This window comes from Miscanthus floridulus, chromosome 8, assembly GCF_019320115.1.
Source record: "Miscanthus floridulus cultivar M001 chromosome 8, ASM1932011v1, whole genome shotgun sequence".
NCBI classification, from domain to species: Eukaryota; Viridiplantae; Streptophyta; class Magnoliopsida; order Poales; family Poaceae; genus Miscanthus; species Miscanthus floridulus.
In genome coordinates this window covers 67,448,137-67,519,820 of record NC_089587.1, presented here as the reverse complement: position 1 = coordinate 67,519,820, position 71,684 = coordinate 67,448,137, and the positions used below count along the sequence as shown (strand labels likewise).

The following is a 71,684-nucleotide window of genomic DNA, read 5'->3' as shown; positions in this document are numbered from 1 at the left end:
CTGAACAGAAATATAAAAACAAATATAATATCAGTGATATCCGTCCGTATCCGATCCGTTTTCATCCCTACTCACTAGTCAACAATTTTTTTCTTCTCAGACTTGGTCTCTATGTGTTTGTTTACTTCAAAGTTGAACCAGCAAGGGCAGCAATAAGTTGAAGAAAGATGGTGACCATCAAGCATTCAAGCCCACAGATGAGACATCCAGATATTTCTCATCCTGAGAGCTAGTAGCCTGAAAGGTTTCCACTCTGGAAGTCTGGATAGAGGAGTCCGCCATGGCCGAAACCATCATCTCTGCCATCGTAGGCGATGCCGTCAGCAGAGTGATCTCTCATCTCATCGGCCATTATTGCAGACACCAGCAACAAAGCACCGAAGCCAAGCTGCAGATGATACGCCACAAGCTCGTAAGGATTCACAGCGCGGTAGAAGAGGCCAGAGGGAAGCAGATCGCAAACGACGGCACCCTCCGGTGGCTTTCGGAGCTCATAGACGCTGAGTACCAAGGCAACTACTTGCTTGACTGCATCAAGCATGATCTTGATGAAGGTGGTGATGAGGATGATGATGCTAAGGTAGTTTGCTCTTTATCTCGGTTTAATCCTGCAAAGCGGGCGCGGATTTCTGTGTGCAACATACTGTCACGACACCATGATGTCACCATCGATGAGATCGACAGGGTTGCAGAGAGGTTGCAGGGCGTCTGTGATGGCCTCAGGGAGTTCATCATGCTCCTAGGAACTTGCCAACCGGTCCGTCGACCTCTGGCCACCAACATCTTCCGGCACGGACAGATGTTTGGCCGACATGTCGAGAAGGAGAGGATCATCAGTTTCCTGCTCCACGACGACGACGACGACACCCGCTTGGCAGTGCTACCTGTTGTCGGTGACACTGGAGTCGGCAAGACGACGCTGGTGCAGCACGCCTGCGACGACGCCAGGGTGCGCAGCCACTTCCAGGTGATCATGCTGCTGGAATTCTCATACACCTCTGCTGCTGCCGCCGCCGCCAGGAGTGAAACAACGTTTGTTCTTCGGCCCAAGCATGTCATTGGAGATGCAGGAGGAGTAGATGTCAACGTCAACAATCCACTGGACTTGGTCGAGCTGGATTTTGGCAGCAAGAGATTCCTGCTGGTGTTTGAAGACGTGGACACGCGCAAGAAGCAGGTCCTGGAAGATCTCCTGCACGCAAGAACGGGCGGCAGCAGCAGCAAGCAGGGGAGCAAGATCATCGTCACAACGAACAATCGTCTTGTCGCCACCATGGGGACAGTGAAGCCGATCATGCTGAAGGCGCTGCCATTCCCGGAGTACTGGTTCTTTTTCAGGGCGCACGCGTTCTCTGGCAGGGACCTCGAGGAGAGCCCATGGCTGGTGGCGGTGGGGAAAGCAATCGCGAAGAAGCTAGATGGGTCCTTCTTCGGAGCAAAGATCGTCGGAGGGTTGCTCAGGAACAACCCGAATCCGGGCTTCTGGCGTAGGGTTTCCGGTAGCAGCGGCATCGAGGACATGTCTGTGCTCGGCGACGGCGTCAACTACGCCCTGTTTGTTTGGGCTTGTTTAGCTGATAAACCATGGTTAAAAGTACTGTTGGCTGATTTAGTGTTTGAGAAAAGTACCGTTAGTTGGCTGATAAGCCATGCCTGATCCGTCCCAGAGCTTGCTGCCAGGAAATGTGCGTATGTGGCAGGTGATCGATCGGTTTTCTCAGACGGAATTGGCCGGATTGCATGGCGCCAGCGCTGCTCAGATCACCAGTTGGGCACAGGGCTATGGGTTCGCAAGAGTCTTGTTGTGCGAGTCGCTGTTGCCGTTCTATAATTTGTATTACATCGCTGATTGCACTGCAGGATTAGTAAACGGCTACTCCGAATGTGAGGAGGTACCTTGCGTCAGTGTAGTTCAGTTCAACACAACACATCGTGTAAGCATCTCATCTCTAGCTAGTTGACCCTACCCTATGGCAGTTTTATGTGCATATAGGTTTTATATGTACGTTTTGTTGTTTTTGTATCATTTTCTTCCGTCGTGTATGTTGGAAGGGCATGTTAACCTTGTTGTTCAGTATAAGAGTGAACGTGGTTTAATTTCAGAGGTCCTCAAAATTGTTTAGCAACTGTTGGAGAGCTTTTGGTACCATACAGAATAGCAGGCCGGCCTTATAATCTCCATCAGTTTGCCCAACGGTCAATTGGGACCTTCCGCGTTCTGATTGGGGGTGCTCAGCCGGTTCTCCTGGCTGAAGGGTCCTGTCGCGCAGCGTCATAAAAGGACGGTGGGGGATGGGGCACAAGGCATGAGGTCACCGGTAGCCACCAGCCCCACCCGAAGTTCCTAACCCTAGACCGACGAGAGAGGCGCTGTGAGTGATGGGAAGCGCCATCGCCTTCGCCGTCGCCATAGCACCGCACCTGCACAGAAAAATTGCTACAACAACACTTAGCAAACCGGTTAGACAAATATGAGGCGAAGCGAGTGTTGCGCTAGCCTACTAAAAATGTAAGCCACCTACCGTAATTCTAGTTTCTATAGTCTCTATCCACACAATAGCTATGTCACTACACTAAGTTAGTGTGCTCTCAAAGGCTAACTAAAGAGCCACACTAACCAAACTAACAAGCTCTTCATGACTAGTTACACTAAACAGCTTGACAACTAGTTTACGGTAATGTAAAGAGAGAGAGCAAGATGGTTATACCACCGAGTCGAGGAATGAACCAATCAATCACAAGAATGAATACCAATGAAGACCAATTACCTCGGAATCAAATGATGAAATAATGATTTTTTACCAATGTTCACTTGCTTGCCGACATGCTAGTCTTCGTTGTGGTAACTCACTCACTTGGAGGTTCACGCGCTAATTGACATCACACGCCAAACCCTCAATAGGGTGCCGCACAACCAACACAAGATGAGGATCACACAAGCCATGAGTAATCCCTCATAATCACCACGATCGGAGCCAAAGACAATTACTAACCTCCGCTCGACGATCCCCACTGCTCTAAGCCGTCTAGGTGGCGGCAACCACCAAGAGTAACAAGCCAAACCTGCAGCGAAACATGAACACTAAGTGCTTCTAGATGCAAACACTCAAGCAATGCACTTGGATTCACTACCAATCTCACAAAGATGATGAATCAATGATGAAGATGAGTGGGAGGGCTTTGGCTAAGCTCAATTGGTTGCTATGTCAATGCAAATAGCCAAGAGAGTGAGCTTGAGCTGGCCATGTGGCTTAAATAGAGAGTCCCCACGAATAGAGCCGTTGGCTCTCTGTTTCCTGAAAAATCGGGGCGACCGGACGCACCGGTCAGATTGATCGAACGTAGGACCCCAGCGTCCGGTCCTCAGATTTTTGCCATGTGTCCCCGACTTCAAATGATGACCGCCTAATCTCAACGGTCATCAATGCACTTAAGTTGTGACCGAACGCATTGCTCAAAGTGACTGGATGCTCCATCACTAGAGCCCGATCGTTTCCAATAAGGCACAAGAGCCGTTTTTCAAGACCGAACGCGTTCAATCATAGGCGACTAGACGCGAACCAGAGTCTGGTCCTTACTGGCCTGTTCAGATGCTTTCATCAGCGTACGTCATCACCTGACCGAACGCACCCCTAGCGTGTCTGGTCCTATTTCTTCTTAGCGTCCGGTCAAAGGACCGAGGGCGGCCTTCATTGTGCACCACTAACTGGATGCAGGGTCAGAGTCCGGTCACTGCCCAAGGCAGAGTTCGGTCAATACGAAATAGCTCCTTTTGACCCAAAACTTCACCACCATTGATCAAATGTGCCAACCACCAAGTGTAACACTTCGTGCATGCGTGTTAGCATATTTTCACAAACATTTTCAAGGGTGTTAGCACTCCACTAGATCCTAAATATATATGCAATGAGTTAAAGCATCTAGTGGCACTTTGATAACCGCATTTCGATACGAGTTTCACCCCTCTTAATAATACGGCTATGGAGTAGTGCTACCTATCTCATAATCACTTAGAGTAGTGCTACCTATCTCATCACCATGCCATTACCATCATCATGATCTTCACCATTGCTTCATCACTTGGAGTAGTGCTACCTATCTCATAATCACTTTGATAAACTAGGTTAGCACTTAGGGTTTCCTCAATTCACCAAAACCAAACTAGAGCTTTCAGCCACACGTGGCTTTGGTCGCATGCGTGCACCGGCGAAGGGTGCCACGGTGGCGGCGCCACCTCCTGCATTGACCTTGGGTACAGCGGCTGTGGTGTGAGGCGAAGAGAGGGAAAGCTAGGGTTTAGGGCGAGCAAGGGCACCATCGCCCAGACCGCTCGGCGGCGGCACCTCAGCCTAGGGTGAGCGCCCACACCGGCGAGGGGACTGATGGTGGCGCCGCTACCGTTGTTCTTCTTCTTTTACTCGGCTGCGTGTGTGGCGAAGAGAGAGAAGGCGGAGGAAGAAATGGTTAGGGTTTTGGGGAGCGGAGCCGTGTGGGGTCAAGGCCACTCGACGACGACACGCTCACCAGCGAGGGGCCCCGCGACGGTGCCACCATCTTCGACCACCGAGGTTCTAGAGAGAGAAGGGAGAGAGAGCCGGTTGTCACGGCAAAGAGAGAGAAGAGGGCAAAAGAAATGATGCTAGGGTTTAGGGCCGAGCCACCGCGGTGAGTTTTTATTCCGCCTAAAATCGCCACCTGACCGTTGATCAAGATGAACGGCTCTGGACGCTCGGACCGAAATCAACCCAGGCGAGTTTGGAGGTTCCTGGCCCAGGCCCAGGTTACGGCCTGGGCGCGGGGGAGCGGGCGCGCGCGCACCGACGCGCAACAGAGATGGGCCGCGACTATTTCATCAGGCCTGGCTAAATGAATAGTAAATGAAAGTTTTTGTTTTATAATTTTCAGAAGCAAATCTTTGTCAAAATTTGAACCAATGGGATAAATTTTTTTAGAGAGTAGATGAGTACAGTAAAATGCTTTTGAAAAGTAGGTAAATTATTTTTTAGTTTTTTGCTGCAAAGTTTAATGTTGATTATCTTCTAATTAAATTCAAACTAACAGGAGAATTTAATTTAAAGAGCAGTTACTTTTAGTAAATTATGATTATGTTTATCCTCTAATTAAATTGGAACCAACAGGAAAATTTAAATTATAGGAGTAGTCCGATTGGTTTATGTTAAATTATGGTATTGTTATTTTCTGACTAACGTCGATGATAACAATATTATAATGAGTTTAAGGTTGAAGTTTAAATCTCTAATAAATTTTACACTAACATGGTCAATTTTCAGAGAGTAGATAAGGCACAAAAAATGCTCGTGAACTAATAGAATGTATTTTATTCTCATGTTTCCGCTATAATGATGTCGATACCATTTAGATAAGTAAAAAATGCTCCTGGACTAATAGAATGCACCTCATTTTATTCTCATGACTTCATAGCTTCTTGCCATTTAGATAAGTAAACGTTTCTCATGGTTTTTTTTAAATGAGGTGGGATCACCCCCTATTTGAATTTCTTCATTAACATAGACTTCATAGTCATCAGCACCTCATTTGAAGTCTATGTTAGTGAAGAAATTCAAATGGGGGGTGATCCCACCTCATTTGAAAAAGCCATAAGAAACGTTTACTTATCTAAATGGTAAGAAGCTATGTAAGTTAAAATGAATTCGATGAATACCAACGTTATTTGGGACTTAGAAGAAATTCCTAATGAAGCCAAAACAGTAGGTTGTAAATGGGTCTACAAGATAAAATGTGACTTCAAATGAAATGTAGAAAGATATAAAACATAACTTGCAGCAAAAGGCTTTACGCAAAGAGGATGAATAGATTACGATGAGAGTTTTCTCTCTAGTCTCATGCAAGGATTCTTTAGAATTAAAATGGTGTTATTGGCACATTATGATTTAGAGTTACATCAGATGGATGTAAAGACGACATTCCTCAACGGGGATTTGTATGAAAACATTTACATGGCACAACCTAAAGGTTTTGTCGTGGAAGAAAAAGAACGTATGGGATGCCGCCCATAGAAATCCATTTATGGGTTAAAACAAGTCATAAAACAATAGTATTTAAAGTTGACGAAACAATAAGAAAGTTTGGGTTTTAAAGAAAATGAGAAGGACAATAGCATTTATGCGAAGTTTAAGAATGGAAAATTCATTTTCCATATCCTATGAATAGATGACATTCTTCTCACTAGTAGTGATGTTAATCTGTCATTGGAGAAGAAGAAGTTTTTATCCTCAAGTTTCAATGTAAATGATCTTGGTGAAGCATCATTGGTTCTAGGAATCAAAATTCACTGAGATAGAAGAAAATGGGATATTAGGACTATCACAAATGCATACTTAGAAAAGATTCTAAAAAAATAAAGTATGCATGCGAGTAAACATACGCCTGCTCCTATAGTCAAGGGTAATAGATTTGAGAATTTTAAGTGTTCCAGGAACCAATATGAGATCGATCAAATGAACATGGTTACATATGCTTCAGCTGTTGGAAGCTTGATGAGTGTACAAATACAAGTAAGAATTTACCCTGGCGTAGTTTACGTATCTGGGATATTTTGGTAGAAGTCCAGTCCAGATATAGATTATTGGAATGGAATTGAGAATGTCTTACAATTTTACAAAGTATCATAGGCCTCATGCTGAGTAAGAAAGAATAAGTACTCTCAAATAGTTGAGGGTACAAATGTTAAGTCTTGGCGAGATGTGTAGTGAAATCCACAATAGTTGCTAACACTCATAGTTGGAGTATTATTGTGGAAAAGCTCCAAAGAAACATTTGTGGTGTCATCAGTGATGCATACCATAGTATAGCTTGACATGAGGTTTAAGGAACAAGCAAAAGAAGGTTAAGGGAATTAGTACCCGGATTTAACAATGGTAGTCAACAGCAATAACCATTTAAAGTAGTTAACTCCTAGTCAAGTGTGCTGCCAAACACATTGACATTGAGTTATATGTTGTAAAGGAGAAAATTCAGAATCATTTTGAAAGCATTGAGCATATGAGTACCAAGCAAGTACTTGTAGATCCGCTTACCAAAGGCTAACCACCTAGTGCGTTCAGAGAACACACAGTCGATATGGGTTTACGAGAAAACCTATGATTTTTAGATATTAAAGGCCTAGTTGAGAATCTGTTTCAAAACAGAGAGGTGTATTATAGCTGTTTAATCTAGTGGCAACTGACCGTGACGATGAGACACGCTCTATGCACTGATCTGTGATGAAATAAGAAAAAGATAAAGTAAGTTGAGTTTAAGTCATAATGTGAGATCAAGAGAGAGAATGTTAGGATGATCTCCACCAGTTGGCCCAACAGCCATTCGGGCCCTTGATCCGCGTCCTGATCGGGGGCGCTTAGCCGGTTTTCCTGACTGATGGGCCCCGTCGCGCAGCGTCATAAAAGGACGGCGGAGGCTACCGATCGAGAGGGGCGCTGTGAGCGACGGGAAGCGCCATCGCCTTCGCCGCCGCCACAGCACCACACCTGCACTGCTGCTACGTTCGATGATTTGGACCGCGCATGCACGGCTTCCTCTACTCCGACACCGGTGGCCACGTCGCTGCGACGCCATGGCCACGACTGCGCTGGGCGACCTAAGTCTTCTATCTAAGCTAAGTATTACCCACTGATCTACGCTCCATCGTGGTCATCAACTAAGCCCAAATGGCCCGTAATAAGAACCCCATTCACTTACCTTGTTACTGTCAGCCTGTCTGGATAATCGCACCGTAATAAGAACCCCATTCACTTACCTTGTTACTGTCAGAGCCTGTCTGGATAATCGCACCGTAATAAGAACCCCATTCACTTACCTTGTTACTGTCAGCCTGTCTGGATAATCGCACTGCTGTTACTGTCAGTGTGGGTTGTTGGTGCTTTGCCAGTCACTTCTTCTCGCCTGGTCTCCTGTCCTGCTGATTCCATGCATCTGTTTCCTTTTCTTTTCTGTTATACTATATAAAATCTTCTCATGTGAGTGTGAGTGTTGCTGGACCAAACCAACCCTGCTTTCTTTCAGCATCTGCAAATCGCAGGCCGCCCCATGCATGACGATGATTATCCGGAGCAGCTGTTGGGTTGCACATTGCACTTGCATTTGCACTGATGAACAACACGGCTTCTGCAATCTGCACGTCTATCCACTGGAAAAGGGCCAAAGCTAGGTTAGGTGCAATGCCTTATCGGCACCTGCCAAGTGCCAAGTCACGGCCGACCTTTAATTTCTGAAATGCCATTGCATTGCATTTGTTGGGTTGGATGATTGGATCCATCAATCACCACCACTCCAAGCTGATGGTCCCTCTTCTTGCAAGAGGCTAGTGTGTGGATGCTTATCCAAGAGAGGAAAGAGGTTAGGGAGAAAGACTGGATTGAAAGGATGTTAGGCTGACCAAACAACCTCTTCTTGGTTGGTTCCTTTCACCTTCTCTTGTCTGGGTTATTATTATACTCATATGTGAAAGGGAAACACCTCTTCTTGGTTGGTTCCTTTCACCTTCTCTTGTCTGGGTTATTATTGTACCCCCACGATCCCAAATATGTAGCTCGGTTTAGGGTTCTTTGGTATCCAAACTTCTTAAAATTGGAATGATAATAAAAAAAGCATTTTTTAAACTTGACCTTTTCTATCACATTTTTTTCATCCATCTCCTAACTACTCGTGCGGCATCACTCTTCTTTTGTCCATTGATTCGTTATCTCTCACAGTTTGGAATTGCAAAAATATTTATTGATTCGTCATCTATCAAATAGTTCGAAGTTGCAAAAAAAAAAAAAAAAAAAAAAATCATTGGCATTGCACCACTCATGCCCTTCCTAGCCTAGCCGGTTAGAGATACAATCTATGTGCGCTCAACTTGGCGCGCGCACGTGTAGCTAGTATAAAATAGAGTTATACATATTGACAAGATTTATTGCATCGAATAAATATATTATGAAAAAATACTTTCTATTTAAAACAATATGGTATCTTCTCCATTTTAAGTAATATACCTTTTTAAAAAAAACACTCAAATAGTCCTAGCGTGTATACTATGGTACTATCCTAAGCGACTTGCATTTTTTTTTAAGAAAATGGAAGAGATTTCTCGCTTCCATGTCTTATATAAGTACATCGGTAAGCAACTACATTGACTGGTGTGAAGATATTTAATGAAAGAAGAAGGAAAAGAAGAAAAATCAAAACTATGGGATTATATGAGAGCCATTTAAAATGCACTCGGAAATTGAAAGGGAAAAAAAGATAAAAATCCACGGCCAACACTCGCCACAAGAAGAGAGACCGGAACTAGGGAAGTGAATACTTCTCCTGGAATTTTACGATAATGATACGCTACGGGCGTCCGCCCCATCCAGACGTGCTCTAAAAAAAACTCCCCACGTGTGACCTTCCTCTCATCACGCTCCCCGCGGCGTCTCCATCCCGCGCCATACCCCGCGATTCCTCCGCCGACCCCTTCTTCCCGTCCCCCGCCTGGCCAGAGCTCCCTGTCGACCCCTTCTTTCCGCCCCTACCCGGCCAGAGCTCGTTGGCAACCACCTGCGCCTATGGCCGGCCCCTTCCTCCCGGCCAGAGCCCGGCGGCAGCCTGCGCCCATTGTTGTCCTGTCCCTACCGCCCCCTCTGCTCACCTCCAAAAGGGGCCGCGACGACGCTGCTCTCCATTTGCCCATCCCCCGCTCTGTGCTGCGTCGTACAGAAGAAGAAGGGTGAAAAACGCATGCTACAAGCGTATGTTTCAAGTGCTTGAGATGTTTCAAAGGTATGTTGTAAGTGTTTTATGCGGATGATGCAAAAGTAGATCGGGATGTAGCCTATGTTGCAATGATTGTACACGTATGTTGAAAGCTTCTGTTTTAAATGTTTCATCTGTTTTTTTAGACATATGTTGCAAGTGTGTTTATTTGGATGTTGCATATGTTTCACATATATGTTGCAAGTGTTTTATTTAGATGTTGCGTATGTTTTACAATGGTTTCAAGTGTTTTTCATGTGTTTTTGCAAATGTTTCAGATGCATGTATCAAGTGTTTCATCTGACTTTAGAGGTATGTTGCAAATGTTGCATCTAGATGTTTCGAAAGTAGATCGGGTGTTGCATCTCTCTTCTCGCTTTCTGTTGCCTCGCCTCGTCTCCTCCTCCTTTCGGCGTCGGCTAAGCATCCGTTGTCCCCTCTCCCTCTTCTCGATGTTAATGACATTTGGGACGGCGCGGGCACCATATGGCACGTGAAACCGCACGGGAAACAGACTAAGCATGGACGTCCGGGCGCTAGCGAGACTGACAATTTTATCCTCCCATCCTCACGTATGCTCCTCCCATCCGGTCCTGTGGAAAGAAATATGTATGTATGAAAACCCCCCTGTGACTGTGATGACCCAGTCAAATTGGACAGCATCATCCGAAAAAAACGAAATGCTCCTAATAATAATAAAATAAACAATGATGGAGGAGGCACTCATCCGTCCGTCCGTCCACATCCAGGGATCGCCGTCGCTGCGTCTCGTCTGGTTGGTGGCGAACTGACGAAGCCGAAAGCCTGAAACGACGTAGTACGGCTGGCTACATGCCTCATCAGAACTTAGGAGAGAAGAGAAGCGTCTGCGAAGCTTCATGCCCGCACTTGCATTGGCGCGCGTCGTCCTCAGTGGAGACCGAGCCGCTGCGACGACCGGTGACGGAGGAGCCACTGCAGCACCAGCGAATTGAGACGAAAGCGGCGTCTCCGTCTCTGTCCCGTCGGCGTCGGCGTCGCTTTGCGCGGCACGCAGCCACGCACACACTGTGTCGACGACGACGGCAGCTTTTGAACGCTTCAAAGGCATGCAGGCAGAGGCAGTCGGCCGCCTCGCCGGTCGTTGCTCAAAGCCATGTGTGCGTGCGCGTGCACTACAGCTCGCGGGGTCTCCATGTCCCCTGCTTCTTCCTCGCTCACAGTAAAGGTTTTAATTGGTGCAAAAAAATGGTTTTAATTGGTGCAAAAAAAAATGGTTTTAATTGGTGAAAAAGAAAAATCAGGAGACTTAAACTAAAATTTAGATAATTTGACAAATTGTGAATATGTTTAGTTGGATGCCAAAGCTTTTTAGAAAAAAATATATAATAGAGGTGTGGACGCTATATGCCCTTTAATTTTCAATTTTCGCAACCTTAATTCATTTTTACACTACTACAAAAGAGCTTATTAGAGGCGGTACAAAAGCAGAGGCAGCCAAATATGAACTAAAGAGTTTATCCGGCGCGAGGTCTCTACTAATCCAATATTAATATAGAGCCTCTTAAAATTGCTGTGTACTTTTAGAGACACGAACGCTTATTGACTGTCTCTTAAAATTGCTTAAAATTATTTTTTTTCTAGTAGTTTTACTTGGCCATTAAATCATTGACACCAGTTTCATGCCTAAATCTGGCTTGATTAGGTGGGACATCACAAAACACATAGAAGTCACACCATTTGTGCTTTTTTCTTAGGACAACTCATGTGGTGTCGCATGGAAATCGCTTTAGAAAGGGCAAAGAAAATTTTCCAATTACAAGGACAGCATATGCGCGCTCACCACACCCCTGCACACCGGCAAGTGGGCGCAGCCCTATCACATGTCAACAAATAAACCGTTGAAAGCACTTGAACGTGTGCACATTGCAACTGCTAGGGTTTATTCTAACACCATTTCATTGGTGAGAATAACTTATGCCAACTAAAATATTCTTTTAATTACCATGTCTCCTAGACTCGAGGAACTAAATAATGTTCGTAACAGTGCAATAGCGGTGATAGCGTGTCGACCAGTACTGCTATAAGGTAGCATCCAAAACTTCGCACATTGGAATTTAGCAAGTGCTATGTGTTACTTGCCATATTGCTATAGCACTTGTGAGATGGCATGTTGTTTTTAACTAAATTCTCCATTTTTATTGTTTTAAAAACTTTCGTTATATCTTGTTGTCTTTTTGCACGAACGATTGAATGATTGTTATGATGAAAGTGATGATACATACATAATTAATCACAGTTTGTGTTTTTTAAATAGCACTACATGCTATCCTCCTACACCCGTGACAATCCACTTTATTATTAGCTTGTCTCGACTTAAATTGCTTGAAAGTAACATTCTCTTCCTCCATGCCTTGCACAATAGTGGGAGGGTGCATTTTGGGTCTAGGATGTGTCCTCAAACTTAACGAAGTGTCTATGTCAACACCTCAGTAATGGGCAACGAATAAGGAGGGTGGTGTAGCTACACATAGATGACCTCACCGGCATTGCTACGAAAGGTTGGTGGCAAGAGGAAATGAAAACACATCAATTAACATTGGAACAGGCCAAACGGTGACAGATCTAGGATAGCTAACTAGACGATCGAGCTAGGGATCTAAGCTACCTTCATCCTCGTATTTTCTCTCTTTCTCTTCATATTCCTCTTTCTCTCCACCTCCTTTATTCATACATACAAATTGTTTTTTTGTGGTAGGTGACTTGGGGGGGGGGGGGGGGGGGAGGGATATGGTGCACATGTCCCATGATGGGTAGAGGGCTTGAAGCTCCCCTCCCAACCCTCACGATGAATTCACCACTGGCCAGTGGGATCCACCAATTGATCCGTGGAATGTGATTGATCAAAATTTTCTTATATAAATAATGGCCACTCGGTCAGCTAGGTCTTCTTTTTACTTCTTCTTTCCCCTTCCTAATCCGACCCACCACACTCTGCCGCCACCTCCAGAGGCCTCCACCAGCCATGGCCACCGAGATACTTCACCCCATAGCATGGACTCCGTGTACGTAACCAGAGTCCGTATTATGCGATTTTTTGGGTGGGTGATTGGGTTCCCATTATGGGTAGGGGGCTCAAGCCCCCTCATTTAAACCCTCACATTGTATTCAGCCTTAAGTGCAGATCAAAAGGCTCGGATCCTCTAGAGATGAGCAGAGGATAGAAATGTAAGAGAGCATTCTAGTTGCAGTTGCAACAAGATTAGAAGATTGAGATTAGGTGAGGCAAAAGATTAGAAGATGTAGAAGAAATTGTTATTGGAACAACCATATGCAAAAATTTTACTACAACAATAAAGATCATGTCTTATATCGATTCATCATCATCAGACCATCTTTTCAAAATGTAATTAACCATGAATTCAGGCCTAATAAATTTCTCGGTCATTGAATGAAACAAAAACACATTTAAATTTATTGTCCACATGCTCTCACCCAACATATGAAAGACTACCAATAAACCTAAAACTACCCACATTATTATTAGATAAGTTGTTAAACTTTGTTACTAAAAAAATCTTCCTTCGTACATACAAATTGTTGTGGTAGGTGATTGAGGGAGGGAGGGTGGTGCCCATTTCCCATGATGGGTAGGGGCTTGAGCCCCCCTCCCAACCCTCACGATGAATTCAACCTTGAGTGTAGCTCCCTGGTTGTGTTGTGTAGTGTAACTAGTGACCAGTGCTCGTGTAGTGTTTGTGCTTTTGTGCGCTTTGCTATTTGTGAACTTTGTAAACCATCAAAGACCCATCGAATGCTCCTCCAATGGACTAATGAGTGAAGACATATTTGACTAATGAGTGAGAAACAAAAAAGAGGGACGTGTCTCCTCTCTGCACTGCTTTTTGTGCAAATTTTGATAAATTAGTCATTTTTGTGATCCACTGGTTGGCCGTGGGATGCGATTGATCAAAATTTTCTTATATAAGTAATGGCCACTGGACAACTGGTCTTCCTTTCTCTTCTTCTTTCCCCTCGCTAGTCCAACCGCACCCTTCGCCGCCGCCTCCGGGCCTCTCCACCAGGCATGGCATACAAAAATGTTTTTTGGTGGGTGTGACTAGGGAGGAAAGGAGGGAGGATAGCGTCCATTTCCCATGATGGGTACTAGGTAGGGTGCCCAAGCCCCTCTCCAAACCCTCACGCCGTATTCAGCCTTAAGTGCAGATCCACGGGCTCGATGTGCAGAGTATAAAATTTAAGAGATCATTCTAGTTGTAATTGCAACAAGATATTGAGATTAGGTGAGGCAACAAGATCATAAGATGTAGAAGAAATTGTTATTGGAACAGCCTTGTGGAAAAAAATTACTATAATACATGTCCTTATATCGATTCATCATCATCATACCATCTTTTCAAAATGTAATTACCCATGAATCCTGGCCTAATAAATTTCTAGGTCATTAATAAATGAAATAAAAACTCATTTAAATTTATTGTCCACACGCTAGACGACCAATAAACCTAAAACTACCTACATTAGTAGATAATAAGTTGTTGTTAAACTTTATTGCTCACAAAAAAAATCTACATCCCTAATCCGAGCACCTATACATACCTACAAAATGGTCGGTCGCTTTGTACATTCCCATCATCTCTTAAACAACGAGAGAGAGATATGCCCAAACCGCGTGACATTTTTAATTCCATTCTCCCTTTCTTTCGTTCCAATTTAATTCCTAGCTTGTGGTCTTCGCATGGTTGCCCGGTCAATCCAACCCCGTCGCCAACTGAATCCCCCCACCTCCTCTTCCTCCTCCCCACAGCAGGACCAGGCCAAGTCGTCTCCTTTTCCACCACCACGCTCTCGCCTGTTCCTCTCCCCCTCCCTGTCTCCTCCCCCTCCCCCCAGGCCGCTACTCCACCCTCCCCCTCTGCAGATCCCCGCCGGGTATTATTTCTCCGGCTCGCCGCCGTCGTCGGCGCCCCGCCGTGCCATTCCATCCAGGTAATCCAGTCAATTCCCGTGCTTCCGTTCCGTGTCGTTTTACTGTACAGCCTCATTCCGTCGGCCGTGCTGCCAATGGTTGATTCGTCAGGAAAAGGACCGTCTTTTCTTGTATCAATCCTTGTGCGCGATTCTAATTTCGCTAGTTTAGCGGATCAATTGGGCGGAGGCTCACCGCGCCATGTCAATTTGCAGGTCTTGATCCGTGATCCCGCCGGCGTCGTCGGACCTGTGCTCAGCGCCGGCGGTACGAATTGCCATCCGGCGCTATTCGCCTGCTGATTCGGCGGTGCGGGGCGGCTGATCCAGTGGCGAATTTGATGAATTCGCGCCGGTCGAGGTCGGTGAAGCTGGTGTCGGCGCGCGCCAACAGGGCCCTGGAGGTGGACATCGCGGAGGAAGGCGAGGACGCGCGGATGAGCTCCTCCGCCGCCAACACCGTGTACTGCTGTATCGCCAAAGGCCGGAGTGTCATCTATCGGTACAGCAGCAGCAAGGGCGGCGACAGCGGCGGCGACCCACAGGTGGAGGCCACCGCCGCGCTCTGCCTTGAAAGCTCGCCGCCGCACCACCGGCATTACGTCCACACCTCTGGGTGCCGAAGCTACGGCTACCTGATGGCTGACGGCCACACTTTCTTCGCCATCATCGACCCCAGCGTCGGGAGCGCCGGTGCGCTGCAGTTCCTAGAGCGTGTACGGGACGCGTTCCGGAGCAGCGGTGGCGGCGGCAGCAGGAACAACGGATTCCATGAATCTCTGGTGCCGGCGGTCCAGAGACTGGTGGCGTCACTGGAGAAGATGCCCCATGTCGCGTTCGTTCTTGAGGAGGATGGCGCGGGCGCTGGCGACGGTGGCAACGGCTGCACGTCGTCATCGCCATCTAAGGTGCCTCTGCTCGGGAAGAGTGGGAGCAGGAAGGAGAAGCGGCGGTCCAGGGACAAGCTAGCGTCGGCGACAGGGGGACAGCGAGGACGAGCACCACGGGACCAGGGCGGTTAGGATAGACGTGCCAAATGAGGAGGTCGCCGGCGGCATGTCACTGGAGCGCAGCGTGAGCCAGTCCAGGCTGCGGAGGCAGCAGCAGCAGCCGTCACGGTCGCTATGGATGCGCCATGTGAAGGTCATCATCGTCATCGACGCCGTCAGTCTGCCTCGTGCTGTTCGCGGCTTGGCTGGCAGTGTGCAAGGGATTCCAGTGTGTTTCTGGGTGATGAACTGATGATCGATGGGAACCTTTGCATCAGTTGTGTACAGCTTTTGAGGAGCAGAGATTGCTCTGGGTGTGGTGAGGTTTGATATCTTCCTTCGATTCGATTCGATTCTCGGAAGGGTAAATACAAGGCAAGAGAAATGTTGAAGGAGAGATGGAGGGAGAGATCATGTGGTAAAAGATCGGCGAGAATTGGGTGGATGGATAATACAGCCCACCAAGAGATAGAATGTTCAATGATCAGATCATGGAAATGGAGGATCCATGTGTTGAACATGTGCATATGCTTCATCGTCTCTGTACATGAGAATTTGTTTCTAGGATTCTTTTTTTTTTTGTAGGTGCCATGCGTGCGCACGTGTGTGATACTCAGATTCCATTGCAAATAATATTTGCGCAGATGATGATATGATATGCATTTGCTTACAGTATTTGAGTCAATAGGCTTTTTTTTTCATTTGGCCTTCCCTTCCCGTCGATTTATGGTGCTGGATTTGTTGTTTGATATGTGCCCAACTGTGGAGGGTTACGGCAGCCGATTCAAATTGCCTAGTTGGATTCATCACAAGCGGGTACCTGTCTTCTGAACTTTTATCTGAATGGCAGGTTCCATGTAAAGAAAGATGTAGAGATTAGCTCAGAGCAGTTTTGTTGATCGTGTGATGAACTGATGACCATCCCCTCCCCTCCGCTCCAGCAGCATGTATCTGAAGTGCCTGATCGCATCCATCCTTTTCTAGTTCGTCCCAATCGACATGAGACTCACCCTGTGTCAGATGATGTTTAAGCTGGACATGATGGTGCCGGGGTCGAAAGTTTGCCAGCAACATCATGCTGGATGCTGATCAGGTGGCAAGTGGCATAAGATGGTGATCAGGTCCATCGACATTCCAACATGTTAAATCATAGTGAGACACGGAGGCCGCGAAGGCCAAGCCGGCATGCCTCGTGCCTGAACAGACCGAGTTACATTACTCACATGGTATGCTGAAGCTGTTTCAGAAGACAAGGTACTGATGCCGCTGTGGATGCAGCTTTTCAGCTACTGTTTTTTTTTTTTTTGAAACTTTGGTGGCTCTACGGCCTTTCATTACCATAACCAGACTATCACGGTTCCAATGGAAACCATGACGATAACTAGAATCGGAATGGAGATTGGGAAGAGCAAGAACAGGGATTGGGAACAGACGAAGGATTGGTTTCTATACAGAGAGACGTTCAGAGTTCAATCGTCACAGAGCAATCGGTTACAGGCGTTATTTATACGCCGCCTGGCCATCACGGCCGTTACATCCACCGACTCACCACAACACTGATCACCGTCACCCCACTGTTAACGGCCGCCAGCTTCTCCGTTGTCGGACGCCCAATAGTAACCGACCTCCGCTTCCTTGCCTTGCCCTTGCCGCTCCTGACATTGCCCCTCCCTTGAAAGGCAGGTTGTCCCCAAGCTGCATGATTAGGATAGCGGCGGCGCAAATCAGTGGCTTCTTCCCATGTGAGCAGCGTCGGAGCTCGATCAGACCACCTGCACTTGAATCTGAGAAAGAGTCGAAGCACCCTTCCGGACCATCCTATTTGCCAGAAAGTGCAGAGGTTGGAGCTGCTGGTTTGGATCATCAGGCACAGCAGTGATATCATCTTCCACAACAGCTGATGGTGGAATATGGCGCTTGAGCTGTGAAACATGCACCACAGGATGTATCCGACAAGCATCAGGTAGCTCCAATCGATATGCTACAGCTCCAATTCGTTCCAGCACCTTGAATGGCCCATAAAACCTGAAACTCAACTTCTGATTGGACCTTGGAGCTACTAAGGATTGAATATACGGTTGTAACTTCAGATAGACCATGTCCCCAACCGATAGTTCCCTTTCTGAACGGTGTTGATCAGCATACTGTTTCATCCTTTGTTGAGCCCTATGCAACTGGTGCTGAATCACATCCTGAAGTAAATTTCTTTCCAGTAACCACTGATCTAGCTCTGGAGCATGTGCCTGAACCTCATTGGTAATACCAAAGTGCCTGAGAGTGTGGTCATACAATACTTCAAAGGGAGACCGGCCCAATGCTGAGTGGTAGCTAGTATTATACCAGAATTCAGCATGTGGCAACCATTTAGCCCACTGCTTTGGACATGAATGCACGCTGCATCTCAAAAATCCTTCCAGACATTGGTTTAATCTCTCGGTTGGGCCATCTGTTTGTGGATGGTAAGAGGAGCTCATGATAAGCTGAGTATCAGTGAGTCTGAACAGATCTCTCCATACTGCACTTGTGAAAATTTTATCTCTGTCAGAAACTATGCTCTCTGGCAACCCATGCAATTTGTAGACATTGTCCATATAGGCCTGTGCAACTTGTATGGCAGTAAATGGATGAGACAGGGGAATAAAATGGCCATATTTTGTAAACTTATCAATTACCACCATGATGGTGTCAAATCTCTGGGACTTGGGCAAACCCTCTACAAAATTCATGCATACTACTTTCCAAGCTTGTTCTGGAATGGGCAAAGGTTGCAATAAACCTGGTTGCTTCACATGTTCAATTTTTGCTTGCTGGCATATAGAGCATGACTGGATGTTGTGGCAGAACCGTCCGAAATAACATGCTTTCGGAGACGCTCGTCTTCCACTAGACACTAAGCACCTCGAAAGTGAGCTACATCGGACAGTTTCGTCGAGCACACCCCAAGGGAGAACTCGAAACAATCCACGTTTTACATCCAGAATCCAATAATAAGTATAAGCTTACAATACTTAGTCCATTTCATACAACAAGAGTTCTTAAAAATTATTTATTACAATATTAGAGTTCAGAGTGCGATAATTAAACAACGGATTGAAAATAAACATCTAGCGGAAACGATACAAGGATCCATCTGTGCCCACCAGAAGAACCCTACAAACAAGAGTTATTCCTCAAGCTGCACCTGCAACAAGGGTAAAATAAACCATGAGTACACAATGTACTCGCAAGACTTACCCAACTAGTGAGAATAGTTTCCCAACTCTCAAGGATATGATAGGCAATATGGGTTTACTGTTTTCTTTTTGTTTCCAAAAACATTACTAATAGTTCATCCTTATAGTCAGGTTTTATTAGCAGCCATGATTACTTCATTAGCTAACCATTCTATGTAAGCACCTGTTCTACTTTCAAGCAAAGGTTAAGTAATCAGAACCATTTCACCATCTTTCATCTTCTAGTTCTTACTACGGTGCTAGACCATAGCCAAGTCGTACCGTCTCACAAAAACGGCGATTCGCGAACCAATGTATCCTAGCTGGGTACCTCGAAACACACGCCCCGTTTGTACCCCAGGCACAAACAAGACCAACCCATTCCACTCCTGTCATAAGGTCCAGGTCCCCGTCTAAACTTGAACTCCAAGCCCCCACACTTGAGACCCGGTCTCAGTATGGTGCTTAGACCTCCACCTTTTTTCACCTCCAATCAGTCGGTCCGAAAAGAGCTGGGACCCATGACAAGAGCGTAACGAGCCTTTCGCTCCTATAAGCAAGTATGTGCTTAGGATAATAAGTCTGTGACCTGACTGCCATCCACAACAACAGACGGTCCTTAATTGAAACGAACATGGAAATAGTGTAACCAAGCTAAGCTTCGTTGGCCACGAGACACAACCTAGTTACACCCACCAATACCCATACCATATCCCTGCCCTGTCTCTATTTTTTCTTTCATCATTTTATTATGAGTGTAATAATAATCCTCTATTGTGAGCAACGTCAGGTTACTCATGCTACCTGATGACCTAAGCATAGCATCTACTCGAACCTGCACTAGTAAGACTCTTAGGACAGGTGTATCTATGCATGTGGTTTCCAAAAAAAAATTCTGTAACGTAAATGCACAACACATTAATATACGGTGAATTATAAAATAGAGGTTATGCACCGAGGCTTGCCTTGGGCAGGCGTGGTGTCAGCTGAGTCAGTCAGTGGCGGCTCCAGGACCTCCTCCTGCACGAGAATCTCCTCCTCGTACTCCTCGATGATCTCCTCGAACTCAGTGATCGCCGGTGGTCACGATGTCTGCCAACTCGTTCTCTACATGCATAGCGATGATGATGCAACACTTAGCATTCAGGCAACACAACTCTTAAACTAAGAATGCACATACCAAGCTACTAAACTATCTCTAATGACTAAGATACTAAGGCTAACTATCATCTTCATCAAGCAAGGTGTTGGATTCAACTAACAAACACTCAGTTTTTAGCAATTTAAGGGTATATTTTTATTTCTACTAATGATTTAATGTATATTGAAACAAAGAGCATTTAACTACCCTAATGCTTAGTCTATTCTAAGGCTACAAAAATTACTAGTGAGCACATAATAATACAATGAAAGCTACTATAAAATTTTCAGGACTAAAGCTATCACCAATTTACTAATAAAAATTCCTACAATAATTAACTTAATATTATTAAGCATCCTCAAATGATTTAATGGCTCCTAATGTCAACATGTATAAACATGAACTAAATACACCAACCGATAGAGCACAATTTTAGGAACCTAACAAAATTTGTTTCACAATTTTTGGACACCTACATGATTTTATATGATTTACCAAAGATCAGCTCAAAAATTAAATTAGAATACCATTGCTAATTCCTTATGAAAAAGGAAACTAAATCTTCCGCGTGGCCCGCGCGACACAGCGCGCGCGCAGCGGCCCGCTGGTACGGCCCATGCGAGGCCGGCCCGCTCACAAGGCGGCCCGCGGCGGGGGAGTCCCACGCGCGTTGGTGATTTTACAAAAGAGACCTCGAGCTCCTCCCAATTTATAACTAAGTACTAACACTATTTTCTCCTCTCTCAGACCTTCTCACTTAACCCCCTGACTTTTCCCTCATTCACCCGCGTGCAACCCCAGCGACTCAGCGCACGGCAGCGCGGCGGGCAATGACACGGTGTGACCATGCCGGCCACCAAAGGCTCGCGCTGGCCCATCGGTCGGGCCGACCTTCAACTATGGTCCAACACCAAGCAGCAACGCAGGGCGGCGGGACGCGCTAGAGCGAGCTACAACGACGTGCGGTCGTCCTCAGTGGCGACGCAGCGGCCCCGATGATCCAGAGCACCTAAGAACCTAACTGGTTAGCGAGGAAGCATTAGTAGACTACCGTGGACCTAGCCAAGGTGACGGTTAGGGTGGAGGATGGCGGAGCAGGTGTGGCCACGTGCGGCCGAGCCATGTAGCGGCGCACCGTGGTGGCCCAGTCGTGTCAGCAGCGACAGGGAGGCGGTGGCGGTTCCACTGGCGTGCGCAAGGTGGAGAGGGAGACAAGGCGAAACTAGTGGTGCAGGTGAATTGGCTCAGGAGGGACGGTAGGAGGGCTGTCCTCGTCCACGGCCGGACGCGGCCTTATCAGCATGGCAGAGGGAAAATGCCAAATTGGAGCTCGACCGGGTGCCATTCAAGGCGGGGTGGGGTCGGGCAGCAAGAGGACTTGATGGCGGAGACATAGGCACGCGGAATTGAAAGGATATGACCACTCGCTGGTCAATTGCGTGGGGCGCGACTCCGACGGTGGCAGCAGAGAGAGAGAGACGAGACGGATAGGTGGCACAGCACGGCCTCGCCTTGGTGGGACATGCTCGGTGTGACCGGGAAGGCATGCGCGCAGACGCAATGGACAAGCGCCCGCATCCCCGACCGGCCATGGCCCGCGCGGCATAGCGCCATAAATGGCAAGAAGACGGCGAGCACGGCCATGTGCACGTGGTAGTGGTGGCCTCAAATAGGGCCAGCAGCGGCGCAGAGGTGCAGAGAGAAGTGCGGACATGACGGTGAGGTGACGACACTGACAGCGACTGCGTCGCGGCGCGCGGTGGGTCGGCAGTGCAACAGCGCATCGGGACAGCCAACAGCGTCGCACGGCCACGCAAGCAGCAACAGCGGCTCCGCGTGGTAGAGGACAGTGGTGACTAGGCCAGAGGTAGCCGTGGTAGGCCACATGCGGCAGCGCGTGCACACACGAGCGACCAGCGCGGAGACGGTGTGCGCCCGAGTGTGGTGACCGCGTCCACCCGGCCAACCTAAGAACGTGCCGTGCACGCATTTTAAAGCACCTATAACAACTAAATGGTTGCTTCTAGACCTAAACCATCTTCACCATGCTCAAGATGGCATATGAGGCTACCAAACCGAGCTAAAACATAACACCTTTTCTTAACCCGATTTCGCAAAATAATTTGCCAAACATGGCATTGTCTAGCTGTCTATATACTTAAAAATCTTCTAAGTCTATGAGCTGAATTTGATTTCAAGTTCCATTTTTAGGCTATTAGAAATGTTGGCTAGCAATGTTATTTTTCTACAGCAAGTGTTTTATTGTCATCTACAAAGTTCATATTCCAAACTTTATTTAAGCGCCACATATATGTTTCAATAGTATTTTTATTCAATAAAAATTAGTTTTAAATCCCTACTTGATACATATGAGTTATGTAATAGCTTATCATTTAACATTTTTATTGATCATCTGAAGTTACAAAAATATTATCTACACCTTCCATCACATGCATTATCACATAAACATGATGCTCATGACATGGTTTGATAATTTGTTTAGGGCATAGGGTGTTACAGATGTCCTCCTTAACTGACTTCTTCAAACCAGACCAAGTGAACAACTGTCTGATTCTATAATATGTTGCATGAAATCCTGAATGGCCTCCTATACCACTACTATGCAGAGCTTGCATTACATGCTGCTGAGCAAGTGTATTAACTGCCAACCAGATTCTACCCTTATGTCTCACCACTCCATCCTTGAGAGTAAAGGTGCCCACTGACCCATTGGCTTGTTCCAAGTCTTCTAGCAATTTGATAGCTTTTGGATCATCCTGATATCCTTATCTGACCCTATCAAGCCATGCTAGATTAGACACTAATACTGCCAGAACAGAATTGTTCATAATTATTATGATGGCATCTTGATAAGGCATCAACAAGCCTAGGTTTTTCACCCCTTGCTTATAGATAATCTTAAACTACAGATCCATCAGTTTGAGTAGAGCTTTTTGCTGGAGCTTAGTAGCAATCCTTTGTTCAGTGAGATGTAACAAGCTTCTATGGTCAGTTCTGATAATGAACTCTTGATGCTGGAGGTAAGATCTCCATTTATCCACAGCAAGTATTATTGCCATACACTCCTTTTCATATGTTGACAAAGCTTGATTCCTAGCACTGACAAGGCTTACTAAAAAATGCTACTAGGATGACCTTCCTGCATCAGGACAGCCCCAAAGCCCACATCACTAGCATCTGTTTCTAGCACAAATTGCTTCTCAAAATTTGGAATAGCCAGCACAGGAGCATTGACCAAGGCAAGCCTTCAAAGTAAGAAATGCCTCTTCACAAGTACTTGTCCATAGGAAAGGTATAGATTTCTTCAGGGTGTCAGATAAGGGCTTGCTTGATCATACCATAGCTCTTAATAAACTTCCTGTAGTAGCCAGTGAGTCCCAAGAATCCCCTAAGATGCTTCAAATTATGTGATCTTGGCCATTGTGCCATAGCAGATATCTTGGGGGGTTCAGTGGCCACACCCTTCCTAGAAATGCAATGCCCCAAGTACTCAACTTCTGTTTGGGCAAAGAAACACTTAGAGAGCTTGAGGTAGAACTAGTGGCTTCTTAGAATATCAAAGACTTGCCGAAGCAAAACCAAATGTTCTTCAGAGTAGAAGAGTATATGAGTATATCATCCATGAATACCAACACCCCTTTCCTGAGCAAACTGGCAAAAATATAGTTCATGATACTTTGGAATGTTGCTGGTGCATTAGTAAGACCAAATGGCATCACCAAGAATTCATAGAGATCCATTATGTGTCCTAAATGCAGTCTGATGTGTATCTTCTAGATGGATACATAGCTGATGATACCCTGCCCTGAAGTCTAGTTTAGAGAACCATTGTGCTCCTACTAACTCATCAATAAGTTCCTCCACAATGGGCATTGGATGCTTATTTTTTTACTAGTTTGGGCATTTAAATGCCTATAGTCCACACAAAATATCCATATCCCATCCTTTTTTCTTACAAGCAGGATAGGAGAGGCATAAGGACTAGAGCTATGCTTAATGATTCCATTGTCCAACATCTCAGTGAGTTGTTTTTCAATCTCAGTCTTCTAGGGTAGGAGAATATCTAGTAGGCTCTAATGTTAACTGGCTGAGCTCCTAGCAACAAAGGAATGTTATGATCAAATGGCCTTAGGAGGAGGTAAGGCAGTTGGGGTTTTGAAGATATCAGAATACTGCTGAAGCAACTTCTCAACCTTAGGTAACTGAGAACCTTCAGTGACTGTCATCACCACAGAATCAAGATCAGCATTTTTCAGCATCACCAAGCCTGAACTACAAACAATGTGTAACATCATTTTCTATTTAACAGTCCCTTCAAGCCTTGGCTCCCCACAAGCAGCACACTTTTGAGTTTCCTTAGTTAAGCCTTATAAGGTAATCCTCTTGCCATTGAGTGTAAACCTCATCAAGTTCTTGCTCCTAATGCACCCACATGGGACTATGATCCTCAAGCCAGTACTCTCCTAGGATCATGTCAAAACATTTCAGAGGAAGAATACCAACTGAAGATGTAAAGGTTTGTCCCTGAGAACACCACTGCAAATCAGGAATCCTTTGATCACACAGCATGGGACTACCATCTGTAGCAACCAACTGTATAGGTGAACAAGACACTAGTTGGTATCTAAAGTTGTTGAGCCAACTGGGTGCTGATAAAAGTGCCTATACTGCTAGAATCAATGAGAATAAGTATATTCTGCTTGCCAATAGTTACACAAATCCTCATAGTCCTCCTTTTGATCTTGTCTGCAGAATTAGCTTGAGACACAGCAAGAACAATTTCCTCCTCCTCTTCTTCCACTGAGACTGTAGTGCTACCTAGAATCTTCTGGTTCTAGAGCATCCAAGATCTCCTCTAGCACATGTAAGGGAACTTGGGCAGGACACTTATGAGCATGGCTCCATTTAGCTCCACATTTGAAACATAGCCCATTCTTTCTCCTCTTCTCCCTAAGAGCAGCCAATTTATCTTCAGCTTCCTTTGGTTGACCATCACCCTTACTCTTCTTAGATTCTGACCATTTGCTTCTGTCAGAACCTTGTCTTGAACTGTTCTTAGAAAATTCCTTGCTTCCAGCAAACTTGCTCCTAGGCTTGGCTTAGCTCCTCTTCTTGCAAGTAGTGCCAAAGCACTTGCTTGTGTCAACATCTTTGGGCCTATTGAGAGTTATGACTAGAACAAATTTCCTCCTTAAGCCTAGCAACAAACCTTGTCACAAAGTATGTATCATCGTAGTTGCTATTGTACAACAGAATACCCTGAGCCAATTTCTCAAACTTTGCTTGATAATCATCCACTGACCTAGATTGTTTCAACACCTCAAACTTCTTGAGCAAGAGCTGATACTGGTTCTTGTCAAATCTATTCATCACCAGGTCACATAACTGAGCCCAGTCCGCAATTCTCCCATTCATCTAAACTATTTGCAACCAAGTCTTGGCCACCCCAACAAAATTCAGCAGCAGCAAATCTCATCTTCAGGGTAGGATGCATAGCATAGAGCTCGAAGAACATCTCACATTCATTTCACCATGCATGTGGAAAATCACCATCAAACTTTGGAAATCCAACTTGGTGAAAGGTGGAGAACGAAAATTTGCATGTATAATTTCATCAAAGGTGGGGGTTTCGATAGGATGTGGGATTGAATGTGTACCCTTATTCTTGTCCTACGACCGAGGTCCGAGGAGCCCGCCATAGTCCTCGCCATGGCCCTTGGCCCGCTCCCCATCCAACGCAGGTGAGCACGTGGACGATTGTTGATGGTAGTTAATAACCAATATAAACCATCAATTAAACTTGCATAAGGGCATAAATATAATCAGCAATGAAGGTTTAGTGGTTTAAACTAATAAATTCTACAAGTTTTGGTGAATCTATGTGTCCAGCAGGGTTTAATCAGAAAGCCGCCAAGGAGGACCTAATCGTCAAAGGAAAATACGAAGTTCCACCGCGGTACCTACGTGGGAAGACTCTAGAAGGGTCTAGAAGCCACATCACCAAAGCAGAGGGCCGACCCCCTGACAGGTGGGGCTGCTCGGCCCATGTGGACCCTACCTATCAGCCTCGTCGCTATGTCGATTTCCCACCGCCTTTGAGGATGTATCTAAGCCATTGCTTAAGTCGGTTTGATCCAAGTGCTCACGTTGGACCCTCAGGGCTATATAATCCAGCCCCTGCTTCTCCCCCCGGCATAACCTAAGTCATCAAGTCATTTGAGAAGATAGAAACCCTAATCTCCTCAGAGCTCCTCCTCCATAGCATAGCTAGTTAGGATAGATCTAGAGGGAGGACAAGCAGGACTTTGTTTGGATTCCTGGTCTTGTCAAGAGCGTGGTTCGGTATAAACTTTGTACCCCTCTCTCTCTCTTGTTTCTCTATTATTTTTATATGCTAGTTACAATTGTTATGACAATCTCAATGTTCATCTTATTCATGTTCTTCGTTATGATGTTCAACGTCTACTTTGATTATATACTTAGTATAGCTAGTTTATCATTATGTTTATGCACAAGTTCGTATAGCGCTCACTCTAAAGTACACAGGGTGGGTGGTCGACATTGTGTAAGCGTGGTGCTTATACATTGTTTACCTGCGGATACACCATATATTCTGGGTCATGTGGTAGATCACGGATGTGACACTCCCGTTGAGTCCTTTGTAGTCCACTTCCCGAATATAGGTGCACGTAGGGTCCGACTACGAAGGTAGAACGAGCTCTGCCCTCAATCTTCCTTAGTAGTATCCCTTATGTGTAGATATGATGATGATTATAGCCATAATTACTAGGTGTAATTGCACTAATCAAATGTATGCTTTGACTTATAATTAAGAATGACTTAGGAATTATTCCTCTAATATTCTACCTGACCATGCTAACGCTATAGAAAGGAGTGCTCTGAGTGATTTATCATTATTATTACTTATCATTTATACATATCTTATCATATGGTTTATCCCTGTTGTGAGTAGAGTAATGGCTATGGTTTATTTCTCCTTCAATAGTATAAGTTATCAATACATGTCCATGCTAGACCTTCTCTAGTGGTAAAAAATATAAATAACGATACCTAGAATACTCTCGGGTAAAATGCTACAATGGTATATTATCTGTACGCTTGCGGATACTTTTCATTCATAGATTTATATATATTCTCTCTAGTCACATAATTACTAAAGAACTGCTTAGTGTTATTCTAGTAGTAATACTATGTAGTACGAACACATATCTCTGGCATCATCACTAGGGATGACAACCTAGTAAAGTTAGGGGATATATGTTTATAATAGGTGGCTAAGTACTCAAACAAGTGACATGTTAATAAACACCAACAACGATCCGGGAGCCGCGTTGAGGTCCATGTTCCCCAACGGTGGTGTATGATGGATCGGAGGTGGAGGCGGTGGCGGCACGGTAGTCGTCAGCCGCGCCTCGATCGAATCAACGCGCGACGCCGCGAGCTCCACCCGCTTGGTCACCGCGTCCAGGGCTGTAGACGTGCCCCGCGCCTTCTCACGCAATTCGTCGAACGCCGTGCCTGCGGTCGCCTGCCATGTCCCGATGGTGTCCAGCGAATCCATGGTACTCTGCAACATCTTCTGGAAGCCCGTGAACTGCTTCATCATCTCGCCGAGCTGGGACGAGAGGTCCTCCACCGACTGGGCCAAGTTCTTCTGGAACTTTGATGGTCCCCGCTTCGGCGCCAGCCTCGCGATCACCTCCGACTTCGCTGGAACTCAGCGATGAGCACCGATCCGTTCAACCTCGGCTCGGAATCAGGCGTCGCACGAATCAATCACTGAGGTGACGAAACGGCGATGCTTGCTGACGGGGATTACGAACACGATTCCGGCGACTCGATCAACGGCTTTGATACCAGTTGTCACGGTTCCAATGGAAACCGTGACGATAACTAGAATCGGAATGGAGATTGGGAAGAGCAAGAACAGGGATTGGGAACAGACGAAGGATTGGTTTCTATTCAGAGAGAAGTTCAGAGTTCAATCGTTACAGAGCAATCGGTTACAGGCGTTATTTATACGCCGCCTGGCCATCACGGCCGTTACATCCACCGACTCACCACAACACTAATCACCGTCACCCCACGTTAACGGCCGCCAGCTTCTCCGTTGTCGGACGCCCAATAGTAACCGACCTCCGCTTCCTTGCCTTGCCCTTGCCGCTCCTGACACAGACTTGGCTAAATCGCGGATCACTTGCACATTTACAGAAACCGGGAGGGGTCCCGTCCATGTACATGACTGTCCCGGGTCCCAAGCTAAGCTCAAATTTGCAAGCTCGTACGCAGACGAGTCAGTACAACGTGGAATAAGAGAAACACCTAAGCACACAAACTGATTAGCTAACAAGCTACGGATGCGGCTGAAGATCTTGCCGCTGGGTGCACGGTCATGGGAATCAGACGTGATCGCCTCCTTCAGAATACTCGAGTCCACCTCCAGTAGCACGTGAGAGATGCCATGCATTTCTGCAGTCTCCAGAAGTCGAGAGCCTTGAGGCAGCTGATCGCTTCCGCCATCAGTGCGTCCTGAAGCTGGCCAGCATTGCCCGCCCCTGCCAACACGTGATAATCTCTGATAATGAAACCCCAGGCACCCTTCTTCGTTGCCTGAACATACGCGCTGTCAGTGTTTATCTTCAGAAAACCTTGAGGTGGATTCGACCATCTAGGCTTCGGCCCGGCAGCAGGTTTCAGCTTATGTGCTGGCGATTTCAGCAGGTCAACCGTCTCTAGGACAGATTGACAGATTGTATGCTCGTTCTGAATTGGATCACCAGCATTTACTTCGTTGCGCGCGTCCCACCACTAACCACTTCCACAGCAGAATTCTCACTTTGCAAGACAGCAACTGCTGGCGACGGCAAGGCTGAGAGTGTCAACACATGACATTCGGCACGCTCTTGGGCCTTCTTCAGGTGTGGTGGACAGGCAGGGTCCAAGATCAGTGCGCGCGCTCCAGGCCCAACAAGAACCCCACAACACTCGCATCGGTGGCCCAGCATGGCCGCATGGGTCAATGCATTTTGAAGATGGGCTAACTCAGATTACCTGTACCGGCCCATTATCGGTGAATGGTGATGGCCATCCACCATGGTCGTGGGCTTATTTCAACCGAGAGGTCCGAGAAGGCAGCTTGTCCCTGGTACTGTTTGCCGAGCAGCGTCACGCGTCAGTGTGACAATTCCTGTCCAAAGATGTCTGTCACCTGGCCCTCGCTCACCACGTGGGATTAGAATGGGCCTTCGTTGTTCGTTCCCGCAAAGGACCTTGCATTATTCACATATCAGCAACAAGAGTGCAGGTTCGCAATTGAACGAAAGACCAAGGCACACTTCTGGACCTCCTCTTGCTGGCAGGATGGCGGGCGTTTGGTTCCTGAGATGAGATAATCTTTCGTTATCTTGTTTTTTTCTTTTTCTTGAAAGGATCAGGAGGGGCAAGGAGCCCCCTACTGGAAGCTTATATATTAAAAAAAACAAATCCAAGTACAAAATTACAGTAATGAGCAGGGAATCCGTCGTTATCTTGTTCTTTAGTATTTTTTATTTGATGAGTTGATTTATAATCACCCCATTTCTCACAAGCTACTAATTTGTACTAGTACGAGGCACAAATCAGTTTACTAAATTTGAGAAATAATAAATTTATAATGCATCATCTCATCTAATATTGGTTCATTTTCAAACCTAATACTCAAACTGTTGTTGGTTCTTTGTAAGTGTAAACTGACTGACAGCTTTCTTTTATGTACATATAAAAGGCAGATTCTTTTATCTGTGGAAACAGCTACACAATTTCAGTGTAAGAAATCTGCCTTTTATATGTACATCTCGATAGTTCATTGATTTCATCAAAACGACTTATAATTGCAGCATATGATTCCATCTCGATAGTGTCTCTATACTGTCTATAGTTCATTGATGGCAGCCAAAACGAGGCTGAAGTATTCTTGGTCAGAGGAGGACATAATTAATCAATTAATTAACTGAATGAAGCAAACATCATTCTGTATTCCAAGCCACCACTAATCCAATCGGTTGGATTATTAGTTAGTCCTGATGTGATGTGATGTGGGTCATCAGCCTGTTCGCTTGTTGGTTTCAGCCAGCCCAAATCAGTCAGCCAACAGTGTTTTTCTCTCACAACGAACCAGCACCAGCCAGCCCAAATCAGCTTAGAAACCAACTAGCGAACTGGCCGCATAAATCAACGTCACATGTGATGTGTACGATGAGATCTCTTAATCTTAAAGATTATTACTTGATCCACATGCGGATCATCATGCATGCTAGTATTTTCCATAATGTTGCTAGAATCAGACGCCAAATCGTAGTGTAGTGGTAAAAGATTTCTTCACGCTTTTAATAACTTGCCGTACACTAAAAAATATATTCCTTTCATTCTATATTATAAGTCGTTTTGATTTTTCTAGATATACATATTTTTAACTATGTATCATATATATATATATATATATATATATATATATATAAGTATAATAAAGACTATATATATTATTATTTATTATAATTTAGAACAAAGTAGTACTCCACGGTAGTTGGGATATTCGTCGTCACAATAGTTCTTGTATAGCATGTTCAGAGCATAGCCCGTTTGTCCATTCATGCTTTTTGTCCGGCCGAGACAGAGAGTTGTTGGTGCATGCTATGCAGAAAAGCTCGCAGAAAATGACATGCACATGAACTGTGGCCGGTTATTATTTATGGTTTGGTTGTCACTTGTCTGCATGCAGCTTTTCAGTTCAGAGGAGAAAGCTGAAGAATGCCAATTCGGATCCAGGTCCTAGTAGAATTCTTATTTTTCTTATTCTTTACCGATGATTAGAGCATAGGTGAAAGCCCTTTGGTTTTAGCTAATTGATGTAACTTATCGGACTAACCATTTGTCTAAGTGTGAAGATAAGCAAAGGTGGTCCAAGCCAAGTAATGGAGCTACAAGGTGATGATCAAGGTGTTGGTGATGACCAAAAGAAGATGATCAAGCTCCTATTTGAAAAAGAAGAAAGAGAAAAACAAAAATGGGCTTAAGGCAAAGGTGTAGCCTATAGGGCCATTTTTGTTTTGTCACTCAAGACATCATAGAGGGTGTGAGTAGGATCGATAGCCGTACTATGAAGATGGGAGAAATCATAGTTGATGCGGTTGTCAGGTGCCATTAGGTGATCTAACTCTATTGCATTTGCATTGGAACGTAATGAGCTAATTTACCCCCTAGAGCTGAGAAACGCTACTCCCACTCATTTCTCTTGATTGTTGATCATCTAAGTGAGTTGGGAGAGCATCCAAGTGCATTTGTATCGCATTGGCGCATCTAGTGGCACTTGTGGTTGCATCGGCTATGGTTTCTCTTGTTACTCTTGGTGGTTGCCGCCATCTAGACGGCTTGGAGCAGCTTTGTGGTGATTGGCATGAGACGGAGCTTGTTCGTGGTCATCCCTATCGTGATTGTGAGGGGTTCTTGACCTTTTCCCGGCGGAGAGCCAAAAGGTACTCTAGTGGATTACTCGTGTCATTGAGTTACCCTCACTTGTGGGTAGGTTCTTGCGGCGCCCTAGTGTAGGGCTTGGCATGGTGCCAATTAGCTCGCAAACCAACAAGTGAACGGTTGACACAACGGGGAGTAGCGTAACGACAAGCACGTGAACCTCGGGATAAAAATCGTGTGTCTTTTCTCCCTTGAATTTCACTTGGATGTCATTGATGGATTGACTGATCATCTCTCTTGCCACGACGGTATAATCACTTCACTCTCTCTTGTGTTTACTTGATTTTTGTCATTGATTTTTGTCTGTAAATCCTCCATTACTGGATGAATTGGAGATTGCTTGCTTGCTTCCTCTTTCTTCATTCAAAATTTTTTAGGGACTTTCTTCATTCAGGTGTGACGGGGTGTGGTGGACTAGACAGGCAGGGTCCAAGGATCGGTGAGTGTAAAAATTGGGGGGGGGGGGGGGGGGGGGGGGGGGGGGGGGGGGGGAATCCAATTTACCTCCTCTAACTTTTGCAAAATTGTGCCTTTCCTCCCTCAATTCTAAAACCAGACATAGTTCCTCCCTCATCTCCGAAGACGGGACACTTGACCTCCAAGGTTATGTTCTCTCGATGGTTTTTCTTTTTTTTTCTTTTATGTTTATTTTGGCTAAATATTAAAAAATCATAGTAATCATAGAAAAATCATAAAATGAAAAATCCAATTGTGTTGGACTCGACATGAGTAGATCTACACAGTGAACATATGATATGTTGTGCTTTAGTACAAAATTTTTGCTACAATTTTAGATCTATGTTTTTCTGTAATTAATTCATAGCTGCAGTTTCTCTAGTCTAATTGTGGTCAATTTTTTTTGGTGGATTAAGCATTGCAATCTTGAGGTGTAGTAAAAATTTCATGCTCATTGGATCATATATAACTGAGTTATAGATTTATCTATGTTTATCTATTGATTTATCTAGATAAAACTATAACTCGGCCATACATCATCCAATGAGCATGAAATTTTTGCTACATCTCAGGAATTCAATGATCATCCCACCATAAAAGTTTCGCCATAGTTGGACCACAGAAACTGCTGCTATGAATTAATTACAGAAAAAATAGATCTAAAATTATAGCAAAAATTTTGTACTAAAGCGTAACATATCATATGTTCACTATGTAGATATATTCATGTGGAGTCCAACATAATTGGATTTTCCATTTTATAATTTTTTTATGATTTACTATGCTTTTTCAAAGATTCGGCCGAAATAAACATAAAAGAAAAAAAAGAAAAAAAACCATCAAGAGAAACAACCTTTGAGGTCACGTGTCCGGTTTTGGGAGATGAGGGAGGAACTATGTCTGATTTTAGAATTGAGGGAGGAAAATCAGAGTTTTGCGAAAGTTGGGAGGGCAAAGTGGACTTTTTCCTAAAAATTGGACATGGTCGAGCGAGTGGAGTCCAAGATCAGTGCGCTCCAGGGCCGACAATAATCCCACAACACTCGCATCGGTGGCCCGGCATGGGTCAATGCACTTTTCAGGTGGGCCAAGTCACCACTCAGCAGGTGGGATTAGAATGGGCCTTCGTTGTTCGTTCCTTGCAAATTAAAGGACCTTGCACTCTTCACATCAGCAACAAGAGTGCAGGTTCGCAATTGAAAGGCCAAGGCAGGATGGCGCCATGGCGGAGTTTTGATTCGTGGGATGAGATAGTCCATTATTATCTTGTTCTTTAATTTTTTTTGAGTTGATTTGTTCCCATAAGCTAATAATTAGTACTATTACGAGGCACAAAGTCAGTTTACTAAATTTGATAAATATAAATGAATTTAGTAAAATTGCAGCATATTTCTGAGATTTATGACTTATGGAGTCACAAATTGCAGCATATTTCTCAAATTGCAGCATAATCACATAAGTCAGTTTATAAAATTGTTCTCTATCTGTGGAAACTGCTACACAAAATTTCAGTGTATAGTTGTAACTAAATTGCAGCATATGTGATTCCATCTCGATAGTGTCTCTCTACTGGCTAGTCCATTGATGGCAACCAAAAAGAGGCTGAAGTATTCTTGGTCAGAGGAGGGCATAATTAATTAATGGTCTCGTTCGCTTCGCTGAAAAAACAAGTCGAAACACTGTTCCGACTGATTTGTTGTGAGAGAAAAACACTATTCCGGCTAAAAAAACAAGCTGAAAAAGACGGATTATAACTTTATAAGAGAAGCGAATAGAGCTAATGAAGCAAACATTATACAGTATCCAACCCACCAGTAATCCAATCGGTTGGATTATTAGTTAGTCGTGATGTGATGTGATGTGGGTTATGAATCAACGTCACATGTGATGTGTACGATAAGATCTCTTAATCTTAAAGATTACTTAGATACACATGCGGCCGTTCATCATCCATGCTAGTATTTGCTAGAATCAAACGCCAAGTCGTAGTGGGGTACTGGTAAAGATTTCTTCACGTTTTTAATTAATAACTAGCCATACACTAAAAATATATACTTCTTTTCATTCTGCATTATAAATTGTTTTGATTTTTCTAGATATACAAAGTTAATTTTTGCTATATATATTTTATACATAATGTATATCTAAATATATAATAAAAACTATATATATTGTCTATTATAATTTTAAAACAGAGGTAGTACTCCCGGTAGTTGGGATATTCGTCGTCATATGGACACAATAGTTCTTATATAGCATGTGCAGAGCATATAGCCCGTTTGTCCGTTCATGCTTTTTGTCCGGCCGAGACAGAGTTGTTGGTGCATGCTACGCAGAAAATGACATGCACATGAACTGTGCTGGTTTATGGTTTGGTTGTCACTTGTCTGCATGCAGCTTTTCAGTTCAGAGGTGAGAAAGCTGAAGAATGCCCATTCGGATCCAGGTCCTCGTAGAATTCTTTATTTTTGTGCGAGGAGAAGAGCAGCATGGTTATGTTCCATAAACAACCCACATTTTAACAGAGAACGCCAAATGCGCGTGGTTATATAGTCCAGTAGAAACAGTAAATTTGAACAGAAACAACGTCCTAAATAACTTGAGGGCTGGAAGGAGCAAATAAAAAATCCCTGAATATAGTGGGGAAAAAACAACGCTAACACCAAGCTGATTGATTATGGAAGGGCGTGGCCAGTGACCGACGTCCGAACGCTAGCCTTTTTTTCCGCCTCTCGTTTAGGTACAATCGTAGTATCTGTTCATGAATAGACACATACCAACACCACACACACCACACTCACACCCCACACCACACACACCACTCACACTCCACGTACAAACAGATCCTATAACTATACCTAGATTTCAAGATCGCGTGTTTGAACACCCGTGCCGCTGCGCCTGCCTCAGCATGCTGCACCCGCGCCGCTGCGCCTGCCCGCCCACGCCTCACCTGTTGCACCCGCCCACTGTCTGCTGTGCTTGCCAGCCCACGCTAGCTGATGCTGCATGCCCACTTGCTGCATGCTGTCGCTTGCCCGCGCATGCACGTGGGGACCACCTTCACCTGCCCTCGCTTCCCATGTCTGACACTGAGGCGGCAGAAGGCGAGACGGGAGATGCAACATCTGATCTAGTTTAAAAATATCCAGATGCATGCAACAATTGCAACGTACATCTAAAGACAATGAAACATGTGTATGAAACACTTGCAAAAACACCTAAAAAATATTTGAAACCATTGCAAAACATACGCAACATCCAGATAAAACACTTGCAATATATGTGTGAAAACATATGCACCATCCAGATAAACACACTTGCAACATACGTCGGTAAAAAAAATGAAACATTGAGAAGAGAAGCTTGCAACATATGTGTACAACCGTTGCAACATATGCAACATCCCGATCTACTTTTGCAACATCTATTTGAAACACTTGCAACATACCTCTGAAACATTTGAAACACTTGAAATGTACGCTTGCAATATGTGTTTTTCACCCTTCTTCTGTGCAACACAGAGCAGAGCAGGGAACGGCCGGTTCCGACCACTAGCGGCTGAGAATAGTGGCGCGACCTGGCAGTGGTCAGCTGCGCCCACGCTGGCTAGCGACAGCCCCCTCTCGTGGCACATGGCCTGGGTGCGGCGGAGGACGGAGCATGACATGGCGCGGCGGGAATGGACTGGAAATAGAGTCGGGGCGGCTAATAACACCAGCAACCTTTACAAATAGATTTGTAGAGACAACTCATTTAGAAATCATTCGTAGGGGCGGCTTAATATAGAACCGTCCCTTAAAAAAAAGAGGCATTGTTACAAATTCTTTAGTGTGGCAGGCTAGCTAGTAGCTCTGAACATACTTAAAGGCAAAAGCAGTTGGATCTGCAGTAACAACACAGTACCAGTACGTACGTACGTCTCTCTCACATATATACTGTGGCACGAGGACAGGGCAGATCAGCGTATTAGATGATGATGGACACGGATGACTGCTTGTTGGACCGGCCGATCCGTCCATGCTGACGAACTACTCCTTCCTACTAGCTCATGTAGGAGTATAAAGACGATGCAGGTTTGTTAGTATAAAGATCGATGCAGGTTGTTAGTAGTTGAAGCGTTTGGTGTACTCCATCGTCTCTTCAAGTCCATACAGTCTATGTATGCACTGTGTGGCCGACGTACGGTGCCATCGCCAACGTCGCTATACATCAAATGCATGCATTATTTGTTGCTGCTTTTTCTTCTGATCACTTGCGTTATTGGTGAGTCACACGAGAAAAACCGAATCGCTTGCTACTTAGCTATACGTACGTGCCGTTACATCCCCGTTCTCATGACAGCACTAGTACGATGACTCTTCCGAAGCTAGTTTTTGAAAGCTCTAATTCATCAACAAAAAAAAAATATACCTGCCCACGCTTTTAACAGTTTATCCAGATTGTAGCAATCTCAACAATCTATCTCCTCCAATTTTTACCATCTTTTTTAAGTGAACAGACAGGACATGCCGTTTGTATTAAATAAATAGAGGTAATTGGGCTAAGCCTAGAAGTCCAACAAAATAACAAAGAAGGACAAGACAAAAAACAATCATGTACTCTCAAAGCAGAAAATTTTAGAGCTAGCGCCTTCGACCTCTTGGCCAGTGGCGTAGCTAGGATTTGTAGCTATGGTGGTCCAGTGTCTAAATTTTTTAACCGCTATAAATTTAACTTATCAGTACACAAGTATATGAATTACAAAATACAATTAAAGGAAAAAGGACATATAGAGTTCTTAAAATAGACGAGTATAGCTTTCTTAACGTAGAATTGATCGAAATATTACATACCTATAATAGTTGAAGAAGAATATGTCACTACTTCTTATTCTTCTTGTCAGGCCTTCGCCTTCTAATAGCCATGAAAGTGTTGATGATCTCTTCTTCACTCAATTGTAAGAACATATCCCGCTCAATAAAAGTCACTAGACAATCATCGAGAAGGCTATCACCCATCTTATTTCTCAACTTATTCTTGATAAAGGTCATTGCAGAAAATATTCTTTCAACACTTGCAGTAGCCACCGGTAGAAGCAATACCAATTTGATAAGTAAATAGACCCAATGATAAACTTTATCCCTCTTTGTTTCAACAAGTTTTACTGAGAGGTCAACAAGATTGTTTAGGCCTTTGAACATTTCATCTTTCCTCATGTCATCAATAAAAGTTTCAAGTTGCAGATCGAGTCTTAGCAAGTCTGAGCTTGAAAAATCATTAGGGTAAAATTTAGCAAGTCTATGTACCTTGTTTGCATCAAAAGAAGCGAAGGAATCTACTGGATTCAAAGCAGCCATACAAGTAAGCAACTCCATATTTACCTCATCAAACCGACTGTCAAGCTCTTGACTAATTTTATCAATGACTCCAATATATACTTCTCTTCTAAAGTGATCATCATTTGTTTGGTCCTGAGCAAAACGTGCTGATCTTCCATATGGCACATAATTATGTTCCATTCCAGGAACTTGAATACCATATTTGTTGCAAAATATTGTAACCCTTTGAAAAAATGAAACCCACCCTTCAGACCTCATTTGTTGCATTTTACTCTTTGCCAAACGGACAAGTGACATTGCATTAAGGATATCTTGGTCTTTTCTTTGCAAACACTCAGACAATTCATTTGTATGTCCAAGAATATCAAGCATCAAATGAGCACTGAAAATGAAATCAAATGACTCAAACACTCCAACCATAGTATGTATTTTTGGCCATTCACCCCTTTGTGAAGTATCTCGTCCAAGAGCTATGAGTACATCGCGAATTGTGGGATACATAGCAATCATGTTGACCACAGTTTTATAATGAGAACCCCATCGAGTGTCACCAGGTCTAGGCAGTCCCATCTCTTGATTTAACCCACTTCCAGATTCTAGTATACGACACTCAAGTGCTTTCATGACATTGGCATATTGGTGATGTCGAAGCATGCCATGACGCTTACAAGAGCTACCAACAATATTTAGCAAGAGGGATACTCGATCAAAAAACCACACACAATCATCATTGTCTTTGGCAACAGCAACAAGAACCAATTGGAGTTGATGTGCAAAACAGTGAACATAATAAACAGAGGGTGATTCTTTCATAATCAAGGTTTTCAGCCCTTTAATCTCTCCTTTCATGTTACTAGCCCCATCATAGCCTTGACCACGGATTTGAGTTATAGTCAAACCATGACTAACTAGTAAAGATTGAATTGCTTCCTTAAGTGATGAAGAAGTAGTATCATCTACATGAACAATTCCAAGAAACCGCTCACATGGCCTTCCTGATTTATCAACATAACGCAAGCAAAGGGCTAGTTGTTCTTTATGAGAGACATCACTAGACTCATCAGCTAAAATTGTATAGTGATCATCCCCAATTTCCTTAATGATTTGATCTCTAGTCTCCATTGCACAACATTGAATAATTTCTTTTTGTATGTCTGGGCTAGTTAATGTGCAATTACCTGGAGCATTCTTCAAAACAAACTTGTCGACCTCTTCATTATTTGCTGCAAGCCACTTCAAAAGCTCAATGAAGTTCCCTCTGTTGCTAGACTCTTCACTTTCATCATGCCCACAGAATGCTAATCCTTGCTGCAAAAGAAATCTCAAACATCTAAGTGAATAAGTCAACCTAATCTTGTAGAGACGGCGCTCCTCATTATCCACCTTCACAATTTTATCATCAATTGCTCCATGGGGAGTCATAAATAAGTTATATCTTTCTTGAGCTGCGTTGTGAGCACTTGTTACACTTCCCACATGTAAATCAAGTGCGTCATTTCTATTCCAATTTCTCCAACCACCTTCAACAAATGCAGATTTCTTACTTTTCTCCTTTCCAAACAAGTAGCACACAAAGCAAAATGCTGCTTCCTTCTTGACACTGTATTCAATCCATGGATATTTATAAAACCACATAGGATTGAATTGTCGATCCCTATTTCCAATTTTTCTACTTTCAAATTGATGTGCATAAGGTTGGAATGGACCTTTAATAATATATGATCATCGAACTGCATCTTGATCATTGACTGGATAATTTGCAATGGGTTGTCTTTCTCCCGGATCAAGTGGAAGCCGACTGATATCATAAATAGGTTCTTTTTGGGCAACTGGAGGTGGATTTGGAGGCATTGGAGTTGGAGTTATATTTTCTTCAATCACTCTATTTTGATCTGGATCATCTTCTTGTTCAGACATTGGAGTTCGAGTTACATTTTCTTCAATCACTCTATCTTGATCCACAGAAGGAGATTGAGAACAAGCCTTCTTCTTTGATTCATATTTCTGGAAAAGAGAGGCAATATCACCACTCCTCTTCATTTTTAACAAATCTGCATGAGAATTATATGACGTTTCAATTTACCAAACCAATAATCCAATGCCGTAAAAAACATATAATTAAAATTAAATCAGTTTTATATACCCATACCCTGTGCACTTTTGCTGTTCCTGGCTTGCCAATTGCAGAAACGTGGATCCTCCGAATCTCCGATCCTGGCTGAAAGAAAAAGAAGCAGAAAGAAAAAGGAGAAACGTGAGTACAGAGTAGGGCTTTGGCTTAGCAAATAGCAATTGAGTCTTCGTCTTAGATTTTTGATGTACGTACGTACCTGATCCTATGGCTGGGTTGCTGCTGCTCACGGAGTCACTGGCAGCGTTTGTCGTCGTTGCTGCTCACGGAATCACAGCGTAGCGTTTGCCGTCGACCCGTCGTGGACTCGAACTCGAGGTCCTCCGTCCTCGTGGATTCGCCGCTCCCTGTGCTCGATCCGATCTCGATGGCCGCACCCACGCTCGTACAGAGTAGAATACGTGATAACGTGAACCATCGCCCATCGGTCTCTCGTGAGTTGCAGTCCAGAAGGCCAGCCAAGCGTGTACACGATCAATTCTCCAGTATTGGCTTGTGATTCGTTGATTCGTTCCACAGGGATTCGGTTGTGATTCGTTCTAGAGCTACACGGATGGGCTTCGGTTGGGCCGAGCGCAGGGTGGTCCGTGGCCCACAGGGACCACCCTGTAGCTCCGCCAGTGCTCTTGGCATAGGCAATACACCAAGAGCATGCCTCTTCTTGATCTTCGCCACCAATATAGATGGCCAAACGGGCGACTAAGCCTGTTAAGGCATGATCTAATTACCTTTTGTTTCGTGTCTTCGGCTCAGGCATGACCCCTACAAGGGTTTAGCTAGGCTAGGCCGGCCTGATGGCCCGACAAACCCGTTGCGCCCCTGCCCAACTCCCTACCATTATGTCGGCATGCAAGTAAGATGAGGTCAGGTGGAGATAGGATGTGAGAGGATCTAGCATAGGGGAGGCACGGTGAATGAGAAGGAAGTGCTGGGCCGAGCGACAGCATGTACGGTGCGTGAGATGCGTAGGGTGGGATGCAACAACATATATGCATATCTATTGGTTAGGCTAGCCAAGTCTTGCAAGCCGATCTGCAGTTCATCACATCCTGTCCTGTAGGAGCAACTCAACAAAAAAATTGCACTTTGGTGGTGCCCAATTTCGCTACATGATGGTCTCAGAAACTGTTTTGCAATCACCATGATTGGTAAGGGTTCAAGTGATTGTGTCCTCAACCGCCGTGGAAAGGTTAACTGTTTGATTTTTTTTTCTCTCCAAAGTTTTATGTATTGAACTAGTTATTGTGCACTTGTGCTTTGTGAAAGGTTATGTTCTCCTTTGGAACTTAGGCTCTCCACGACGTGTGTTTGAAGTGATGCCCAAACAAGAAAGAGAACATAGGAGCATCACTCTGCACTGTGGCAGATGATGCTAAGGCCATGTTCATTTATCTTATAATCCGTCTTTTTTAGCTTGTTATTTTAGTCAGAATAATGTTTTTCTCTCACAACAAATCAGCCGGAACAGTATTTTGGTTTGTTTTTTCAGTGAAGCGAACGGAGCCTAACTTGTAGTGATACCATCAAAGGGAGAGCGGCATAAGTTCAAGTGTCGGTGCCCAAAATATAAAAAAAACCTTTTCTGTTTGCTCATTCCAACTATTGATACCGAAAACCTCGCGGGATGGACCAACAAATAGAGAAGTCAACATGGCAACAGAACCACCTTGCAGTTGTTGATGGTGTAGTAGTCGTCGTGAAGATCGCATCAAGAGTCAATGCCAGTTTTTGTTGTGGGACTTATTTTTTTCCATCCAACATCACTACCCACTGTGGAAGGCCTTAGTAAGCTCCCATCTCTTCATGCCGGGTCCCTTTCTCATTAGCCACCACTAACACCCTCTATGAGGAATGGATTACTTTGGTAGCACTGGCGGAGCTATAGGGTGGTCCCTGTGGGCCACGGACCACCCTGTGCTCGGCCCAACCGAAGCCCATCTGTGTAGCTTCGGAATGAATCACAACCGAATCCCTGTGGAACAAATCAACGAATCACAAGCCAATACTGGAGAATTGATCGTGTACACGCTTGGCCGGCCTTCTGGACTGCAACTCGCGAGAGACCGACGGGCGACGGTTCACGTTATCACGTATTCTACTCCGTACGGCGTGGGTGCGGCCATCGAGATCGGATCGAACACAGGGAGCGGCGAATCCACGAGGACAGAGGACCTCGAGTTTGAGTCCACGACGGGTCGACGGCAAACGCTACGCTGTGATTTCGTGAGCAGCAACGACGACAAACGCTGCCGTGACTCCGTGAGCAGCAGCAACCCAGCAGATCAGGTACGTACGTACATCAAAAATCTAAGACAAAGACTCAATTGCTATTTGCTAAGCCAAAGCCCTACTCTGTACTCACGTTTCTCCTTTTTCTTTCTGCTTCTTTTTCTTTCAGCCAGGATCGGAGATTCAGAGGATCCACGTTTCTACAATTGGCAAGCCAGGAACAGCAAAAGTGCACAGGGTATGGGTATATAAAACTGATTTAATTTTAATTATATGTTTTTTACGGTATTGGATTATTGGTTTGGTAAATTGAAACGTCATATAATTCTCATGCAGATTTGTTAAAAATGAAGAGGAGTGGTGATATTGCCTCTCTTTTCTAGAAATATGAATCAAAGAAGAAGGCTTGTTCTCAATCTCCTTCTGTGGATCAAGATAGAGTGATTGAAGAAAATGTAACTCGAACTCCAATGTCTGAACAAGAAGATGATCCAGATCAAAATAGAGTGATTGAAGAAAATATAACTCCAACTCCAATGCCTCCAAATCCACCTCCAGATGCCCAAAAAGAACCTATTTATGATATCAGTCGGCTTCCACTTGATCCGGGAGAAAGACAACCCATTGCAAATTATCCAATCAATGATCAAGATGTAGTTTGACGATCATATATTATTAAAGGTCCATTCCAACCTTATGCACATCAATTTGAAAGTAGAAAAATTGAAAATAGGGATCGACAATTCAATCCTATGTGGTTTTATAAATATCCATGGATTGAATACAGTGTCAAGAAGGAAGCAGCATTTTGCTTTGTGTGCTACTTGTTTGGAAAGGAGAAAAGTAAGAAATCTGCATTTGTTGAAGGTGGTTGGAGAAACTGGAATAGAAATGACGCGCTTGATTTACATGTGGGAAGTGTAACAAGTGCTCACAACGCAGCTCAAGAAAGATATAACTTATTTATGACTCCCCATGGAGCAATTGATGATAAAATTGTGAAGGTGGATAATGAGGAGCGCCGTCTCTACAAGATTAGGTTGACTTATTCACTTAGATGTTTGAGATTTCTTTTGCAGCAAGGATTAGCATTCCGTGGGCATGATGAAAGTGAAGAGTCTAGCAACAGAGGGAACTTCATTGAGCTTTTGAAGTGGCTTGCAGCAAATAATGAAGAGGTCGACAAGTTTGTTTTGAAGAATGCTCCAGGTAATTGCACATTAACTAGCCCAGACATACAAAAAGAAATTATTCAATGTTGTGCAATGGAGACTAGAGATCAAATCATTAAGGAAATTGGGGATGATCACTATACAATTTTAGCTTATGAGTCTAGTGATGTCTCTCATAAAGAACAACTAGCCCTTTGCTTGCGTTATGTTGATAAATTAGGAAGGCCATGTGAGCGGTTTCTTGGAATTGTTCATGTAGATGATACTACTTCTTCATCACTTAAGGAAGCAATTCAATCTTTACTAGTTAGTCATGGTTTGACTATAACTCAAATCCGTGGTCAAGGCTATGATGGGGCTAGTAACATGAAAGGAGAGATTAAAGGGCTGAAAACCTTGATTATGAAAGAATCACCCTCTGCTTATTATGTTCACTGTTTTGCACATCAACTCCAATTGGTTCCTGTTGCTGTTGCCAAAGACAATGATGATTGTGTGTGGTTTTTTGATCGAGTATCCCTCTTGCTAAATATTGTTGGTAGCTCTTGTAAGCGTCATGGCATGCTTCGACATCACCAATATGCCAATGTCATGAAAGCACTTGAGTGTGGTATACTAGAATCTGGAAGTGGGTTAAATCAAGAGATGGGACTGCCTAGACCTGGTGACACTCGATGGGGTTCTCATTATAAAACTGTGGTCTACATGATTGCTATGTATCCCACAATTCGCGATGTACTCATAGCTCTTGGACGAGATACTTCACAAAGGGGTGAATGGCCAAAAATACATACTATGGTTGGAGTGTTTGAGTCATTTGATTTCATTTTCAGTGCTCATTTGATGCTTGATATTCTTGGACATACAAATGAATTGTCTGAGTGTTTGCAAAGAAAAGACCAAGATATCCTTAATGCAATGTCACTTGTCCGTTTGGCAAAGAGTAAAATGCAACAAATGAGGTCTGAAGGGTGGGTTTTATTTTTTCAAAGGGTTACAATATTTTGCAACAAATATGGTATTCAAGTTCCTGGAATGGAACATAATTATGTGCCATATGGAAGATCAGCACGTTTTGCTCAGGACCAAACAAATGATGATCACTTTAGAAGAGAAGTATATATTGGAGTCATTGATAAAATTAGTCAAGAGCTTGACAGTCGGTTTGATGAGGTAAATATGGAGTTGCTTACTTGTATGGCTGCTTTGAATCCAGTAGATTCCTTCGCTTCTTTTGATGCAAACAAGGTACATAGACTTGCTAAATTTTACCCTAATGATTTTTCAAGCTCAGACTTGCTAAGACTCGATCTGCAACTTGAAACTTTTATTGATGACATGAGGAAAGATGAAATGTTCAAAGGCCTAAACAATCTTGTTGACCTCTCAGTAAAACTTGTTGAAACAAAGAGGGATAAAGTTTATCATTGGGTCTATTTACTTATCAAATTGGTATTGCTTCTACCGGTGGCTACTGCAAGTGTTGAAAGAATATTTTCTGCAATGACCTTTATCAAGAATAAGTTGAGAAATAAGATGGGTGATAGCCTTCTCGATGATTGTCTAGTGACTTTTACTGAGCGGGATATGTTCTTACAATTGAGTGAAGAAGAGATCATCAACACTTTCATGGCTATTAGAAGGCGAAGGCCTGACAAGAAGAATAAGAAGTAGTGACATATTCTTCTTCAACTATTATAGGTATGTAATATTTCGATCAATTCTACGTTAAGAAAGCTATACTCGTCTATTTTAAGAACTCTATATGTCCTTTTTCCTTTAATTGTATTTTGTAATTCATATACTTGTGTACTGATAAGTTAAATTTATAGCGGTTAAAAAAATTTAGACACTGGACCACCATAGCTACAAATCCTAGCTACGCCACTGTTTGCTAGCCAGGTAGGTTCTGTTCAAAGAGAACAAAACGGCTACGGCATATACGTACAACTCCAGGACAACTGCTGCACATCACCTTGTCGTGAGTTGTGACTAACTACTACACAACACTGAATAATTTTCTTTCTTGACTAACCGTGGATTCAGGGAGCCAGGCATGCTTTTGACATGACCCATGTGCTACTTGCAAACCAGTACACGTACACCTCATCGCATCTCAAGATCTAAAAAAATGTCAGGGCAGATCAACTCAACATGCATGTGAAAAAAGGGAAAAAGAGGGAAAATATGATGGCAAGCAAGGTCAACGCATCTCTAGGACGGTCATTTATTTGGAGAGCCTTTAGATATGTGCTTTCGGCCAATTTCGGCCATCCATTTCTCTTAGACTCCAATTCTTCAAAAAAAAAAAAAACTCGTAGATTCCTATAAATAATCAATATATCATACTGAAATCTTATATCTGAATTACTATAGCTTTGGTGTAGCTTTCCTACACCAATTAATGCTCCTCATAGAAGTTGACTAATCTTAAGAGTTCAAAATTTATAAGATTTGGTATTCTTTGTATCTTATAAACAGGAGTACGCACGTGTCAGTAGTAGTTTACTACTTCCTCAGTGCCTAAGTAACTGTCGTTATGGTATTCGTGATGTTTAAATTTTTTTAAATTTAACTAGGTTTGTAGAAATTATTAACAATATTTTTATCTCTAAATAAGTTTATTAGAAAAATAGATTTAACGATCTATCTAATGATATTAATTATGTACTACAAATATTAATATTTTTTATATAGTTCGTCAAAGTTGAAAGAGTTTGACTTGTCAAGAGGTGAGAACGACAGTTATTTAGGGATAGAGACCATAGACGTGAAGGATTACTCGTAATTCAAGGCTGAACGCAGAAGAAAAAGGTGGCCAAAACCACATGAGGTCATGTTTAGTTCCAAAAATTTTTCTCAAAAAGTGCTATAGTAGCTATCACATCGAATCTTACGATATGTGCATAGAGCATTAAATGTAGACGAAAAAAAACTAATTGCACAGTTTAGTTAGAAATCGCGAGATGAACGTTTTGATCCTAATTAGTCCATGATTGAATACTAATTACCAAATAAAAACAAAATCGTACAATAGTTAAAATCCCAAACTTCGGCCTTGTTTAGATTGAAAAAAATTTCAACCCGATGAATAGTAGCACTTTCGTCTTATTTGGTAAATATTGTCTAATCGTGGACCAACTAAGCTCAAAAGATTCATCTCGTGATTTCCAACTAAACTGTACAATTAGTTGTTTTTTTAACCTACATTTAATGCTCTATGCAAATGGCTAAAAATTGATGTGATGGAGAGAGAGTGAAAAAACTTAGAATTTTGAGAGTAACTAAACAAGGCCTTCACCCAAATATACGTGGCTGAGTAAATAAGGAGCAAGTAACTGCCGTCCTGGCAATGGCACACCGCACACCAGCTGCCAGCATGAGCATGTGAGCAATTTCACTTTGAGTCACCTACAGCACCACACTATTCCAGCGTCATTTCAACGGCTCAAATTTATGGGAGGGAGTTGTTGAACGCTGCGATCCACGCAATAAAGAATTGCAAAGGAAGATAAGCATATTAGTTTGGCTTAGACACGTCGTAAATCATCATAAATTTTTAGCTAAAATAATATTTTTTTCATACAAATCAGCCAACAGTATTTTTTCACGAACCAACAACTATACGAACCAGCCAACCCTCTGGATAAAGGTTACTTGGCCCTTGTTTAGTTCTACCCCAACTTCCAAAAAGTTACTACAGTACCTATCACATCGAATGTTTGCGGCCCGTGCATGGAGCATTAAATGTAGACGAAAAGAAAAACTAATTGCACAGTTTGGTGGGAAATTGCGAGACGAACATTTTGAGCCTAATTAGTCCATGTTTGAACACTATTTATCAAATAAAAACGAACGTGCTACAGTAGCCCAAAATCCAAATTCCTGGCACTAAACAAGGGGCCTGACTTCCAACAGAGCTTCATCCGTTCTGTTTGTGTTCGTTCATCAGGTGGCCCTATTCTCACTTTTTTCTCCAGCAAATCATAGGTGCAGTCGTGCAGACGTGCAGCCACATATCTTTAAATCAGGGCCGACGAAATTCTGGAGCTCAAAAGCTAGACACACACCGACTATCTTTTGCATTCCATCAGTTATTAAAAAAAAGAGAGAGAGAGAAAAGTACTGCAGATTTATTGCTGCATGCTGATAGACTGATAATATAATTGTGAGAGGCAGGTCCTGGGATCTGAAAAAGGGCAGACCAGGATATCCGCTCCCCAGAAATCAAAGAAAAACCAGAGGAAAAGAGCACCGGAGGGAAGTTATTTTAAGTGTTTCAGATTTCAGAAGGGGAAAGGAAAGGAGCTGCCACTTTCATCTTTATCTGAAGAAGATGGAGAAGACAAGGACAGCGAGGTGGTCAAAAGCCAGACCAAACGAGACAATCAGTGTACTTGGGTGGAATAATAAAATAAAATAAAATCGCAACAGCATAAAAGAAACCATTTCTTTTGTTTTCTCTACAGAAGAGAACAAACTAAAGCTGGAGAGCGGTGTACAGCTAGCGCGTCTTGACGATAGTCCGCGCTAGCTAGCAAGTAGGAAGACGGCAAGAGACACAATTCCCTAGAAACCGCCCAAAAGCTTCCTGCAATCCGGCGGCTTTGGCGTTGAACTCCCATCCTTCCCTGGCCTTGTTTAGTTTTTCCGCTCTCTCTTCATCACATCAAATTTGTGTACACATGAATGAAGTATTAAATATAGATAAAAAAACTAATTACACAGTTTAATTATAAATTACGAAACAAATTTTTTAAGCCTAGTTAAAATATAATTAGACAATAATTATCAAATACAAACGCTACAGCACCGAATACTGATTCCAAACAGTGATCTAAACGAGGCCCTTGTTTGATTAGCATCGACTGCCAAAGATTTCTCTTTTATTTTTCTCGGTTCGGAAGGTGCCGCGCAGGGGAGGGAAATAAATCGCTCCGGCGAGATTCCAGTGGAGACGAGTTAGGTGCAAGGACCACTCATAAATTCCGCCCTGTTCTTTCAGATCTGCTCCGTGCTGTGTGTGCTTCTGCCTCCCTTGCGGCGAGAAGAAATTCATTTGCTAGGCCGGCCCACCGAGGGATAGCGTTTCTGTTCTGGTCACCCATGCGTCGTCGCCGGAGTCCAATCTCGCCTCTCGGAGTTTCTTGACTTCGTCGGAGTTTCCATTTTCCCGGTGCCGGGGGTCAACTTGTTCCTCTCAAAGGTTGAATTCTTTCACCCCGAGGATTTCGTGTCGAGTCGCGCTGATTTGATTTCCACCGCTCAGTGGTGAGAGAAGCGTGTTCTTGAAGCAGAGCTCAGTTCCTGCTTTAAAATTCCTCCCTTTTCCCTTGGTTTCTTTGCTCTCGCTCGCCTTTGGCGCAATTTGCTTGCTGCCCAGTCCACAGTCCTCCGTTCTTGTGTTGTCTGAATCTTGCGCGGCAGCTTTGCGGCTTGTTCCCACACTCGTTTCCCCGTCTCGGATTTTGCGTTCCCAATGGGCAACGCGTTCGCGTGCATGCCGCGCAAGGAGCAGCGGGGCGCGGCCTTGGTGTCGCGCAGCAAGCGGATGGGGAGCGCGCGGTCGGCGCGCGGCGGGCCCAAGCTCACGCCCGCGGAGGAGGAGCTCCTGCACCGCCAAGCGCTGGCCATGGCCATCCACCAGCACCTCGACGCCGGCGGCTCCATGTCGCGCCGCATCGACGCCGGGGCCTCCCTGTCTCGGCGCATGGGACCCGGCTCCACCAGCTCCCGGCGCCGCGGCGACCTGCCGGACTCCGTCACGAATGCCAAGCCCGTAAGCCTCATACTACCTACCCTTTTCTTTCACTTCCAATTTCACTTGCTTGCTTTCTCCAACCTTGTCCAGCGTTCTTGCGCTCTAAATCCAATATTAGTGTTATTAATGTTACCTTAGAATTTTACATTTTGGTGCTGCCATAATTTTCTGTATATGGTCAATTGTGCCAAGCTTCTGTAATCCATAGTATTCGGTCATTTGCAATATGTGCTTAGGTAGTTAGGTGTAAGAATTAGCGCTGGACAGTTCCTAGAAATTGTTCTGGTAGCAACTTTTCATACAGATTTTTCATGATTGAGGTGTTTGTTCAGTAGCATTCTGCTCTTAAAATCAGTACGTCACTATTGCGGGGTAGCTTGGACTGTGACTTGACTCCAACTTTGGCCTGGATGTATTTGTTCGTATGTAACTGCTCTTGGTTGATCTATTGATTTATAATGTGGTTGATAGTGTCGGACTTAATGTGATTGGGTGAGTAGTGAGTTCAACTAGTTGTTTGTGTTGTGCCTTTTTGTTTGCCGAAGGATTTTTCTTCTTTTTTACTTGGAAACTGTCCTAACCTTTTGAATTATTTTTGTCTCCCATATAAACATTTTCAATTATTTCTCTGTAGCTTCCTTGGTTAGGTAAAGTTGAGTTGTATTTGAATAGTGACTTTCTGCCAATAGTTAAGTGATAAAAACTTGGTGTTCCCGGTTCTGGAACATGTTAGAACTTCAAGGTAGTTCCATCGTGTGGAATTATAGCATACTGAATAGGAAGTTGTGTTTCCATCTTGCTTGGTGCTGTACTCCTGTGCTAAATGCCCTGTTCAAGTATATATATACTTCAAAATTAAATAACCTAGCTTGAGTCTTTAGATGTCATTGTAAGCATATATGCCTAATACTTTGCTACAATTTGGAACCTTGATCTTGTTCATAATAAAATGGTGGTACAGTTGCTTTTCCCCTGTGCCAGCCAAAATAGTTCTGGTTTCTTTTTAATTCAGTTCTCTTGGTATGCTGGGCATGCCTTTTCTTATTCTATGCATGCTTTTCACCTAAAGCATAACAGGAATTTTTTGTTCAAATGTTCATACACTTGCTAATTTTCTAAAAATTATGGATTATTTAGTAGCCTATATATCATTGTCTTATGCCACTATATGTTCAAAAGGTATCTTTGTGTGCAACTCTTGTCACACATAAGTACAAGACTTGGTTGTCTATTCAAGGAGAAATTTATATGGCATTGGGACTACAAGACAATGCTAGCACCTCAGCATTAACCTAACTGCTTTAACAGCATGGTCCCATATTCAAAACTTTGTCTCATTTATAACTTGTTTGCTAGTTACGGTTTTTGTTGCCTGACCTGTAAATTCCTAAGAGTAGTTTTATCTCTTTGTCCTTAGCCTTGTCAACAGTTAAAGTAAGAAGAAAATGTAACATTTTCATACAAACATTATCTTGTGGTTTCTTAGGAAAAAAAAAAGATTTTGAATGGTGCTGCTGGTATATGCTTTCAGGCCCCAATTGTTCTGGAGAATTTGGAAACAAAGAAAATTGTCCTTGTTCATGGAGAAGGATTTGGTGCTTGGTGTTGGTACAAGACCATCTCACACTTGGAGGAAGCTGGTTTAGATCCTGTTGCCTTAGATCTCACAGGTTCTGGCATAGACCATACTGATACAAACAGCATAGCTACATTAGCAGATTACTCCAAGCCATTGATTGATTACCTTGATAAACTTCCTGAAGATGAGAAGGTGGCTGTTACATCTGCTGTTCTGTGTACATTTATTTTTTTGGGAGGAAACATTCAGCTTTTCTGACCACTGTGTTTGTAACGACGATAATGCAGGTTATTTTGGTCGGCCATAGTTGCGGAGGTGCAAGTGTGTCATATGCATTGGAGAAATACCCCAAAAAGATATCAAAGGCGGTGTTTCTTACAGCTACGATGGTGAAGGATGGCCAGCGGCCCTTTGATGTGTTCTCTGAGGAAGTATGGAATCCCTCTTTATGTGTTTATAACATTTCCATGTACATATTCAATGGGAGCTTACGTTAACCTGCATTTCACAGCTCCGGTCAGCAGATGTTTTCTTGCAAGAATCACAGTTTTTAGTTTATGGAAATGGAAAGGACAAGCCTCCTACTGGGCTGATGTTCGATAAACAGCAGATCAAGGGGCTCTATTTCAATCAAACACCTTCCAAGGTGAGTACATTGTGTTCTACCATTATGCAACCAGAACCTGTTAAAAGATGTATTGTATCCAGCATTCTCATGCCAGCCTGTATTTCCAGTTGACTTGTTAACAAGTTTGCACATGCTTCATAATATGCAGGATATGGCGCTAGCCGCGGTGTCCATAAGGCCTATCCCTCTAGCCCCAATCATGGAGAAGCTCTCCCTCACCCCAGAGAACTACGGCACTGTCCGCCGCTACTTCATCCAGACGCTCGATGACCACATGCTGTCGCCGGACGCCCAGGAGAAGCTGGTCCGCGAGAACCCTCCTGACGACATCTTCAAGATCAAGGGCGGCGACCACTGCCCCTTCTTCTCGAAGCCGCAGTCCCTCAACAAGATCCTGCTGGAGATCGCACAGATCCAAGCTCCCTCGGCGCTGCTTCCAGGCAGGGCGAGCGCTGAGGAAACTGCTGCTGCCACGGAGGCGGTGGCGGCGAAGTCATGACTGCATGTATGTAGTGTACATGAAAAGAAAAATGAGTAGCACATAGGTTGCAAAAGGGAGGGAGGGAGGTCTGGGGATTAACTGAAACCAGCTGTGTCGGATAATAATGTAGGGAGGTCAGAGTGTTCGTTTCTTTCTTCTGGATCAGATCAGATCATATAGAGAATGAGAGGTGGTCAGCAGATAGTTGCATTTCTTTCTTTACCTTGTGAATGAATGAATGAGATATGAAGTCTGTCTGTGATGTGTGCGCTGCTTGTACAGTGAGAAATGTCAATGCAGATAGTACTTGTGGTGATGCTTAATTCACCAACAATTATTGTTAAGTTGATGATAATCCTCTCGTTCATAGCCTCCTTCCTGGTGCTGTGGCGCAGCGTGTGGTCGCTGGATCATCCCACGTGGCACTCCTGGCACCGTTGGATGCGATCTTATCCAGGCATTCCCTACCACTCACGCGCCTCTCTTTCTTGCTGCTTCTGCTTGTGCCCCAAATTTGCTGTCGCGTCGATCGCGCCGCCGCCGGCCGCGCCGGCCGCGCGACCTCACCTGTCGCCGAGGACTGGGCGCGCTTCCACCCACGCCGCCGCGCGAATTCGCCGTCCCAGGCCCTCGTGGAGGGGCATACAGCGCACAGGAAGGCGAGTAACTTCGGTGGGTGATTTACAAGGCAAACCCCCTTTCGATTTTGTTGAATCTGGCTGAAATCGAAGCGAAATTTATCACATCAGCTTGGAAGTTGGAACACATGTGTTCCAATGCTCAAACAACACTGTAGTGTAGCCACTTCAAATTTACTGCACCTTGAGTTTTCATGCCGTGCTTTGTCAATTTCCTTCCATAACATTACATGTAGTAGCCTAGGTATGCCTTTGTGGAGCTGGCCGACCCAACCATCACCAAACGGATCAATGCTTTGCTTGCCGACAGCGATGTTCTACTAACGCATATACATACATACATATAGAATTTCAGTTGCGCTGTCATATGATAATTTTGTGCTCCAAATATGCAACTTCATGTTCCTTGTCCCATTTTCTGCAGGGAAGGGAACACCGATTGAATAAATATGAGCTCACTCTGCCCTTTTGCGGGAGCTACTAATGGTGGTGGCAGCGGCGTATGCCCTGTGAAAGCCGCCGATAAGAGCAGCGCTGGGTTATGCCCCGCAGCAAAATCTGACAAGAGCATCACTGGTGTATGCCCTGTCACCAGCAAGGGTCATGGCAGTGAGCACAAGGAAAGTACTTACGGCGGTGAAGAAAAGGGCACCGATGATCCTCGCATTGTGCCGGCAAAGTGCCCATTTGGCTACGACTGCAACACGTTCAAGCTGGGCCCGCTCAGCTGCATTGTCTGCCAGGCGCTGCTCCATGAAAGCAGCAAATGCAAGCCGTGTGCCCATAAATTCTGCAAGTGCGTCTCGTGCTTCGTATGCACTTTACGTTTGATTCCTTGATTCAGCAGGTTCTTATTGGATTTCCATTGCCAGGGCATGCATATCACGCTTTAAGGACTGCCCGCTGTGTGGTGCTGATATAGAGGGGATTGAGCCTGATGCCGAGCTTCAAGCGCTTGTTGATCAGTTCATTGATGGCCATGCCAGAATCAAGCGGTCACATGCTACAGGAGATGTGGAAGCAGCAGATTTCAAGGACAAAGTCATATATGAGGATGTTTCGATGGAGAGAGGAGCTTTTCTTGTGCAGCAAGCTATGAGGGTCAGTAATTAAGTCAGCCGCTTTAGACTCTTATGTTGCGTGAACTTTAGATCATGGAACCTGTAAAAGTTTGATGATTAATTGTTCTCATTTTTTTCATGAATTTATTATAATAATGATGTTACAACAATGCCATTACTTTTTCTTCTCCAGGCTTTTCGTGCCCAGAACATTGAAAGTGCAAAATCAAGGCTCACTATGCGTGCAGACGACATCAGGGAGGAGTTGAAATCTTCAGAAGATAATCTGGACCTACGTTCGCAGCTTGGAGCTGTATTAGGAATGCTTGGGGACTGCTGGTATGTTTTAACAAGCTAAAATCTTTTACATCGAAGACAGGAAGTCTCACTGCTCCTTTACTATCTACTTTTGAACATTACAATAGGTGGTCCAATTTTCAGCATAAATTAGTTGTGCGGATTGAGGATGGACGGACTGATGCAATTAGGAGTATTTAGTAGGGTTCTAGCCTGATAGTTCTGCCATCCACTGGCTGCTTGCAACCTATTTGGATGGTATTCACTAAACGAGGAAAAAAAGAGAGCGTTCCCTGTACCAAGCATCGCGCTAACTACAGGCTGAAGTAGGCTAATAGCAAGTTAGCATGACCCTGATCAGCATGTCTAGCTACCTTGTTCAGCACACACAGGACCTATCACATGTCTCTGAATGTCTTTAGTACTCTATTTTGCTACTTGTCATTAGTGACTATCTATCTAATCTATGTCACTATTACAATGGCATACCTCATTGTCCATATGATTATGTTTTGTACTTAATTCAATATTTATCAACACAATCAGCTGTGGCACTTAGATCTTATTTTGCTAAGTTTGTTAATCGGTTAGTCACTGAACTCATTCAACACTGCATCCTTGCCATTGTACTGTGTTTTCAGTCGGACCTTGGGAGATGCTCATTCAGCAATCACATACTATGAAGGAAGTGCTGAGATACTCTCGAAACTCCCCACAAAAGATCTTGAGGTTGTATTCAATTTTAGTGTAATGTAATAACATCGGAATTACTATCTGCTGATTTATCTTTTACATTCATCTGCAGCTGGTACATACTCTCTCTGTTTCACTAAATAAAATTGGTGACCTTCGCTACTATGATGGGGACCTCCAAGCTGCAAGAAACTATTATGCCCGTTCATTGGATGTTCGCAGAAATGCCGTAAAAGAGCACTCAGCAGTGGCTTCCCAGGTATGTTGTGCAGGAGGCAGGGAGTTATACTATACGTAAACTGTTGGGTGACACGGAACAGGAACACTGTTGTTTTTGTAGAGAAACACCGCACACCCTAATCAGGGGGGGTGACCTTCATTATATAGCCTAATAGGCTAGGGTTACAATGTATACAAGGCCAATGGGCCATTACGCCCAATATGGGCTGTATGTGTTACAATTATATTCTAACACCCTCCCTCAGTCTAAGCGGGAGTGTCACGAACACAAAGACTGGACCTAAAATCAGTAAACAACTGTACAGGTAACCCTTTGGTCATAATGTCCGCGAACTAATGAGACGATGGGACGTGGAGCACCCGGACCTGTCCCAAGGCCACTTTGTCACGAACGAAGTGAATGTCTATCTCTATATGCTTCGTGCGACGATGATGAACTGGATTGGCAGTCATGTAGACAGCGCTGACATTGTCACAGTAGACAACCGTCGCCGAAGAGATGGGCGCATGGAGCTCCTGAAGCAACTGACGAAGCCAACAAGTCTCAGCCACAGCGTGCGCAACAGCACGATACTCAGCCTCCGCACTCGAACGAGAAACCGTGGTCTGTCGTTTGGAGGACCAAGAGACTAGGTTGTTGCCGAGGAAGACACAGTAGCCCGAAGTGGAGCGCCGAGAGTCCGGACAGCCAGCCCAATCAACATCGGAGTAGGCGGTCAAATTGTCGATGCCGCCAATGCCAATGTGAAGCCCAGTGGACAGAGTGCCCTTCACATACCGTAAGACACGCTTGAGCATCGCCAGATGAGGCTCGCGCGGGTCGTGCATGAAGAGACACACCTGCTGAACGGCGTAGGCGAGGTCCGGACGAGTCAGCGTGAGGTACTGGAGAGCACCAGCGAGGCTACGGTACTGGGTAGCATCCTCCACCGGAGCGCCGTCCGTAGCAGAGAGCTTGGCGCGAGTGTCCACAGGGGTCGCTGTAGAGTGACACTCGGTCATGCCAGCGCGCTGGAGCAGATCCACAGCGTATTGGCGCTGGGAAAGGAAGAGGCCGCCAGAGGACCGTGTGACAGAGATCCCGAGGAAGTGATGGAGATCCCCGAGATCTGTCATGGCGAACTCGGAGTGAAGGAGCCCGGTGATGCGCCGAAGTAGTGCGGGCGACAAAGCTGTCAGGATGATGTCGTCGACGTAGAGCAGCAAGTAGGCGATGTCGGCGCCCTCTTTGTAAATAAAGAGAGACGTGTCGGAGGTCGAAGCAGTGAAGCCAGACCGCTGGACGAAGTTGGCAAACCGCTGGTACCAGGCTTTGGGCGCCTGCTTGAGTCCGTACAAGGACTTTTGCAGGAAGCAGACATGGTCGGGAGCGGCCGAGTCGATGAAGCCGGGCGGCTGCTGACAGTAGACCGTCTCAGTCAGGTGGCCGTGAAGAAAGGCGTTCTTCATATCCAGCTGATGAATCGGCCAGGAGGAAGAAGCGGCGATGCTGAGGACGACGCGGATGGTGGCCGATTTGACAACCGGGCTGAATGTCTCGTCGTAGTCGATGCCGTATTGCTGCGAAAAAACACGGACTACCCACCTGGCTTTATGACGAGCAAGAGAACCATCAGCACGATACTTGTGCTTAAAGACCCACTTGCCTGTGATGACATTGGCACGCGGTGGTCGAGGTACGAGACGCCAGGTGCCATTGGCCATGAGCGCCTTGTATTCTTCGGTCATCGCCGCCCGCCAATTTGGGTCGGCCAGGGCGGCACGAGAGTTGGCGGGCAGCGGAGAAGCCAGGGGTGACGACGCCGCAGAGTAGCCGTAGCGCCTGATGGGCGGCGGCAAGGAGCCCGTCCGGGATCGAGTCTCCCGTGGTGGAGGATCTGGTGCCCGCGGCACCTCTGCCTGCGTCGTCTCTGGAGAAGGCGCGGCTGGCGGGATCGGTGCCGGAAGACGAGTGTAGACGCGAAGAGGCCGCTGGCCGCCTCCAGGCTGTGGCGGCACGGCGGTGGTAGCTGGTGCAGCAGTGCCGGCACCTGGTGCCTGGGCCACGGGTGCAGGGGCGGCCTGCAGGGGCGCCTGAGGGCCGGCTGAAGGAGCCGGGCGCTAGCCTTGGGACAGCCGGTAGGCAGCGCCATGCCAAAGGATGGCGGGGTCCAGCCCGACGGGGTCGCCGGCATCTTCCAAGGGCGGCGTGTGCCCAACGTCCGAGGTGGACGGAGCAGGCGCGGGGAGTAAGTCCTGTAACAGAAAATCAAAAGAACCCGGGTGGGGCTTGGAGGCCGCAAACGGAAAGTGAGTCTCATCGAAAACGACGTGGCGTGAGATGATGATCTTGCGATTGGAGAGATCAAGACACCGGTAGCCCTTCTGAGAAGGAGGGTAACCGAGGAAGACACACGCCGCGGAACGAGGAGATAATTTATGGCGAGTCGTGGCACTAAGGTTTGGGTAGCACAGGCAGCCAAAAACCCGAAGGATGGAGTAGTCGGGCATCTTGTGATGGAGGAGATGATATGGGATACCGTTATTTATGGACTAGGATGGCCGCCGGTTGAGCAGGAATACGGCGGTGGAGAGAGCTTCGACCCAATAGGAGGTAGGCATGGCGGCATGAATCAGAAGCGTTCGAACAGCATTGTTCAAAGTGCGAAGCATTCGCTCAGCTTTGCCATTCTGAGAGGATGTGTAGGGGCACGAGGTGCGGAGGAGGATGCCGCGGCTAGCCAGGAAGGTGGCGGTGGCAGTGTTGAGGAACTCGGTGCCATTATCTGCCTGAAAACAGCGCACAGGAAAACTGAACTGTGTGTGAGTGTAAGCAATAAACTGAACAATGTGTTCATGAACTACGGATTTATGGCGAAGAGGAAATGTCTAACAATAATGTGTATAATCATCAACTATCACAAGATAAAATTTATAGCCAGAAATACTCGAAACTGGAGAGGTCCAGACATCACAATGAACAAGTTCGAAAGGTGCTGATGTACTAGAAACCGAACTAGCAAAAGGCAGCCTAGCATGTTTGCCGAGCTGGCAGGCATGACAGATGCAGCGAGCTGCTTTATTACACTGGATAGCTGATAGCTTATGTAGAGTGTTGACGACGGCGGGTGCTGGATGACCAAGGCGGGAGTGCCACAGCTCCGGGGAGACGACGGCGACGTGACAGCGAGAAGGCATGGGCATGTGATGTGGAATGGTGTAGAGATCCCCGTTGCTATTGCACCGAAGAAGGACCGTCTTGGTCTGGAGATCCTTAACAGAAAAACCAGAGGCGTCAAACTCAACTGAATAGTTATTGTCGCGAGTAAGCTGTCGAACAGATAACAGGTTACGAGTGAGTTGTGGAGCGACAAGAACATTATCAAGATGAAAAGAACGATCAGCTATTTGTATAAAAGATGTGCCACGACTAAGGACAGGAATAGATTGCCCGTTGCCGACCGTAATGGAAGACGGTGGTGACGGGAGACGGGAGAAGAATACCGTCGTTGGAGGACATGTGGGATGTCGCTCCGCTGTCCATGACCCAAGGGGCAGACCCCTGAACCGCCATCTGATTGAGGGCGGTAATCAGGCCGGTCTGATCCCAGACGCTTGGAGGCCCGTACGCCGGGGAACCGACCGTGGTGGAGAACTGGGGGGGGGGGGGGCGAAAGCAGTGTGCGCCTGTGGAGGAGGTGCGGGTGGTGCACCCCACTGCTGCTGCTGAGGACCCCACTGCTGCTGAGGAGGCCACTGGGCGGCCCAAGGGTTGTAGCAAACCCAAGGACCGGCCGGCTGAGGAGCCTGACGGCCGCCGAAAACGCCTTGTGGCGCGCCATGCTGCTGGTTGCGCCCACCGCCGCTGCTGCTGCCACCGCTGCCATTGCCGCCGCGCCCACCTTTGCCCTTGCCCCCCTTGCCTTTGCCACTGCCCCCACGGTTGGAGGTCTAAGAAGGGGTGGACCGGCAGGACGGCGACGTGCAGGAGGAGGTGGTGGAGGCGACAAGGGCGGAGGCCAAAGCCTCCGCGCCTTCGGTGCGAAGACGAAGTTCCTTGACGCGGAGCATGTTCGTGGCAGTCTTGAAGTCGGGGAGCGACGACGTGTTGGTGATGATGTCGGCGGTGGTGGCGAAGCGGGGGTGGATGCCGCGCAGGAGATTGAGCACGAGCTGGGCGGGGGAGATGGCGTGCCCAACCTCCCGGAGGGCATCGGCGGTGTGCTTCATCTGCTGGGCGAAGGCGTCGACGGAGAGGTCGCCCTGGGACATGGTGTGGAACTCCTGTCCGAGGACAACAGCACGAGACTCCTTGTTTGCCTGAAACAGGGCCTCGATGGAGACGTACAGGGCGCGCGCGTCTTGATCGGGCTCCTCCATGGCGAGATCGAGGACGGCGTCGTCGACGGAGCCGTACATCCAGCCATGGATGCAGGTGTCGGGCTGAGACCACGTGGGGTCAGCCGGGCGCGCGGCCTCCGTGCCATCAATGTGGCCGAGCAGCCCGTACTTGGCGCAGAGGGCGGTGAAGAACGCCTTCCACTTGGAGTAGTTGGGACGCTCGAGGCTGAGGGAGATCGGGACGTGCTGCTTCACGTTGACGGGGGCATAGGCGGCATAGAAGGGAGGAGCAAGAGGTTTGTCAAAAAGATATCTAGTTCATCTGTGCAATGCTATAATGGAAGTGATGTGAATCATGTGATAGGGAAGGATAAAGAAGGGAGCAACAAACTAATGATCTGGAATAATTGGCAAGCTAGAACTTTTACTGTACTTCTGGAGAAAATGGTAGTCAGTAATAACTGGGTAGTGGCAAGCTTTTGTACTCTGTTGTATTCTTCTTGAACCTATGGCCTAGATAAATAATTTTCAGTCAAAGTATGAAAATCCTGCTTTGCTGCAGATATTTGGTCAAAGCCTGGCCTTGCTTAAATTGAACATTAGTTCTCTTTACCCGTTTTTAATTTTACAGAAAACATGTTTATGTTATTCATCAAACTTCTCTTTTTGAGAAGTTTTACATGTTTCTATTAGCTTGATTTTAGCTGTTTTTGAACATTAGCTTGATTTTAGCTGTTTCCATTAGAGCTAATCTGTCGCTCTAGAATAGACGCATGATCCAGGGTGTAGTTTGCTTCTAGGTATGTGTGCTAAGTGTAATAGTATTTTAATTTGCATTTCTTGGATATAGGTCATTGATCTAGCAACTTCTCTTGCCAAAGTTGCTGATGTGGATAGAAATCTTGGGAATGAGAGCACCGCAATAGAGGGTTTTGAGGAAGCAATTCAATGCCTTGAGAAGCTGAAGCTGGATTCTGAACAAGCTAGCCTTGAACAACGGGTAGCTATTGTTGATCCTCATTATTCCTACTCTCATCCCCGCGCCTATACCTGTTGTTCCAAACTAACCTTCATCACCTACCTTTGCAGCGCCTCTCTGTTCTCAAATTCCTGCACAACCAGTTGGCAGATAAGTAAGGCATGGTCTTCTCCGATCCTAAGAATGCATACACATCATGTCTTCTCATGGTTACTTATGCAAGAGGTTCAATTTCACAATTCTTTTTTCTGTTACCTATGGAAGGAGTTGCTCGAGAAATAGCGCACGGTTTGAGTGTGTTTTACCTCCACTTGAAGCTTTTTTCGTGGCACAAAATGTGTAGCACTGTAAATGTACCATATGTATGCTCAGCTCAGCGCATAAGATGGCTGCAAATATGCTCTAGTAGTGTGGTAGTCTAGAACAACCTGTGAATGCATCGCTAGCTATCCCGTTCGCTTGGCTGAATTGACTGAAAAAACAAGCCAAAGCTGAATTGTTGTGAGAGAAAAACACTGTTCCGGCTGAAAAAAGAAGCCGAACAAGCCGACTTTTAAGGTAAGCCGAACGGGGCCATATAAGCGATGCATTCACAGGTCAAGCATGGCTGATGTTTTCTTTATTATATATAGGCGATGCATTCACAGGAAAATAACTAACGAAAGCATGTCTGAGAGAATTATCTATTTAGCACTAACAAACCAATCTTCCTCATTTGGCACTAAAAAATTTAAACTTTCTTATCTAGCACCAACTTAAAATTTTCTTTCCTAATGGCACTATCGTCCATTTAGACCAATAACTGTGAGAATAGGTGAAAACCAGGTTACCTTCTCAGATCCCGGGTTGCGTGTTATATATGTGCTGAGAAAAAAGCCCCTCAGCGGTGGCATGTACACATATATGGTTACAACAAGGATACAAGGAAATCCCTACAATCAAGGATCACCTCCTATCTATAACAACCAAATAGATTAGATCTAAGTACAAAGAACCTGGACGTACCTGGGAGATTAACCACATATTCTAACACTCCCTCTCAATCTTAGCCACTAGAAAGGTTAAGATTGACTCTAAACTGTCTCAGCTTTGCTGCGGTGATCGCCTTGGTGAAACCATCAGCAAGCTGATCTCCAGAGTTGATAAATCTTATATCCAACAACTTCTGTGCCACTCTTCTCTGACGAAGTGAAAATCAATTTCTATATGCTTTGTTCTTGCATGAAACACCGGATTGGCTAACAGGTATTTGGCTCCCAAATTATCACACCATAACCGTGCAGCTAGGGGATGATCAATCCTAAGCTCCGTGAGTAGTTTTTGTACCCACATCACTTCTGCAGTTGCATTTGCTAGTGCCTTGTACTCCGCTTCAGTGCTAGACCGTGACACTGTAGCCTGCTTTCTAGCCGTCCATGAGACTAGATTATCACCAAGAAAGACAGCGAAACCTCCTATCGACCTTCTATCGTCTACGCACCCAGCCCAGTCTGCATCTGAGAAGACACTAACCATCATTGACTTTGATCTTGTAATTTTGAGACCATAACTCATAGTCCCACGGGCATATCTTAAGATTCTCTTTACTGCACTCCAGTGAGCTGTAGTCGGTGAGTGAAGAAACTGACTGACTTTGTTAACAGAGAAGGATATGTCTGGGCGAGTTAGAGTTAAATATTGCAATGCTCCCACCAGACTTCTGTAGCGTGTCGCATCCTCAGTCTCAAGCTTTGTACCATCAGTAACACCGAGTTTCTCCGACACAGATAATGGAGTATCAACCGCCTTAGCTTTGTCCATCCCTGACCGAATGAGGATGTCTGCGGCATATCTACCTTGAGACAGGAGTAGCCCCTCTGGTACCTTCTTTACCTCGATACCTAGGAAGTAATGCAAGTCTCCCAGGTCCTTCAGTGCAAACTCCCCTCGCAAATCTTTGAGTAATGCCTCGGTTGCATCCTGTGAGGAACTTGCAACTATAATGTCATCAACATAAACCAATACAAAAATACTATGGTTACCACGGTTGTAGTAGAACAACGATGTGTCAGCCTTTGATGGAACAAAACCAAGTGCTTCCAATCTCTTGCACAATTTTGCATACCATGCCCGTGGTGCTTGTTTTAATCCATAGAGTGCCTTATTTAACTTGCAGACATAGTTGGGATGTGTTTTGTCAGCATAGCCTGGTGGTTGATGCATATAAACTTCTTCTTCTAGAATACCATGAAGGAATGCATTATGTACATCAAGCTGGCGAAGTGACCAACCCCTGGAGACTGCAATAGACAAGATTAGCCGAATGGTTGCTGCCTTCACCACAGGACTGAAAGTGTCATCATAATCAATGCCATAGCGTTGTTTAAAACCCTTTGCAACCAATCGTGCTTTGTACCTATCAACAGTTCCATCAGCTTTGCGTTTTACCTTGTAAACCCATTTGCAACCTATGACGTTCTTGCCTTTGGGAAGAGGAACAAGATGCCATATCTTGTTGCGCAGCAAGGCTTGATGTTCGTTTTCCATTGCTGCAGCCCAATTCCGATCTCCAAGAGCTTCAACGAGGGTAGCAGGTTCTTCTGTTGGTGTACACATATTCATGCACCAACGCACCGTACCTTCGGTACGTATTTTTGGCTTCTGAATCCCATGCTGTAGGCGAGTGATAGGCTAGTGCGGAGGAGTTGGTGCAGGAGATGGAGTAGATCCGGATTCCACAGAAGATCCCAGAGGGGAAATCTCCACGGACTCCTGCGCCGGCGCTGTGCTTGTCCCCCGCTCGCTGGGATCGTGATGCGGCTTGGTGGATTCGATGCCGACAACCTGCGTTGTGCCAGAAGAGGAAGACGACGCGCCCGACAGCTCCAGACTCTCAGATCCCGAGGCCGATCCGCCGGAGGCAATCTGTCCCGTGCCAGGCGAATCCAGCTCGGGACATGAGCTGTTTCCGGTTGGGGAGCACATGTGATATCCCCTTCCAATTAGCACTTTCGGATGATTGTCTTCCGCATTTGTTCCTGTTTCAACACGAGCAGCACCAGGGCTTGATAAAACATTAGTAGAGGCAGGAGATAACAAACGTTGGTCATGTAAATTTGCATCCCCAAAATCCGGAGAGGGATTTTAAGTACATCTGGAAGAAGAGCAAGTTCTGAACGAAGTCGGGCCCGACATTTGGATGAAGAGAGGCAAAAGGGAAGACATGTTCATCAAACACGACATCACGAGATATGTAAACACGCCCTTCCTTTGGATCTAAGCATTTAAAACCCTTGTGCATGTTGCTATAACCGAGGAAGACACATTGCTTAGATCGAAATTCAAGTTTCTTGGAATTATAGGGCCTAAGATTAGGCCACACTGCACACCCAAAAGTGCGAAGAAAAGTGTAATCTGGTGGGCTGCCAAACAAGCGCTCATAAGGAGTTTGATCGTCAATCACCTTGGATGGAAGGCGATTGATGATGAACACGGCCGTATTAAAAGCTTCATCCCAAAATTTTAAAGGCATAGAGGAATGAGCAAGGAGTGTAAGACCCATTTCAACGATATGTCTATGTTTGCGTTCAGCTGATCCATTCTGCTGATGCGCATGCGGGCATGAAACATGATGAGCTATGCCTATGCGAGTAAAGAAGGAATGCAAGGCTTGATACTCTCCTCCCCAATCTGTCTGGACAGCACGGATCTTATGGCTAAACTGTCGTTCAACAAGGTTTTGGAAGTCATGAAAACATTGGAAGACTTCAGATTTGTGACGCAACAAGTATAGCCAAACAAATTTAGTGTGATCATCAATGAAACTCACATAATAGTTTTGACGACTAACTGAACTTGGGGCAGGTCCCCATACATCCGAGAAAACAAGATCAAAAGGATGACTTGACAAACTCAATGACTTAGGGTAAGGCAATTGGTGACTTTTGCCTTGTTGACATGCATCGCAAACCCTAGTCTTATTCGACTCTTGAGCAAAAGGAAGTTTATGACGGTGCAGAACTTGCTGCACAACACGAGATGAGGCGTGGCTGAGCCGATGATGCCATAGGGACGTGGATGGTTTGATCACACCGAGTGCTTGTTTATTTTTAGACGGCTGCAGCGGATACAGCCCGCCCTCACATCTGCCTTTGTGGAGAATTTTCTTCGTCACCTGCTCCTTGATTAAGAAATGATTTGGATGAAATTCAAGAAATACGTTATTATCTCGGGTAAGGCGATTAACTAAACAAAGACTTTTGTGTGCTTGAGGGACATGAAGGATATTTTTCAGATGAAGATTTGGGGAATACAAATGGCTATGACCAACATTAGTAATCTCCATACCTGTCCTGTTTGCAGCATGAACTTGTTCCCCGCCGTGATACCTGTCACGAACGGTCAGTTTCTCCAATTCTCCAGTGACGTGATCTATAGCACCAGTGTCCATGTACCAGTTTGTATCGACCCCGTACGAGCTAGTTGCAGCCGATGCACTCTTCTGCGGTGGTCCTGAAAAGGATTTATCAAACCTTTTGTAGCAGCGCACAACCGGATGTCCATCCTTGCCGCAAAGCTGGCAGAAGACTCCGGGTTGGAATCGTCCTCCACTACGGCCTCCTTTCTGTCCACCACCGCTAGAGCCGCTGCGGTAGCCACAACCACCACCGTGGTCGCCATTGTTGGAATAGTCACGACGGCCGCCCTTGGCGGCCATGTTTGCCGAGGAGTGTTGCCCACCGCCTCGGATCTCCAGTCGCTGCTCATGAGCGGCAAGCTGGGCGAAGAGTTCGTTCACGGTGATGGGTTCCACGCGTGTTGACACCGCCGTCACGACCGAATCGAACTCTGAGTCCAATCCGGTCAGGATATAAGAGACTAGCTCCTCGTCCTCCAATTTGCGCCCAGCAGCCGCCATCTCATCTGCCAACGATTTCATCTTAGCGAAATAATCACTTACAGACGTCGCGCCCTTGGACGCGGTGGCGAGTGCCATCCTGGTGCTGATGACCCTCGCCCTTGACTGGGACGCGTGCAGCGTTCCGATGGCAGCCTAGGCCAACGCCACCGTGGTCACCATGGTGACCTGCGAGCCGATCTCTCGTGAAAGGGATGTCAGCAAGTAGCTGAGAACTTGCTGATCCTTGGCCACCCACTTCTCATACTCGGGATTGATGACGGGTGGTTCATCATCCGTCTTCTTGTCGCCCTTTGAGGCGAGGTACTTCTCCGGTGGCCGAGCCGCCGGATCGATGAAGTGTTCGGCCTGAGCACCTCTCAGGGCAGATAGGACTTGCGCCTGCCACATGGCATGATTGCTCCTAGTGAGCTTTTCGGTGACCGGAAGAAAACCAAGGGAGATGGCAGCGAGCGCCGTAGAGGAAGATGGGAACGCCATACTACGACTCCGTTAGGAATAAGGCTCTGGTACCATGTGAGAATAGGTGAAAACCAGGTTACCTTCTCAGGTCCTGGGTTGCATGTTATATATGTGCTGAGGAAAAGCCCCTCAGCGGTGGCATGTACACATATATGGTTACAACAAGGATACAAGGAAATCCCTACAATCAAGGATCACCTCCTATCTATAACAACCAAAGAGATTAGATCTAAGTACAAAGAACCTGGACGTACCAGGGAGATTAACCACATATTCTAACAGTAACGATGTCAAGTGGTTAGCAAAATAACATGAATGTCCTTATTTTCTTCCCTCACTCACTACCATCCATTTATATATTGTTTGTTTCCTTCATTCCTATTCCGTGAAGGGAAAATTGGTCTCGTAGCATTGAAAGATCGCCGTATCCAGAAAATACCATCGAAATTTTGCCTCTCCGTAAAATACCATCGAAAGAATGCAAGGCCACCTGGATATAGCATTCCGTCACGTTTGGAGCATACGCCGTCGCCTCCGTCAGGCTCGTCCCCTTCTCCTTCCTAAGGTGAGCGCGGCCGCTGCCTCTGCTCCAGGCGGGGGGCCATGGTAGCGAGCTCCGGCGGAGTCGGCTTCGGCGAGCCGTGGCGGAGCTGGCCCTGCACATCAAAGAGGCAATGAGCCCCAATGACTACACTCTACGTGTTTCAGACGCCCAACCACCGCCGTCACTGCCTTCAGTCCGGCCAGCCGTCTCGGCTGCAGCCGCGGGGCGAAAGAAGCTTTTCTGCTTCGGTAGGATTCCTCGGCCCTACGACCTCGAGGACCTGCTGCGCGCGTCCGTCGAGGTTCTTGGCAAGGGCACGTATGGTACCACGTACAAGGCCACGATCGAGTCTGGGCCGGTCATGGCGGTGAAGCGCCTCAAGGAGACTTCGTTGCCGGAGCGCGAGTTCCGGGACAAGGTCGCGGCCATCGGCGGGATCGACCATCCCAACGTCGTGCTCCTGCTGGCTGCAGGCCTATTACTTCAGCAAGGACGAGAGAAGCTCATGGTGTACGATCGAGTTCGTGGCCATGGGCAGTCTTTCCTCCATGCTTCACGGTACGTGCTCTGTTCTTGTCAAGCGACCTGCGACTGTGACCCCTCTCTGTTTTGATGACCAAATTGAATGAGGTTTTCTGACGGGGTTCCTAATTGCAGGCAACCACGGCTCCGGCCGGTCGCCGCTGAGCTAGGAGTCGAGGAGGCACATCGCGCTGGCCTTGAGTACATCCACGCGACGGGCTCCATGGCCACGCACGGCAACATCAAGTCCTCCAACATCCTCCTCAGCCGCACCGTGGACGCGCGCGTGGCCGAACATGGGCTCGCGCACCTCGTCGGCCCCGCGGGCGCGCCGATGGCCCGCGTCGCGGGGTACCGGCGTACCGCGCGCCCGAAGTTGTGGCGGACCCGCGCCGGGTGTCGCAGAAGGCCGACGTGTACAGCTTCGGCATGTTGCTCCTGGAGCTGCTGACGGAGAAGGCGCCGATGCACGCGGTGCTGCACGACGAAGGCGTGGACCTCCCGCGGTGGGCGCGCTCCGTGGTGAAGGAGTGGACGTCTGAGGTGTTCGACATGGAGCTGCTCAGGCACCCGGTACCCGAGGAGAAGATGGTGGAGATGTTGCGACTGGCCATGGACTGCACTGAGCCCGCCCCGGACCAGCGGCCGGCGATGCCCAAGATCGTGGCGCGCATCGAGACGTCGACGACGTGTGCCAGACCAGCCCGTGATTTTTCCCGCAGCAGCCCAAGGCCAGAGCTCGCCGCCAAGGCTGCGGCCGCACTCACCTCAGGAAGGAGAAGGGGAGGAGCTTGACGGAGGCGACGGCGTTTGCTCCAAATGTGGAATGTTATATTCAGGTGACGTTGCATTCTTTCGATGGTATTTTACGGAATGACAAAGTTTGTGTGGTATTTTTCGAATACGGCGATCTTTCTACCGGACCAATTTTCCCTTCCGTGAACGGAATAATGACAGAGAAAGCATGCGACCTGCAGCGCCTGGTGCTGGCTGCCTCTCTACTTGGCACGACAAGGACGGAGCTCGATGGCCTCCTCTACTCGGCACGGCATGCTGCCATCGCCTTCTTCCCCGCGCTCTCCGTGGACGTCGACGATTTGCCGTTAGCAGCAGCAATCGTCGTCGCCGTGCCGTAAACAGTAGAGGCAAGCGGACCAACCGGCGCAGCACGCCGACGCCATAGGGAGAACGAAGGCTCTGCCGTCCGGTGGGCCGCCGAAGAGACTGCCGTCCCGTGACCCGTCGACGGCCCGTGTGGCGGCTTCAACAGTCTCCTCGACTTGGCATGGCGCGGATGGAGCTCCTCAAGGAGCCAGAACGGCGCGGACAGATCTCGGCAGCCTCCCCGACTTGGCAGGGCGCGGACGTAGCTCGGCGGCCTCCTCGACTCGGCACGGCCCGAACGGAGCTCCATCGGCACGGCCCGAACGGCTTAAAAGTATAGATTTAAATGAGATCTACAACTTTCTACTTTTAAGTTTTTTTATTTGAAGTCGTTAAGATGTTAAAAAAAATTTAATGACATATTTAGACTTAATAGTATTTTCAACTTTTCACACCTGCAGTTTGATGGCGTTAGAGCATAAACTAACGGCAGTGGCATGAAGGACACAAAAAAATTGGAGCAGTGACGCTGAAGACCGTTGAACTTTTTCAGAAACTCACCGGGCATTACGATCTTTTTTAATGGTACACAAAGAATTCCTTTTTTTTACGGAGAAGAATGTCGCGGCAGACAGGAGTATGGCTCGGGGAGTCGAGAGAGAAAATTGCTTGCGTTAGCACAAGAGGGGTATTTTGGTTATAATGAGAAAAATCTGACGTAGTCAAAATAGTCAGCTAACAGGATGGATAAAGTAGACGGTAGTGCTATTCAAAGAAAAAAGTTTTAGCCTTGTCCGCTTGAGCTTATCAGCTTAGCTTATCAGATATGGTATATTATTTTTTTCATAACAAATCAGCGAACAATACTTTTCAGCCTGACTTTTTAGCAAAATGAAAAGGGCCTTGGTGCCATATAAGAAAGTTCGAATTTTTAAGTGTCAAATGAGAAAGAATAATCTCTCTAATATTATTATGGTTATACATTTATACTCAGGCAAACTTTGATTTAAGTATTTAGTATAACAATATTGGTAGAAATAAGTATTTAATATTTTAATATATATCTAGATATACATTATGTCTAAATATATAAATAAAAAAAATATCTAGATACATTATGTTCTGATAGCGATGGGTTCCGCGTGAGCTACAGACAACTGACACGAGAACGGGAAAGTTAACAACCGGGTGCATCTGGCCCTGGCCGCCGGAGACGGCGATGTACCTGCCTACTTATTTTCATAGTTTTGATATTTGTAGACTCATAGTTTTCACTATACATTTAGCCATAGCATATATTTAGATATATAGCAAAACTATGAATTAAAAAATCAAAACGTCTTATAATTTAGAATGGAGGGAGTATTGTACAAACTGGGTGGCGCGCCTGCAACATATATATTTATAATTTGCAGATGATGAATGGGAACGCCCTTGATCGATGCATAAGCTGCTAATCTAAATTTAAATGCACCTAAAATAATTTCAGTGCAGAATCTTCTCTCTTGAGGCGGCAACAAGCTACCTCTCCCGCTGTTCAAATATACTACTTGCCAATTGCCATATTTAATTGGCAAAATTGGCCGGCAGGCACCAAAAGTGATGATCGTTTGCTGGCAGATACCTAAAGTGGAGCTATTTGCTAGAAGACGCTTTGATTCGTTGAAATTTGGCCACAGGACACCGTGCCCCAGTTTCAACCGGTTGAGGAGAGAGAAATTTTCAATATGGACATCCGGTGCCCCTGAGCCACATTTGGGTCCGACCCCAACCTGGTCTGGTTGGACCAGATAATAATTGGCCCAGACCCCGTCTCACTCTCCAACTGTCACTCTCCTTCCCCGTCACCACGATAAAGGCGGCAGCGGCGGCGACGGCAGGCCGGTGGGCGCGATAGGTGTGGCATTGGCGGGCAGGTGTCGTCGACATGAAAGAGCAAGCGGAGGCCGGTTGAAGATGGCGATAGGCTCAGGCGCTTCATCCTCGACAGGTTCACGTGGAGCGACAGAGGCGCAGCCGCTGTGCCCTTTCTACAGGACGATGACTGTTGTGGAGCGGACCTCCAGAACCCAAAACAACCCAGACAAGCAGTTCTACACTTGCAGGAATCAGGACTGGGTGAGTTATTTGCATTTCTTGTTGGTCCATTTTGGCCTTTGCAAATCCTGATCTAGGGTTCATCCCAATCTTGTGTTCTTCAGCGTGAATAGGGCAACGGCCAGTGCAGTTTCTTCATGTGGAAGCCACCAAGCGTAGGAGATGGCGTGGATGCTGCAGCAGTGATGGCCTGCTTGAAGGCTTTGTAGAATTCTCTATTGAACCTGGCTAATGTTGTATCTGTTCAGAGGGCTGCTATGAGTAGAATAGCTGGAGAGCAGAGAGTGAATAGGTGGATGTAGTACTTCTCCAACTTAGCCTTCAAAACTTTAGGCCCAAGAGTTGGATCTTTCCTAAGCCAATTTATCACTCTGTCCTTGACGCAGTGATTGGTAGCCATGCAATTCCTTTGCACTTTGCTTTTGCTGGCACAATTATGCTTGTGTGGTAACTTCTTAATCTACACCCATCAATAAAACAAGGAAACAATGTGAAGAGTTAGTAACCAACAAATGAACACTGAATCAAAAACATACCTGCCATGTCCTCCCATCTTGACACTGAGATGCATGAATCCTCCACCTACACCTCTTGGCCTTACAATGTGCTCTGTACCGTCGTGACTCACTATAAGGAACTACAAGTTTAACTTCATTAAGCACAACATATTGCCTAATACACCTCTTAAAATAGAAACCATCTTCAAAAGTAACACCAATAGCTATCTTAGGGTTATCTATGTCAGTCACATGCACCACATCCTCACAGCCCCTCTCATCATCCACAACTAGTGGGTCATCATCTTCTGGGTCAGTGTCAGGATAGTAATCACAGCCGTCGTCAGCATCATTATTGAGCACATCCTTGTACTTCTCTTTCTCATCATCTACTCCTACATACTCAATTTCATCATACTCTCCCTAGTCATCATCAGCATTAGCATCAACCTCATCATTATCATCACCTTTAGGATTAGCATCAACCTAAGGATTAGCATCACCATCAGGATTAGCATCAACCTCAGGATTAGCAGCCACATCAGGATTAGAAACACCTTATAGATTATCAACCTCAAGATTAGCATCAACATCAGGATTAGCAGCAACATCAGGATTACTAACACCATCTGGATTATGAATAGCTTCAGCATTATGATCATCTACTGGATTATCATCAAGCAAAATCATAGCTAGTGGCAAACAATTGACCTGACTCTGTTGTGTGCTAATAAGAGACTGAGTATCACCAGAGGCATTGGCATTAGAAACCTGAGATTGTAACAAATGATGACTAGTGTCAACAACCTCTACAGTCAGCGTGGCAGCTTCCTACTGTCCCAATACGCATCAAATGCATGTAGCAGAGTAGAATCAGAATCTATGCACACTATTTCATCCTTGATTTTGTCAAAGAAAGTAACCTCCAGTTCTTGATCCTTGAAAGGATCAAGATGCCCAAGAGGGGGTGTGAATTGAGCTAATTCTAAATTTCCTTGCAATAATTAAACTCTACGGTTAGCCCAATTAACCCCTTGTGCCTAGAAAGCGTTTCTATTGATCTAACGCACAAAAGTTTAGCATCCTAAGTTCCAATCCTACTCTAGCATGATAATTCTAGGAATGTAAATGACAAGAATTAAATTGCTCAAAGTAAATGCTCAAAGTAAAGAGAGGAGGAACACAGCGATGTTTTGCCGAGGTATCGGAGAGTCGCCACTCCCCACTGGTCCTCGTTGGAGCACCTACGCAAGGGTGTAGCTCCCCCTTGATCCGCGCAAGGATCAAGTGCTCTCTACGGGTTGATTCTTTGACACTCCATCGCGATGAATCACCCACAACCGCTCACAACTTGAGTTGGGTCATCCACAAGCATTGCCGGATGATCACCAATCTCCCAATCACCACCAAGCCATCTAGGTGATGGCGATCACCAAGAGTAACAAGCACGAACTCTCACTTGACCACGACAAGCCTAATGAGAAGGGTGGATGCATACTTTGCTACTCTTGATCTCACTAATGAGGGCTCTCTTTAGGATTCTCAAATCTCAATCACCTCACTAGGACCTTGCTCTTCTTGGCACTCTCAATGGTGTTTCTCAGCTGTTGGAATGAGCAAAAGTACCCCTACATACGAATGGAGGAAGTATTTATAACATGGGCTGAAAAACGAACCGTTATGTGCCTCTGCGGGATGACCGAACGCTCTGGTCATGTTGACCGGACACACCAGTCAGTTCACCCCGAACTCTAGTGTTTAAAGTGTGACCAGACGCTGGCCAGCGTCCGGTCGTGATTTTCCCTCTCTAGAACCTTACTGGAGTCGATTGGACGCTGGCCCTCAACGTCCGATCACTTCACCTCTCAGTGTCTGGTCACTTCCAGATGACTTCACCTTGATCAAATGAACTGACCGGACTCTGCTCCAGCGTCTGGTCACACCAAAGTCAGCGTT

The 71,684-nt window shown here is 45.6% G+C and overlaps 2 protein-coding genes and 5 pseudogenes across 5 annotated transcripts; 6 read left to right on the top strand and 1 right to left on the bottom strand.

Moving 5' to 3' along the window:
* The first annotated feature begins 133 nt into the window (after nt 1-133).
* On the top strand, nt 134-2,109 carry LOC136472426 (disease resistance protein RGA2-like; annotated as a pseudogene).
* A 12,462-nt stretch (nt 2,110-14,571) lies between these two features.
* LOC136472424 (phytolongin Phyl1.1-like) lies at nt 14,572-16,388 on the top strand (annotated as a pseudogene).
* Nucleotides 16,389-36,937: 20,549 nt separating this feature from the next.
* On the bottom strand, nt 36,938-39,436 carry LOC136469291 (uncharacterized; annotated as a pseudogene).
* Nucleotides 39,437-42,103: 2,667 nt separating this feature from the next.
* On the top strand, nt 42,104-44,602 carry LOC136469290 (uncharacterized; annotated as a pseudogene).
* A 3,179-nt stretch (nt 44,603-47,781) lies between these two features.
* Nucleotides 47,782-51,678, top strand: LOC136476589 (putative methylesterase 14, chloroplastic). 2 transcript variants are annotated; one of them, XM_066474485.1, is made up of 5 exons: nt 47,782-48,707; nt 50,176-50,460; nt 50,556-50,699; nt 50,780-50,914; nt 51,045-51,678. In XM_066474485.1, exons 1-5 carry the CDS (start codon nt 48,408-48,410, stop codon nt 51,393-51,395), a joined length of 1,215 nt encoding a protein of 404 aa, XP_066330582.1. In that variant the 5' UTR covers nt 47,782-48,407; the 3' UTR covers nt 51,396-51,678. The 2 variants fall into 2 exon arrangements, with proteins under 2 accessions (XP_066330582.1, XP_066330583.1); XM_066474486.1 differs by having other exon boundaries at nt 47,784-48,707; nt 50,221-50,460; nt 51,045-51,677.
* A 222-nt stretch (nt 51,679-51,900) lies between these two features.
* LOC136476590 (protein NCA1-like) lies at nt 51,901-60,010 on the top strand. Of its 3 annotated transcripts, none has more exons than XM_066474489.1 (8): nt 51,901-52,036; nt 52,440-52,811; nt 52,888-53,116; nt 53,270-53,415; nt 54,015-54,102; nt 54,179-54,325; nt 59,477-59,626; nt 59,716-60,010. In XM_066474489.1, the coding sequence occupies exons 2-8, from the start codon at nt 52,465-52,467 to the stop codon at nt 59,761-59,763; spliced, it is 1,155 nt and encodes a 384-aa protein (XP_066330586.1). In that variant the 5' UTR covers nt 51,901-52,036; nt 52,440-52,464; the 3' UTR covers nt 59,764-60,010. The 3 variants fall into 3 exon arrangements, with proteins under 3 accessions (XP_066330586.1, XP_066330584.1, XP_066330585.1); XM_066474487.1 differs by having other exon boundaries at nt 51,912-52,049; XM_066474488.1 differs by having other exon boundaries at nt 51,944-52,065.
* Nucleotides 60,011-65,251: 5,241 nt separating this feature from the next.
* LOC136469289 (probable inactive receptor kinase RLK902) lies at nt 65,252-66,825 on the top strand (annotated as a pseudogene).
* Nucleotides 66,826-71,684: the final 4,859 nt, after the last annotated feature.

Coding starts and splice junctions, on each gene's coding strand:
- LOC136476589 (XM_066474485.1), top strand. CDS start 48,408: ATGGGCAACGCGTTCGCGTGCATGCCGCGCAAGGAGCAGCGGGGCGCG. Junction 48,708..50,175: donor CCGTCACGAATGCCAAGCCC/GTAAGCCTCATA, acceptor GTGGTTTCTTAG/GAAAAAAAAAAGATTTTGAA. Junction 50,700..50,779: donor TTGATGTGTTCTCTGAGGAA/GTATGGAATCCC, acceptor TGCATTTCACAG/CTCCGGTCAGCAGATGTTTT.
- LOC136476590 (XM_066474489.1), top strand. CDS start 52,465: ATGAGCTCACTCTGCCCTTTTGCGGGAGCTACTAATGGTGGTGGCAGC. Junction 54,103..54,178: donor TCCCCACAAAAGATCTTGAG/GTTGTATTCAAT, acceptor ATTCATCTGCAG/CTGGTACATACTCTCTCTGT. Junction 59,627..59,715: donor AAGCTAGCCTTGAACAACGG/GTAGCTATTGTT, acceptor CTACCTTTGCAG/CGCCTCTCTGTTCTCAAATT.